General features: G+C 38.4%; 1 protein-coding gene across 1 annotated transcript; it reads left to right on the top strand.

Annotated features, from left to right (window-relative positions):
* The first annotated feature begins 393 nt into the window (after positions 1-393).
* htr7c (5-hydroxytryptamine (serotonin) receptor 7c) lies at positions 394-34,551 on the top strand. Its single transcript, XM_015341320.2, has 2 exons — positions 394-2,215; positions 30,713-34,551. The coding sequence occupies exons 1-2, from the start codon at positions 1,746-1,748 to the stop codon at positions 31,449-31,451; spliced, it is 1,209 nt and encodes a 402-aa protein (XP_015196806.1). The 5' UTR covers positions 394-1,745; the 3' UTR covers positions 31,452-34,551.
* Positions 34,552-72,089: the final 37,538 nt, after the last annotated feature.

Raw genomic sequence — 72,089 nt, forward strand, 5'->3', positions numbered from 1 at the left:
TATGACAGTTTTTGGATTTGTCCTTAAAATGAAGAAAACCAGGAAGCTATTTCATGACTTAGTAATTGTGAAATACAATATATTTGGTTGTATTAAAAGTTCAATATCCATTGTTTTCGACTGTTTTAAAAGTGGTTCCTGAAATTACAGAGAATATGTAAAAACAGTATTTTCTTATATTTAAGAATGAATCCACCGTACATTATGAGAGTGCGTCATGTCAGCACCAAGAGGATTGTTTTACCAGGATGAAATGCAAATGAAAGTAAAATCTGCATGAAATAATTCTAAGAGCTGCAATACTCGAGGAGTACACGAGTGCTCATTCATAAAGTTAACACGAAAAACTGGCGATGTCAGTGTACCGCACAAGTCCCACCCTGAGGAGGTGTGCCCACGCAGACACCTGAGCGCGAGAACATCGGCTCCCTCACTTCATCAATACGACGGGCGTCCATTCGGTTACAGAATACAGCTGTTCCGCACAGAACGAACGGTCATTCCAGAACCATATTAAATTAGGCTACCGAGCGATTACGGGAACATCACACGTAATGCTTGAGGTAAACGGGCTCGTACAGTATATTCTGCTCGCATACTGTTCGTTGCTCAGCATAAGAAACCAGTTTGTATTGTAGTTAATTGCGATTTTAATTATTTGTACTGTTCCTAAAAAACAAAACACCTAAAGAGGATAAACCTGATCTGATTTCGCTTAACTTGTCACCGAATTTTAGCTTACTCAATCATTATTTTATCATCTTCATCATCATCTTCGATAGTTCGATTCTTTGCAGAATGTGAAAACACCGGCCTCGGCAAGCGGTGACATTTACAGCTATTTCACCGTACATTAAATTTACAAAAGAATTGCAAACTGAAATACAGTTCAAAATATGTCAGGAGAAATCAATGCAATCACGCGTGAAAGCTGTATTTTATCTTAATGTTTATGGACAAAAAAAGTAATTGGACGCTTTACAAATATATATACAGTAGTCCCACAATTCGCAATCTGCAGGTACTGTATCTGCACGGCTCCGTGTATTTCCGAATGACTTTTGGCACTGTGTGGTGTTTGTGGGTGTCACACTGGATCACTGAAAAGAACTTTGCACCGTCGCCGTAATAGCACCCGGAGGAGTTGGAAAGCAAGAGAAAACCCCTTGCATCTGATAAGACTGGCGTTGTTAGTTGATCTTAGTATTTGTAGTCACAAGGTGAACTCTGTACGGTAGATCTGCACACAGTCGTTTTAAGACTCCGTTGTGGCTTTCGCACTTGTCTCAAAGGTTCAAAGAGGAAGACGACGGTTTTACTCAGACTGCAGCAACCCCTGCGTTTTAGACGTTTTAGAGGAGCCGCTGAACTTACAGAGCAAACACAGCTTGCGCTCCCCGCAAAAAGCGCAAAAAAAACCACACATACTTTGTAGGAAGGTCTTTCACAGCTATGCGGGAGGAAGAAGCAATCTTCGAGAACGTCATGAGACCGAAACGGAGGATTTTAACGGCATTTTCACCTCAAGCGCATCTCCAAGCGGATTCCTTACTGAATTAACTCATCACATTTGTCAAAGTGGCGTTTTGCGGTTTGATTGCGGTTGTATTTTTCTGGTACTGGGAAAACGACAGATGGACCCCAGGTCAGACGCAGACGAATAAAAACACCCTAAGTATGCTCCAGACAAGAGCGCGCTGTTGGCGAGGTGTCCCCAGCACCGACACGGGCAGCTCCCGGCCGTGATGTTTGCTACTTCGGGTGTTGAACTTGCTTTGGGTCACCAAGACAATGTTTGGGAAGCGTCTAACGCCACCACACAGCTCTATCTCTCCAACAGCCTCCCAGCCTCGGATCCCACCGCCAACGTGAGTCAGTCATGCGGGGAACAACTCCTCGACTTCGGTACGGTAGAGAAGATTATGATCGGGGTGATGCTAACCATTATCACGGCGGTGACCGTGATGGGGAATACATTGGTAGTGATAGCAGTCTGTGTGGTGAAGAAACTGAGGCAGCCGTCCAACTATCTCCTGGTGTCTCTGGCAGTGGCGGACCTGTCGGTGGCAGTGGTCGTCATGCCCTTTGTAATCGTGACGGACCTCACAGGCGGAAAGTGGCTGTTTGGCGAGGTGTTTTGCAATATCTTTATCGGAATGGACGTAATGTGCTGCACGGCATCCATAATGACGCTCTGTGTCATCAGCGTGGACAGGTAAGGTGGCAGAATTACTTGTTGGTTGCAAAATGCTTTTGAACTCAACCCTCTGTAGAGCTTGTTTATCTTATTAAAATAAACAGCCTACTGCTTTTCAGAGAAGAAACCAGAAATAGAAATGTAGGGGAAAATGCCATGCACCTTCCGTACACGATGCGCTATGTACAGTAGTACAAAAACAAACTTCTTGGCTTCGCAGAAAATTAAAAACTAAAAAGTAATTGAAACAAAAATGTAGGAAGAGTAATGTATGTAAAACAAAAATGCAAGAAGAAGACTGTGTTTTTGAAAGTCAATAATCAAAACACCAAACATATTTTGCAATAACGTTTTCCTCTTAGACTTCAATCTGTGGGAACGTCATTCCAATGAACCGAATCAGAATAATTTTAGAGACGCAGATAAAAAATACATGAGGGCTGGCGGCATTTTGACAGAAAAGGAACAAGTAATAGGGTTATTCCATGCACACAGACCTGCTGCTCACACCCGAAGAAGGCTCCATGACTGAAACGTTGTGTTTTCTTTCTTCTCTTTTCAGCATGGAATAAACCTGTTACTTGTTCCTTTGCAGCCTACGCATGCTCATGCAGCTACCCACCTGAACTATTTTGACAGAAATATCTTTTTCGATTATCATTTTTGGTGTATTTCAGTATCTTAATAAATCTGCAACATTAGTATGCGGATACCTTATTAAAGAACTCTCTGCAATAAGAAGACATCTTTGTGCGCCGGATGTACATCTTTCCAGATTCAGCTAGTCTAACCACATTTAACTAATCTATCTACAATGCTTAAGTGAATTATAAATGTCTGCTCTATACGTGAACACTAAGAAATGTATATATATAATGTTTATTTTTACTACTAGGCCCGTTCCATATAGGCTACATGTCAACATACATTGTCTGGAAACTACGGGTAGTTTCTGTGTCCAAAGTTTGTCCAAAAGCCTACTTTTTCAATTATGGTGGTAACAAAAAAACAAAATTGAGGCTTCAGTCAACCACTCAGTTGCTTGTCCGTCCACAAAAATGTATTTCCACCATGCAATAATAAGAGCTTCCTGGTTACTCTGGACTCATTAATTCCTCACCGGTTTAAAAGGTTAGGCTGTAAGACCAGAAGTACAGCACATCACATGGTGCAAACATGATTTTTTTTTTTAATTCATATTTTAATGAACACGGAAAATTATCCCGGTGACGTACTGTACATTCGAAAACAAAGGTCAGGTTAGCTTACAGGTCAGCTATAGCACTTCACCAGAAGTCAGATCCAGCACTACAGTGCATGAAAATCACTACACAGAAGCGCGCCCGACCAGCTGACGTCATGGCTATTATATTAGTAAGTCGCCATGAATGAGCGTTTTAGATTTGTAGTGGTGTTGCAACCTAAGTTTTTTTTTTTATGTTAGCTAGTTTGACACCATCTCTCTTGTTATTAAATCCTCTGTGAAAATTGTCAGAAACATGCTGTAAATAATTGATCTTCTGTCGTAGTTGTAGCACTTTCTTACAGGGAACCGGCTTTTTGGGTGGACATTATGCGGACGTTCAGGGAGAGAGGATTGATTTATTTAAATCCGTTAGCAGAAGACGCCCTTCCCTGCTTAGACTGCAATTGTCTGCAAAGCAATTTATTTCTTTATTTAAGTCCTTCAAGATAATCAACGTCAGTGAATACAAGACACGTCCCAATTAACCTCAGACCCAGTGGTCAAATGCTTTATCATGGCTCACGGTGTCCCATTCCTAACACTGTCTTCAGGAGCATAATTGCCCCCAGGCTAATGCTGAATAAAGAGACCAGGCATCCTGGCCCACTGTCGTCTGATGTTATTATGACACCCAGACTACTGGAAACGGTAAATTGTTTTTGACATTGGTCAGAATTGTTTTCAGCAGGGCTTAGAGTGAAAACAGACTTAAAAGGAGCAACACACGTCACAGTATGTGATTGCTGAATCCCACAAAAATGTCAAAACGTTTGAAGTGTTCGGAATTGTCCAGTGTTGATGTACCGTAGGCCACCCTGCACGTCTCGGTGAAGACGTACAGTATAATTTTACTGTTTTTGAGAAAAAAGAATGCACTGACGACTAGTGAACATTTGAACAGACGTACACCCACACGATATTCTTAAAAAATTTAACGCAACACTTTTATAATAGACGTATATTATAAATAGAAGTTGAACGAAATGATTTTAGCGAGTCATCCAATGATACCGACTTTTAAGTGGTGATGCGGCTACACTTCAGTTACACCCAGCGGTATAAACCCGCATTAGAGCACGACAGAAATACCATTAGAGAGCCGACAGCTCTTAAAAGATCTATTTCTACCGTGCTTTTCCCAACAGAGGAAGTACGACGTCGATCTAAAACCACCGCTTTTGACCACCGATGAAAAGTTAAGGCAGAAGTGGCGGTTTCACTACCACTTGTCTTTTGCAGCAGTACTAACCTTTGCATATATTTATAAAATATCGTTGTTAATTAAAAGGTTGTTGCGGCAGGTTCGTTTTGCAATTTGTTTGCTTTGTTTTTGTGTCTCATGTCAGCGCGTATTTTGCGACGCCATTTACCGTAAGATAGTAAAATAAAACGAAATATTTAATTACCTTGAATGTACTGTACCATCAGAGTGTTAATATTTTAATTCTTGCACGGAAGTGTAGAACCCAGGCTCTTGTTATTCAGAAAAACCCGGCTTTACTACTTTGATACTCTAAATGGACGTTTTTAACATAATTTCGGGAGGGACAATAATGTAACGCAACGTGGGTTCAGGTGGGCGCCCTTGCCGCATTAGGTCGGCCCCCCATCAGCGGGGGCTCGAACCAGGGATTCCCGCATCACTCGACAGGGACCCAGCCCGGTGAGCTGAAGAGAGATTTCTTTACAACCTAGTAGCTGTAGTCCTGCTATCACAGGGAAGGGCGGCGACGTCACTGCTCTGGTAAGCCGGCTCTTACACACCCTGATGGCCATATGCGTCACAATAACAAGTCAGTCTCAAACAGCTGAACCTACAGGTAGTCACCTTCATTACGTCATTAGCTACACACACTGAATTCAAACGCCTCCCTTCGCATTTCGTCTCAAACATCCCTCCGCCTCATCTCTCAGTTGCAGTTACCAGGCGGCTATCCATTAACTAAGCTGGTTAAGACATTTCTCACCAGGTATCCTAAGCTATCACAAAGCATCCAGTTGTTGGATGTTGTTGTCCCTAGTGAAAGAAATGAGGCATAGGATTCAAAACACGACTGTAGGTTTCTGGATTATATCTAAAATGGGGGCTCCATTGTCAAAACCAGTATTTAAACCTGTTGCCTTTAAGATAACTGCTGTATGTTAATTCCATTTACAGTATAATTAAACCAGCAGTATGAAAACATCACTAACATGGCATCGTTAAAATGCTGTCATCTACTGTATATATACCACTGTGTACAAATCATTGCATCTTTTTTTATCAGAAACTTTGTATCCACATCTTCCACACACAATACACATATTTTTTTAAATAAATGTTAATTTATAAAGAAAACAATTGCCAATAGGCATGGCTATCTCTTACATTGCCCTCAATAGAGTTTGGTAACAAAAATGAACATAAACATTGATGAAGTTCCTCTTAAATAGTGTTTAAAAAGGGAAATGTAATTGTTCAATATGCAACATACAGAATAGGGTTTTAAAAGATAAACCTCTTCATTCCAAGATAATGATACAACTGTTGAACTGCTATTACCCGGTGACTCCAAAATATTAAACAATCTTATTTAAAAATAAGCCAGCATGAAATTGTACTTCATGCAGGCTTTGGCATTTGCTGTCTCTGAACGCTACAACGTATTATATATTAATTAGGTTTAGTAATACAGGTTTACAGGCAAATTAATGAATACAGAGAGAGCTGGAGAGAGCAAGTTGTTTATTCATTTTGTGATTCTTCTGTATTCTAGAACAAAAGTATCTGTATGTACATTATTGGCCCGAAACCTTACTCAGAAAAGGCAAAGCCTGTTTCCAAATGATACACAAGATAGAAGAGTGTCTTCATAGACCGAAAGAAAAAGAGGCTGACGAGAGAGAGACACAGACTTAAAAGGATTGCAGGTGGCCACAGGATACTGTAGGTGTTCAGACACAAAAGAAAAAGACTACGTCATTACGACTGACCTGTTGGAATGTCAGGTGTGAGATTCAAACCTGCACTTCTGTAAGAAATTGTGCTTAATTCACAGTTCTTTAGCACGCTGCACTATCGGTTCTCACCTCTTATAGCACAAAAGCCATCTTCACATATACCTTTATTTACTTTGTCACACTACCTCTAAGTCAAAATCTAATGCTTAAACATTCTGAAAAGTAATTACAAATGAAAACCGAGAAAAAATACTGTAGCTAATTGTGATCTTAATCTGACATAATAGCTTGTTGTTTGATTTGAAAGGCAATTAGCTACACCAGAACTTATTTACAATTGCTATTATTAAGGGTTGTGTATATTTAAAGTCATTTGCCAAACTGCTTTATACCATACGGTGTTTCGGGAAGCTGGAGCCTACCCAGCAAGCAACGAGCACAAGGCAGGGTACACCCAGGACAGGGGGCCAGTCCATCACAGGGCAAGTGCAAGCCAATCATACAGTACATGGGGACAATTTGGAGGCCACGGTACAGGCGAAGGGGGAAAATTTGTCCCAGACACTGGGATAATTCCCTACTCATATCAAGAAATGCCCAGAGTTCCTGCCCAGACAATCTCTCATATCAACCCATTGATTATTGCTTTTATACTGCCTTCATTAAGATGTGAGTCACCGCAGCTATAGATTGTTTTCTTATTATAAAAGCAGTCTAAAATTGTTTATAAAGGCTTCTGTTGCTAATGATTCTAAAGATAATTTTGACACAGAGTGATGCAAGTTTTAAGAATTTGTTTGCTATTGCTAGCAGCAGGTGGACAGCAGGAGGGAAATTCCCGATTCTCCTCATGTAAACGTCTTTATTAAACTGGGGAAGTTGCTTCAGGCAGGACTGTCAGGAAACTATCTATTACCTGATGAAGATGAGTCAGCATTCAGATTGCCCCTCACTGACGGAACGGGTAATGAGTCACGATGGGTAGCTAGATTTACATTCGGCTAAACTGATTACAGATTATCTTAGATCTTGAATTTACTAAAACAGGTTTTTTAACTGTCTGTACTTTAAGGGATAATTTATCATCGCAGAGGGAACAGTTCAGACTCTGAACGGGTGGGATCCAGATACATTTCCTGGAGGCCCTTGTGTGATTGTATTATGAGGTCTTTTACTGTTAACTTCTTCATACATTCACTTCATTAAAGGTGCAATTACTGAAATAACACTCCAGAGGCCAATTAGAAGTATTACGATTACAGAGTTAAATTACTGTAATTAACTGAGGTCTCATTGTTTTACTGAGAGCCTGGGTGAAAGAAAAGCCAGCAGACTCTAGGCCACTGGGAGTTTCAGACCCCTGCTCTAAACACTCTACATAACGTGCTGCTCTGAAACATGGCTCACAAAAAGATATTCAGGACTGCTCTCAATTTAAGTCAAACACTTGCTTCCATACAAAACCATACTTAAGGTTCTTGTGCAAACCTTTTGTTTGTTGTCTGGGCAGGCAGCATGGCTCCTTATTCTCAGCAGATGGTATTTTATTCTTTTGGAAATTAGAATGAACTCAGAGAGAAGGCACAAAGGTGTGCCACAGTTCAGATTAATGCAGAAAACCGAATGCAGAAAATGTTTTTTATTAATACCATTTTTTAAAATCAAGGCATATTACCATACAACACTGTCATAGCCTAAGCTCTGGCCAACAACATTAAGTTAAAAGGTCCACAGTGACAAGATAGAAAAATATGGTACACTACATCCACATTAAGACTCTGCCTTCAGAAACAGTACACATCTCTACATAGTTTCTGTCCCGACTGACCTACAGTATAAATCACATCTTTTGGGATCCTGCTGCAACCTTCTCTATACATTCACATGTGATTGTCATCTTTCAGGCAGCCATCCTGGCATAAAACCCTGGTTGATGCAATTGTTGTTTATACTGTACATTAGATGCATTTGTAGACACACTTGTGTAGTCATAAGTGACATTATGAGTGATCGCTTTTAGGACACGCATTATATGGGTGTCACTATATGTTTCCTTTTTTTCTTTGCATAGTCCATCATGGTTTATCTTGTGGTATCCATATCACAATTCCTTAGTAACATGTTGTCTGTTTGTCTGTCCGTCCAGGCAGGAGCTGATTTTATATTTTGTCTTTTTTTTATCTATCAACCACTTCCTGTAAACAATTACAGGTTGACTGAACTGACACATTATCCAGGTCTGCTGCTGCCTTCAATAATGCATCAGAGACATGGGCACCAACATTCACTGAGGAAAATGTCTAATCAGCTACAGCTCTACTGTCCTCAGGAGTCATGGGACATGTAATGCGCTGGACCTTTTCCTCTGAATTGGACAAGATGCATTACTCCTAGGGCGTGCCTGTTGTCACAACCAATCTCCACATTATCTGGATCTGATTCTTCAGATACCCCATGTACCCTTTCATTTCTCACAATCACTGATACAATAGCAAAGGAAAATATTTTCTCTTTCTTTGAACAATACAGAGTCAAAGAATTTAACATTTGCTGCATATAAAGCATTTGTACACTGCATAGTGTTGATATACAAATATACTCACATGTACCAGTACAGTATGTGATAGGTTAAGCTGTATTTTTAATGTAGCTTAGTCTCTAACAGGAGCTATCTTTGAGAGTTTACAGAACTGGAAGTTCTCTTTAACACTTCCACCAGTCTGTTGGTTGTTCTATGTGTGTTTTTAGGAGTTATTAATCAGTGCTGTGCTGGAGATTATTGCATACATAATGTCTTAAAATACATTTGTGTGTCTTAGACTGCGTAATTGAGGGTTGGAACTCACATATAATTTCTAAAGGCAAATGCCTAAAAATCTTTTTGAAGCCATTAGACATTTCTATTGATCTGACTAAAATTACTCACTAAAACATTAATTATAATGTTGATTGCAAAGTGCGACTGGCCAAATGTGCACATTGGGATTTTCAGTATACTTGTTTAGACAAAAATTGTAGCAATCAATCATGCTGTTCCATTTCAGCAGCTCCAATTAACAGAAATGCCTTCATAGAGTTAGCTGTGATAGATTATTATCCCCTGTAGTTGTTTATATTGCTTGTTGGTTCCAAACATTACAATTCAACCTCATAACCAAGGCAATTTTCATTAACAAAAAAGTTATTTTTCACTTTTTTACCTGATGTGCTATAAAGTGGAAATTTCCCTCATAGCTGGTCAGTTCACCTCCAGTGGTGGTCACAGCTGGGATACAACACAGTATCAGTTCCTCTAGGTGGTTACATATGTCTGTGGAGATATGGATCTTCAATCTTCTTCCAAAGTATGGAAGCAGCATGCTGGTTATGGATTTTGGAATAAAATGTTATGGATCTAAATAGCTGACAAGCACTCAGAGATATTCTTTGGTTTGCACCCTCAATAGGCACTGTGAGCAAGTCACAGGAGATGAGGTCTGGTTTGTAATGCAGGTGACCTGCCTTCCTCATAATGCTGAATTAAGATTGCTGTGACAATTGACACACTTTGGAGAGCACTTAAAATAGGGGACAGCAGCTTCCAAAGGTCAGATGAGATTCCATTCTCAGACTGAAATTGGTATGTGCAACATGAGGATGTGTAGCACACAACTGTGGCTCATTCTTGAGGAGGTGTTGGCATTGCGATTTCTTATTCTAGTCCAAATCAATTAGATTGATTGTCCATTAGTGACATGCCTGCCACCCCAGGCAGAGAGTTTGATGCAGCAGGAGTAAAGGGACACTTAGCTTTCTTATTAAGATTACTTTCTTCTTTTTCTTTTTCCCCAATTCTGTTTATCAAATATCACAGCAGAGACATCAATATTTAAACTTTTACATTTTTTAAGAGAATAACAATAAATGTAAGAAAAAGAAATGAAGAATGGAGTTAAGGGAAAAAAATAAGAGTGAAAGAAGAAAGAAGGAAAAAAGACAGACAAACAAAAAAAACAGTAACAGTCACAGCTATATCAGAGTTTACCATTTAAAGGCATAAAGGTTGTAGCATAGTTATATATAATGGCTTAGGAATATATACTGAGATCCTCTTTTAAACCTAATGGTCTCAAAGGCTTATTCCACAAATCTTTAAAACGGTTCAGCTCACCTTTTAGGATGAAGCATCAAGATTACTCTCTAAAACAAAACTGAATATTTTTACAAAGAAAATTCATATTAGGAAAAATGCAACTTGTGTTGCATACCTCCTGCTCAAAGACAATAAATGCTACACTAAGCTACACTAAGAACATAGCAATGCTGTTAACAACTTGACATCTACCTTCACAGAACACCACCATTGTAACTTAACCCCAATTCTGGTTATAAAGTAAAAAATGTACAATCAAGTGCTTTGTGAATCTTTCAGGATACTAATTTTCAATATTTCAAACACATTAAAAAGTTTGTTTTTAACGTTTGCAATAAAGTGTGGCACTCATAACATGACATATGACAAAGGGCTACAATGAATCATTTTAAGGTACGGTGAAGGGCTTTATGAGGAAAAAAAAGATTCACCTTTTAGCTCAACCTAAATGAATTAAGCCAAATTCGAAATATGAGTTCAGAAATGTGAGGGGAAAAGAGCGTCTGATTAGAGGTGATTGAGCACTTAGAGCACAATGAAGTGGAATCTTGTATCTGTCATTGTGGGGAAAAATAACATGGGGTTTTCAATCACAGGTCTATAGCAATCAACCACAATTTTGTGTCATCAATCTTTATTTTTTTTAAATGAAGCTTGTACTATAAGGGAAAGAAAGAGTACATACTGTATATTTATCAGTTTTGTGAAGTGTTGCAAAGCCTAGGTATACAGCATACATGTCATCTTGGATAGCCTTGATATATGGGCAGCAATGCCTTAGAAAGGAAAGGTACTGAAGTCACCACTGGTGTTAAGTCTCAAAAGTTGAAGTAGTAAATTTGATATGGTAATTTAGTATTGTTGTGTGTCTCCTACATACTTCTCTGTTTACCTTGCCTATCCCTTTTGATCTCCTGTGGTATTTCTGTTTTACAGAGATGAACAATTCTAGAAACTTAAAAACATTACAAACTACAGTACTCAGGAAATGTTCAAGTGGTAGCACTTACATTTACTTACTGTGGTATGTCCTAATATTATTATACAAAGCCTAGTTGTAATGCTAAAACTGCACTAAGCTCTAAAAGAAAAGTTTTCTAAACAGGTGTTTTCATGTTCTGGGATCAATCCTGGATGTAGTCTTAATGTTTTCCAACACAGTAGAAAGCTAATACATCCCACTGCTGCATTTTCAATGTGAGTGAACACTTTTCCCCTTGTGGGACTCATGGAACCACAGGGATATTTTTCTTATCTGTTAATGTTACATGCACAGGTGTGTGGACAATCAGTTTCTCCATAAATATTTGTCTTTGGAAATATTTACCTCTCATGAATATTGCTTGTGTCTAGTCTGTACTGTATGATTCAAACATGTTGCTCTGGAACACTGCTCATTTTGGAGAAACTGTGAATCGAGTGTTCTTATCTTTCTGAATTACAGCTCTTTATTAATGAAAGTTTGGAAGAAATAATGCTTCATACCAAGACTCTCACCAAACAAAAAATGGTCTGTTTGGGTAATTTCTTAAAATTTGAATGAAAACTCTTATGGAACCTCCCAGACTGTCAATAGAGAATCCAGTCTCTGCTTACCAGCAAAGTCACAGTTGTATCTAGAAAGCTGTGATTGTTGTAGCAGTAGAAAAAAATGTTACCATTTTTTACATTACAGTAATCTCTATCAATCCCTGCTGATAGTAGACTGCTGTGACGCAACACTGTATCTTAGAAGTAAAATTGATAAAATGTGCTGATGATTAAATTTTAAATGAAAAAAAAATAATAATTCAATGACAAAAAAAAGAACATGAAAACAAACTCTTATCTACACAGAATCTCAGGGCAATACTAAGGGGAATGTAACGAACTCATTAGAGTGAGAGAAGCCAATCCAGATTTAAATTACAAATTAAGGTTCTGAAGTCCTGTAATGTAGCAATATCTGAGATATGGACAAGAGTTTAAAAGGAATAGCTGCCAAGAAAACAAATATTAATCTTTTGCCTTAGAGGCAACGTTTAAGTGTTGTTGCTGTTCCCTGTTTGTAAATGGAACGAGCTGGCAGAGCAGCTCACACTGGCACACCTGAGCCGAGCTGAGCTGAGCTGAGCTGAGCTGATACCTGTCAAGCCCAGCCTGCATGAGTACGGTCTTATTTACACTATTCAAAGCTGCAGTGTGGGGGGGACACAGTGGACATGTTTCAGATTTGTTTTAGTTCCTGAGGACAGCGATGTCTTTTGCACATTTGTTTACCACCTATTACCGAATCCTAATGAAAATCAGCAGGTGAGCTGAAGACATTTTTCAGAGAGAATCATTTGAGGCCCAGGATAGGTATACTGTACTCGGAGGATGGAGAATTCTGCAATTTTCAAACTTCAAATTAAAATCAGCGATTCTCTAAAGGCACACAGAAATGCTCCTATGTGGCACAGTAGCATTGCCTTTGCTCTTAATCCCATTCACACACCTAAAAATACCATTGCTGTCATCACCCATTCATTCAGACTTATAGCACATACCAAAGGCTTCTTACATGGCCAGGAAAATAAGACCCCATTGTAGTCACTGTGGTGACTTGTCCAAAGGTTAAAAAAAGATAATTCATAGAAAGAAAAAGTGCTGAATCCCTACTCATCACATTAAGGTGCAAGTTTATGTTTCCACACTAAAACTGCGAACAATCAAGTGATTGAAAATTGTACTTGTCGCCTAATACTAACCCAAGTCTGGTTTTTATTACCAGACATGTGATGTGTAACATGAAGAAATGATAGGTCACATCACTGAGCCCACAAAACAATCAAATCCAATCCAAGTGATTTGTGAAATTTAAGCTCCTAACATAAATCGTTTTACACGAACGATATTACATAACACGGTGCAAAACTAATTCAAGATCATTGTTTTATATTTGTTTGTAAATTTCTTAGTATCATATCAATACATTTAACACATCTGTAAGTACTTCGTTGGCATTTAACAAATCTGCAGTAGAAAGTGAAATGACTGAAATCGGTTTGCATTTATGCTGTCTGCATTTCATGAGGATAAAGATTGAAATCCTATCATACATATACTGAATTTCACTAAATGTAGTTCAAAAGAAATACTTGAGTTAAGTATTTCTTAAATAGCTATTAAAACATTTGAAGTGTCATTGTGGTATCTCTCATTTCCCATTATGAATTCACTTTCTCCTCATTTTCACCTGAGTCTGATAACTCCTAATTAATAATAATAATTCCTTGCACTTACATCCTTACAGACACTCCACTCAAAGCGCTTTACAGGTAATGGGGACACCCCTTCACCACCACCAATGCGCAGCCCCACCTGGATGATGCGATAGCAGCCATAGTGCACCGGTACGCTCACCACACATCAGCTATCAGTGGGGAGCCAGTGATGAAGCCAGTTCATACATGAGGATTATTATGATGCCGTGGTTGGTAAAGGCCAATTGTAAATTTGGCCAGGACTCCGGAGTTACACCCCTGTTCATTTTAAGAGACACCCTGGGATTTTTAATGACCACAGAGAGTCAGCACCTCGGTTTTAGTTCTTATCTGAAGGATGGCACCTTTTTACAGTATAGTGTCCCCGTCTCTATACTGGAGCATTAGGACCCACTCATACCACAGGAGAGCGCCCCCTACTATCACCCCAGCACCTCTTCCAAGTGTTTCTGGAGCCATAGAATCCTTTTTGGATTATGGTGACCATAACTGACAACAAGCAAGGATCTGCATGGTAACACCTTAGTTTACTTGTGTCTACCTTTTTAATATACATCTGCAGTAAGATGTTGATAGCATTTTTCGTTTCTTTTACACATTGTCTAGATTAGGTCAGCAGTCAGTCAACACAAACAACCCTAATGATTTTTGTACATTTCTTAAATTACCACCCATTTGATAGTTATAACGTATAGTGCACTTCCATGCATTCAATTTAATCTGTCATGAAATCAGGATATCATAGCATCAGTTTACTCAAGCCTCTGATATACTGTATCTGGTTTTAAGAATAATTTCCACAGTTGACAGGATATCCACAGGAAAGACATAAAAGAAGTCATGTATTATTCAAAGCTGTCATATAAGGAGTGCCCTGTTTTATTTCTGACTTTATGTGGGACAGTACTCCTTAGATTCCATCAGTGTCAGCAGTACTCACAGAGCTTCTGTGCTTTTAAAAAAGCTTAATTATTTCTAGTTATTGGTATAATCCTGCTCTTTTTCTTATTAAATGCACTGCTTCATAGTGTATATACCTTGTTTTTATAGTGTAAGTCATAAAATCAGTTTTCCTCAGTAAAAGCTATTTTGAGTGCTTGTAAACATTGGTGCAAGCACAGGTTCTTGTACAAGGTTGAACTACCCTAATTTTCCCTCTGTCCATCAGATTTAAAAAACAGGGCGCAGTAATTATAAATATAAATGCAAAGAAGCTGCCATCACCATGAACACAACAACAACATCAGACAGGGAGTGCCTTGTTGTAATCTCTCCTGTAGCCTGTGCCACTCGACTAAGTTAAATGTAATAACATGACACAAGAGGGGAAAGCAACCTTGTTAATCCACTAGACAGCAAAATAGATAAGTATAATAAATAAATCCTTTGCAATACTTTCAGCCAGCTGGATGTGCTTTTCAGGTCACTGTTATGTAATGCAAGCTAAATTTGTCCTCTGTAACAGATTTTAAATTCATGCGAAAAATAAATTACATATTTCTACTGCAAAGCTCTGTGATTCTCACCAGCCTGCTCCAGTTCAACAGAAACAGAAACAGACTGGGTTACCAATAGCGGTTTAATAATAGAATTAAACTTATAAGTAATCAGGCATCCGTATTGCCAAAATTCCTCCAGTGGCATATGTTTCCCAGGTTCAATCCTGACGATACATGGACATTCCAGGTCGTTGATCATTTATTTGAGAATCTTCACTGGTTTGTACCAGTGTCTTGAATTTTAAAGCAAATAAGAATGTGTAAGAGTTTTGCAGTGTGAATCAGTACATGCCATGTATCTTGTTTTGAAGCTTTTGCCTCTGAACCTGGACATTACAAAAACCGACAAAGAACACTGTATCTCTTGGGGTTCTGTGATCAAGGATCCCTCTCATGTGCTCTAATCTTTGAAGTGCTTGCTACACCATGTTTCCTCCAGAAAAGGTTAGTGCACTATGCTCAAGCACTTAACTGGGGATCACAGGCCCAAGATTTTGACAGGCTGGCTACATTAACTTTTTTTTCCGTCATCACTGCTGTAGCTCACTCCTTCTCATCTCTCCATTTGATATATCTGTGAGAGTTGTTTTTTTTCCCCAGCAATACTTCAACGCAAGCAGTTTCTCTCAAGTCAGGAGTGGAGTACACCATCTGGATAGTTGTGTGTCTCAGGTGCAGCCATCTAGTCATTAAGGCACTGGGGCACAGCGAGAAATGCAAAAAGGGACGACAAAATGCAGAAGTGTAGATCGGGACACAAATGTTGAAGATCAAAAAGAAAAAACTTGCCTCTGTTTCTGAAACCAATGTGATGTGTAATGTGTTTCAAGAGGTTTTACAGGGGAGGGAGTTTGGAATCTTGCATCCACATGTTCATTGTAGAATCTTGCACAGCAATTTCTCAAGCTTAAGGTCTACTCGATCTTTGTAAGACCCTGTAATCATTATCATTATAAGTTGTGCAACATGGGTCTACACATATAGTGCCTGTAACATCAGGAGAATGATTCTCCTCATGCAAGGTCTCAGACTTGGACATTTCCAAACATGGAAATCTGACAAAGACTAGACCAGTTCCTGTTCAGTATACCAAACTGGTTTTGGTTTGTAAAGTAGAGATGCCAATTAACAAAAAGACAGATCAGAACTTTGCCTGGAAACTACAAAAAGCCACATCATAAATCCCTAATAATCACAGAGAGTTTATTCCCTACATGACGGTTGCCTCAGAGAAGAAGCAGAGCTCAACTGGACAACTTTACTGAACAACTGTCTATAAGATTAATGCTGGGTCAGCAATACTGTCCAAGATCAGCACATGAAAGGATCAGATGTACTGTATGGCCACTGGATACCCTCTAGTCCTCAGCCCTAGTATTTACAGAGCAGTCAGGGGTTCCTAAAACTATTGGGTTATACTGTACATCACTGGGCATTCCTACAACTATTTCAGCATCATCCCTATAATGATTTCTTTTATCGTTACATTTCAAATCATTTCTCTCACTTTAAAAGGCATCGGCTTGCTTTCATGCTGGGGTATGCCCTCGACGTTGCTCTCTTTCGGATGTCATTTACAGCTACTTTTTGTACTCCTGATGTGCTGGAAGGTGCTTTAATTTTGGCATTTTTTCCAGCCGCAGCATGCAGTATCAGGCTAACCATGAGGTCAAGGCCCTGCACTCAATGCAGTCTGATATTTTGAAAAGGGTACAGTGGACTACAGTACATTTAAAAACCTGTCAGAATCCGAACAATATAATGGAAAATCACAAACACATCACATAAACAAGCTCAGCCACAAATGGTGCAGTGTAACATTTAATTTTGCAGCCCCATTATTTGTTTGTCAAAAATGTAACAGCAGAGAGGAAGAGAAAAGCAGGGGTCTGTAACTAATTTAGAATTCGGGGAGAAAGGGAAGCTAACAGATTTTTTGTCACAGTGTGATACAACACGGATCTAAACTGCAGCATAGCTCGCATGTGAATACAAAGAATACAGTAGTATCCAAGGGGAGACAATATCACAAAAAATATTAATTTATTGCAAAATAGATCAGCAGCAGACTTGAGTTTTCATTTATAATCACTGAAGTTTTTGAAGTATAACCCCAGGTAGCTTTAGATATCTATAGATGAGAAGACCACAGTTTATTCATGAGTTAAAATGAGATCTGTGAAATTCCACCCTAAAGATTAAAATTATGTTGAATCTGTTCTGAATATGGACAAAGCTAAAGCATATTGCAGACAGTAGGTCTGGCTTTTAACAAAGAAGTATCTGGAGCATAAAAGAATCAGAAATAAATTGAAAACTGTTTTGTGGGCTTTATATTCATGCTAAGGAGAAACAGCATGACCTACAACTAACTCAGATTTGGACTTTTGCACTGGTTGCTTGTTAATTTCAGAATCAATCCTCAGAACTGTGGTGCAGAGCTACAGAGTCCCGAGTGGAGAGGCACCATAATACTTCAAAGACACATTCACACACCCATATGATGTACTGTATGTAGTCTCCAAAGTCTGGACTCCCATCAGTCCTCAAGAACAACACTTTGAATGTAATGAAATCTTCAGTAATGTGCTTCCAAAGAGTTTTCTAATGTTCGATGTTTAGCAAATATTAGTAAGTTTTGATTACTTTTGAATTGTATTGCATCATTTAAGTTGCATGGCTTTTCACTTATCAAATTATTCAATTTTCTGTTGTGTAATGTTTCAGAGGTCACGTACAGTATCTTATGCATGTTCAGGGACTATGGCACTGTGAGGATGAAATGGATTAAGGTTTTTTCTATAGATCAGCAACTGGACAAAAGAAACTTAACAAATGATGAGGACCTTGTCTAGTTGTTGGTACTTAAGGGATACAAGAATGTTTTAAGGAAAACTGATGAAAAATTATGAAGTAATGTGTCTGCACATTTTACACCTGTTTGTACAAAAAATGTCATTTTCTGTCCACTGAATTTGAATTTATTTGCATTCAGATGATTTGGAGAAATGGTAGAATTTTCTGCATTCACAACATAATAGGCAGAATATGAATTAATTAAATCATAAAATATATCAGAAATATTAAAAACAAATGCATTTTATATTACACTACAGTAGAGTGAAGAACTGCATTAAAGGTAAATGGAGTTGTCTCCGTAGCCACTATGTTCATAGTAGACTATAATGTTTTTAAATGGGTCATTCATAGCTTGAGGGGGCTTTCTGAAATGGTTCACTTGTCTTGTGCATCAAAAGGGGCTTTGGATCACCATTATGAGTGCAGTTATTTTATGCACCATTTGAATTTTGTTGCTGAAGCACAGTGATGTACCTTTCTTACAGGTTTCCAGGCAATTGGGTTGATAAGAGGATCCCATGCTTAACTCATGCTTCGGATACATGCTTGCCAAAGCTCTTGGTACAAAAATATCTTTTTTTTTTTACAGTAGATTTCCAATAATATACAGGAATTCTGTTTTAATGATTGATGGGGGGTCCACATTCAAGAAGAGCAGTTAAATTAATCAGTGTACAGCAGTGAAACAAACAGGTTGTGGTGGTGACAGATACCTTGAAAGCAGGACGTTTCCTCATGCATCGTTGGTGTCCAATTCCCCATTCAGCACTAACATCTGTGACCATGTGAAATGTCACTTATCTAGGTGGTTGAAATAATAATAATAATAATAATAATAATAATAATAATAATACAATAAGCAAAGTATTGTTGTTTTCAATCTGATGTGGACTGCATTGATCACAATATTCACATTAGAAGATTGGAAATTGGAAGATGAGAATAACAGCACAAGTAAAAAAAAAGATGGTTGATGATGATTCTTTAGTGTCATTTCTTACACTATACAGGCAAGCACTAACAGGTCAATAGAATTGGGTGCATATTTTATAAAATGTCAAATTCACTTAAAGGGAGGAAGAAGGAAGGAAGACATTAAGACCTACTAACAACCTGAAGAAAGTATCATGCAGATCCCAGTTATTACAAGTGACCCCTATGTTCTATTATTAGAGAGCATCTCATTCTTGAAAGGGTTTTGGCAATGCCTTAGCCGTACCCAGAAGCTTTAGGGTGTAAAATCAGCACTACCCCCTGGAAGGTTTGCAATACATCTGTGTTCGTATTATGTACAAATTTAAAAGTATTCTAGTAGACTGAGAACAACACTAGCTACGTGTATTTGTAACATTTCATTTCGGATAAAGAAAGACTTTTTAAAACATAAAATAATAATCTACTTTAAGTACTGAGCAACACAGCTTTCAAGCTTTACAAGGGGAGGTTGGTGACTTCCTCTTCAAATTACAGTATGTCTTTGTCCATAGAAGTGAGAGGTAAAGAAACATTATTTTTTCTGTATTTGTTTCCTCATCCCCAAAGTCCCCCTTTCTTCCAAATGTGTATTCTGATTTTTACAAGCAATAGACACAGACATCGAATTAATAATTTTTCTAGATGTTAACACGGGTTATGACATGGACATGTATCCAAACAAAGGTAACTTGTTTGAAGAGCAAAGAAAAACATTTCTACTCCATAAGTATCATAAACACGTAAAGTTTTATTGGGGCCTGGTCAAGGTCAAGGTATACCACTGTATTTGTCAGGTAACAGTCAACAAATTGAACAAATTAACAAGAACAAAAGATTCAACAATCAATAGTGTTAATGTCTGGACATGCATGTTTTTTACAAGATTCAGTTATATTTAAGAATTTAAAATGAATCAATTGTTGTAAAACATCTCTCACTTGTAAAAAGCAAATATTAGTACTGACTGATTCACAATAATTATCTTCGACTCACTTTGAGCTGTCAAATCCTGAAGCTTTTTCAATTTTCAGGGATTTGGAGATCGATGAGATGCAATAAAACCGGAGTCCGGTCTGACTTGGTTGCCAGATCTTGAAAACTGTGCCTAAAAACTGCTTTGGTAATGTTTTACTTGAATCAGTAACCACAGTCTGTACTCCCTCATAATCACTACACAAACAACACGTCTAAAAACCAAACAGCAAAATAAATTTTCTCTACAGAGAGGACTTGTCAGCTCTCAAGTAATTAATGGTGCCTTCTATCATTTTCATCTGAATTCTCCCAAACTGCACGTCTGCTTTAAAGTCTCATCATGAACCATAATAAATAATTATGTCCCTGTAATGTCAGTTGAACAGATGGTTATAGAATATTTCATTTGTTGTTATATTGTTTTGTATAGTGTTAATGAAGATGTTATACAGTAACTGTGTTTTAGCCATATTCAAGTGAACTGTTTCTACTTATTTAAGAACCTGTTATGGTCACAGTGAAATCAATATACAGAACAAAGAAATCTGGACTGTAATTAACTCTGAAAAAAACTATAAACTTTTTAGGAACAAGTAATAGGTTTATTCCATGCTGAAAAAAAGAAGAAAGAGAACACAACGTTTCGGCCGTGGAGCCTTCTTCAGGTGTGCCTTCTTCAGCACACCTTGCCTTCTTCAGCACACCTTCTTCAGCACACCAGGTGTGCCTTCTTCAGCACACCTTCTTCAGCCCACCTGAAGAAGGCTCCACGGCCGAAACGTTGTGTTCTCTTTCTTCTTTTTTTTCAGCATGGAATAAACCTATTACTTGTTCCTTTGCAGCCTACGCATGCTGACACAGCTACCCACCTGAACTATAAACTTTTTATGTGGATCTTCACACTGAAATATATCCTGCTTTCTTAGGAATAGTTTATTGGTGAGGAATTGTTATCTTGTTATGTTACTGTTAAGTTCCAAAAACAGTGTGTCAGAAGAGAGTGATCAAATTAATAGTAGAATTAATGTAGTCAAAGAAATACCTCACATAGACAGGTTAAAGGACCTGAATCTCTTTAGATGTGATGTAATTTAAATATCCAAAATCCTTAAACCCACTGATAATACCACCCCAAAGGACACAGGATTGACAAGGGAAATTTCAGAAAAGATGCATTTAGTTAGAGCTTGAAAAAAATAATTGCAGGTATATGAGAACAGAGTGGAATCAAATTGTTGATGACACTTGAGGATACTTCAAGAAATGATATTGGACAAGGTTTTGGGAGATGTAATCTACGAGCAACCAAATGAACAAAGATGGATCAGAAAGCCTTTACTTGTTTGTAAATGTTTTCTATACTTTTCTGTAAGATGTTGTCTTTATTTTGTTTCAGTGATTTGTCTTTATACAGTCAAGAAATTTGCAAACATAAATATTACTAGAATCCAAAACAAGTTTCCAAATTAACCTCGAACAGTCTTTTTTTTCCATACACCAAGTTAGAACAGCTTAATTAAAAAAAACAGATCAAATGCACAAGATCCAAGTAAAACAAAAATTCCCTTGGGCAGTTAGCTCCCCTCTTAAAAGAGTGTGATGATGAAATTGTTCTATTAAGTTAATGTGCTGCGCTTTGTAGGAAGACTGGAAAATGACACCCAAAATGTAGAATCAGAAACAAAATGTTTCAGAGAAGACTGAGAAAAACATCAAGAAGAAAACAAATACTTAGTGTCAGACAGCTCAAGTTGAAAATACGGAACATTGTCATATTCAGAACTGTTCCAAAGATTTGAATAGTCTAACAAAAATATAAAAAACAAAAATTAACCCAGGGGCATTGAGGAAAAGGATTGTAAGAACTTACCCATAACAAAACAGGTATAATGATGGCTGTACTACAAAATAGTTTCAATACATACCCAGTGGATAGACATCTAAAATGGATCTATTAAATATGGGTCATAAAAATATAAAATGTAATTGAGCCTAGTGAAGCACAGAACACAACACCAGGCTACTCGTGCCAAGAAATTACATGCGGACAAATTTATCATGTTCAGTCTGTTTATTCAATTCTAATTCATCTGAAATTGAACCATCTGGATATCAAAATCATAAACACTGAAGAAGTAAAAAATTATAATCTGCATTAAAAAATGACATCCTATTGTGTATAAATGCTGTTTTACAGGATTAAAAGAAAGATACTGTACAGTCACAGCATGGTCCTTGCTATTAAAATGGCAACTCCACAATGTATGAAAGAATTACCTTTCAACTCTAGGTGGGCGCTGTGATAGAATCACTTATTGCATACAAAATTGGCAAACGCTGATGGGCCACTTAAAGTTGTCATCTTCAACTTTTCTTATGTGCCAAGGAGTGAAATATTATTTTTGCTGTTATTGGATTTACATGTACAGTAGTTACAACACACACATTTTTTCTCATGAGGAATATGCAACTCACGAGGCATTGGTTGTAATAAAGTTGGACTGACGTCAGGCAGGGCTTTCAATAAATGCATGTGTTTCAAGTTCACTCTGGTCAGCTGGGATGGTTTTAAATGACTTTTGCAGTGTAAAAGAATGAAATCACTCACTGTCATGAATCTCACTTCTGTCTAACTGGCAGTCATAAATTGCAGAACTGCTGTAGTGGCCTTGAAGCTGGATTTAAGTTTAACATGAGCATGAAATCTCCACTGAACATAAGTGACCACAAATCCACAGAATTTTGATTTTCCTTTATGTGTCAAATAGAATAACCACTGTATATTAATTTCTTTAACCTAAAGTGTCTTTTTTAATTTTTCTTTCAAAGAAAACTCCTACATGTGACTCTCAATGTGATCATCATCATACTGTGCATGCGTCACACACATGGAACTAAAAGTATGGAGTATGTATAGAAGAATATCACAGTAATTAAACGAAGAATACAATTATTGAGAAAACAAAATCAATATAATGTGATGAAATTTTGTTCCATGTAAGCATTAAAAATCATGTTGTATCCCCACAGAGTCACATAAAAGGAAAACATTAATGTCAATGTATTAAGGAGTAGTTGTTGCAGTATTGCAGCAGTAGTAGTAGTAATGAGAACCAGTTAAGGCCCACCAGTTAAGGAATTCATCATTTTATCATACAGTACAGCCTTTTTTTAGTTCCAAAGCAGCAGCAGATCCTGACAAACCAACATTGCCTTTTGAGGCCCAGTTGACAGGTACAGTAACTTTCAAGTTTCCCTCTTTCAAGAGCCTGTGAACAGAGGCTGAGGGGGGAGGCCAGAATGTTTGTCATGGGCTCTGTTAGTCCTCACAAAATCAAAATGGTCTTTGTGGCTGTGTTTACAAACGAGAGCCTGTCACCTTTACCCAAGATACTGTAACACTGTCGGTTGGGGAGTGCCACAGAGCACCAGCTGGGAGCCAATTGCTTCCTTTTCCAAAGAAAGATTACAAAACCAAAACTATTTGTCACATTCTAAAAAAAGAGCAGTTTGATACAAAAATCACTTCTTAACAAGAACACCTCCTAACATCCCAAAGTACAAATGCCAGAAGTATGTATCGCAATGCCATCTTTTACATCTTACCAAAAATTGGTACAGTAGGCCAACATGGTTATACAGTACCATAGGAAGACAAACTATGGGTGAGGATAAACAATTCTCTAATAGATCAAGCTGTATTTTAGGTTCTTTCATAAAGTAAATGCTACAGAGACCATATGAAATTCTTTTAGCAATATGGTTACACTGCCAAATGAAAAATCACATCACGTTCATTAACAGGAAATGTTTTTTTTGTGTTTCAAGGTATGGAGGAAATAAGGTGGTATCTCTTATGACATATGAAGCACAGGGGTATAGTATATGGTTTTAAAAGCATTAAAAGAACACAGTTTGATTGCTTATGAGGGTCATAACCCAACTGCATGCACATACCATACGCATAAATATGCAAAGTTGCACAATATTTTTCCTGATATGAAACAAGGCAGATCACTTTAGAAACTGTATGAAAGAACCCTGTTTACTGTGCAACAAAGCTTTCCATATTAACCTGAGCACTCCCCAGAAGCATAACAGTATACACAAAAGCTGTGACACGAATGTCAGGTTTGTGCACAACTGTTTAGGCCAGGCCCTGCATTATGGCTTTCTGAAGTCTGAGTACCAAATGTGAATAAATGTATTAGTAAAATAATTATTAATTAAATTATTAGTAAAGGGTGGCACAGTGGTGCAGTAGTTAGCACTGCTGCCTTGCGGTTCTGGAGCCGTGATTGGTCGATAGTGTCAGGGTCATGCTCCAAATTACATTGGCTCAGACTTTCCTGGTTCTCAGGTCCGTGTATGCTAAAAAGGAGGGCATACTGTCCAACTAAAAACAGTACAGAATCCATGTTCTTGTTCTGCTTTTGTCCCTCAAATTATTATCCTAGATTTGAAAAAGTAATACTGTAAAATACAGTATACTAACACGATTGCACTTTCTTTTACAGGGTGGATAGCAGCTCTCTCTCTCTGTCAGTGGAGTGGTCCCACCCTGTATTTTTCGTACAGTTACTCAAGGCATTTTAATACTCTGTGGAAAAAAAAAGATGCCACCCAACCACTGTTTGACTGCCTAAGTGAAGCACTGTAAAGGAGTCTTATAAATGTTCCATTTCTTCTTTCCAAGAAATCAAGCAATTGTGAAATGAGATAGTACTGTAATAGAGGCAATTTTTAAAACTCAAGCTGCAAGGGCTTAGGGTCTACATTGAAGAAAAAAAAAATAAACTGAACCGGCAGCCGGTGTTTTTCCTGTCTCTGTGTGTAGCACAACTGCTAAATCGATGCCTTCCCCGTGAGCTCAATGGATTTGAAAACAGCCACCATTATTGCAAATTGTCACTTCCACCATAGGCTTTGCATGAGATAATTCTGCTTGTCTGAAAATAGATGCATTTAAGCACACTTTCGAAAGTCAATAAAAGTGCGTGGTTACTGTGTGAATTCAGAGCCAGCATGAGCTGTTCACTGAAATGGGGGAAATTAAATACTGAGCCATGTGACTGTCCTTAAGATTTCGGTTACTATGACAACTGTGACCTCCATGCCAAGATTATAGTCTTCATCAAAAGACAGGCAATCTGGACTTCTAAAGTATACGGTTCAAGGGCCTTACTTCATTCCAGTGCTATTGAGCTGGATTTCGAAAGATCCTGTCTCATGAATTTTTCTGCAGTCAACAGTTTGTATCCGATTATGCAGTGTTCCCCATTGCCAGTTCTGGATAACCACAACTATGAAGGATTTGTAGGGTAATTCAAATCCTCATTATCTTGTAAATGGTAGTAATTTAGACCAATTAACATCAATAATTGATTTAATTAAGCTATTAAAAGCTTGTTCATTAAAGGAGCAAAAAACAGAATATCCAGTGACTATCCAGGATCAGGAATGAACATCACTGCCCTGGTGTGTCTGATGTAATCTTCTCCATTTTCTACTTTTATCAAACTATCTACAAAGAAATTGGCAAGAAGATTATCTGAATCTTGAGCCTTAACTGAGCTGAAGATGAAGGAATATCTTGCTGAATTATAATTTTTTTAAACCTGCTGCCTCCAACCAGCTGGTACCCTGAATCTCCTGACACTCCCAAACATACACAAAATACACACCGACAGTTACATTGGTAGGATGAAAAAATTGAAATATTAATTATATTGATTCTAAATGTCTGCGGGGAATTAATTGGTTCATAGCTAAATGATGCCTTAGCTCCATTGACAATACCTTAATGAAACAGACAGCTCCAGATGGTAAGTGACATGTGTGGGATAATGACCTATTTATTATAGCACTGCAGCACATCACTGAAAGGAAGTGTAAAGTAACAAGGTAATAAAGAGCTTGCTAAAATCAGTTCAAAAAGTGGGGTTAGAGAAAAGATGTGGAAAAATATAACACATAACACCTGCACACGTATTCAGGGGCAACATTTGCCTGAGTAGTGAGTCGGAATGGAATCAGGGCACAGGTCGTGGTGGGGGGGGACGCAGGAACAAAGGTTGAAAACACAGCACCGTGAAATGCCACTCACGCGCACCGATAATCCACAGCCCCTGTCAGCGCTGTGAGGTCTTTCAACAACCCGTAAAAGAAAGCTACGAAAGTGTTAAAAAAACGAGAGCACCTGCTGTTGATGCACCTGTGCCCCACATTGCGCCACTAGGCCATGAAATCTGTGATAAGGGCTGTTTGACTATGCTCATACCAGCCCTATATACATCATCATATCTTGGACTGTTTGCACAAGCTTCCTGTTTCTTTTTTTTTCCCCCAGCTGAACGGTGTGGTGACAACTCATTGTAGCCAGGTATTGTGTTTGCAATCCATCAGACAAAGCATGCCCAAACAGGTCCCAACACTCGATTCCATAAATAGAATGACTCTGGAGGCCAGTGAGCACACAGTCACGTCATTTCAGCAAATAACTTATACAGTCAACATTTTACTCTGGAAAGGGTAGACTTTACATATGCCGATTATATGATCCTTCTATTTCCAGTTATTTTCTAGACGAAGAGGGCCAAAGATCTGATTTGCATAGCAGTGAATTATAGGGTGTTTCAGTTAATGTAGCCGCTATTTAAAAAAAATCTGTAACTTCAAAAAATACAGACTACCATTACTTCACTCCCTATTAAAAAGTGCCCTTCGGTGGTTCGTCTTGTCTGCCCTATAGTTGACATTCTTGTGGCAACTTGTCAGACATCACGTTCACAACTGAGCAGAAAGTGGAAGTAGTGAGGTGGTTTTAATCTCAGGCTGTTCTCTTAAATAAAGTAAGGTAAAATCACTCACAGTGGAAACAGGACATAGATAAAAGCTACAGTAGGCTGCACACAGCACTGTGTGCTGAAGAAGTCAGCCTTGGATACAGCAAAGATGGCTTCATGGAATTGAGGAATGTTTTTCCAGCTTTTTCTTGATCACATTTAGGTGTTCAGAGGTACGTTTTACCTTGATTTCCGTGTGACTCAAAAAGATTTCCACATTTGCGTTCCAAACTAAGTTTAGCTTGTTTATTAATACATTTTCCTATGTTCCCTACTTTAAAGAAAATCAGTTTTGACAGCTTCCCAGTAATTGTTACAAAATGGTTATGTATACCGTAACTATGGCAGACACTAGCCAACATAACTTCATGCTGGAATAAGATTAAACATTAATGGCTAAATAAAGCAGTATCAAAATGAATAATAATTCACCTCTGGGTGTAACTGCCAACTTGAATAATTGCTGCTGACCCTGAGGAAGTACAATAAAATAACCACTGCCAACACAAGGAACCCAGAGGCAAATAAGACAAAACGGAGTCCTTCTCTCTGTAGAACTTGGAGCTGAAGACCACTTTCTCTCGAGAGGAATATTTTAACAGTAAAACCTGTTATTTAGAATTTTAAGGTCGGTTTAGAATACAAAGCCACAAACAGAATATTAAAGAGCACAAATACAACCAGCTAGAATGATTCCTAGTCTTCTGGATTGGTCGTGTCTAGGCAGGTTTAAGTACAGCTGAAAAGTTAAGGAAACAGAGACTAGGAAATTATCCCTTACACGAAGAGTTGTGGGTCCTGTAGTTAAGACTCCAGCTTTGGGTTCCTTTAAGAAACAGCCTGATAAAATGTTATTTTAACTTAGATGCTGTACTAAGCTATCAAATAAGCAACATGGACCAAAATGGCCTCATTTCATTTGCAGCATTTCTTAAATTCTTAATTAAATGCAGCCCTTCAAAGATCCAAACAAACCAAATCATTGGCAGACTAATTTTCTAGATATCTCTAATACGTAACATGCACTGTACAGTACAGTTAATTTAAAAAGAAAACAGCTAGAAACAATCATCCATGCATGTTTTAAAGGTATGGATACATCAGCGATCAGTATACAAAACTGCAGATTTTCAGTACCAGTATACTACCCCATTGGTAAGGAAGATAATTAAGAAGAACTGTGCATTCCAAAAAGACAGTGGCAGCAAGACACACTTCCATGAAATGTCAAACTGTTCTTGTAATTTTGAATGTGTTATGCATTAGATGGGTTCGCAATAAAGAATCTAATCCAACAGCATATGAATACATTTTCCTCTGGTATGTGCAAAGCTGAATAAATGACAGTTCTTGATACCCTCTAAATTGTCACTCAATGGTAGGCTTTTCACCACTCTTTATATGAATCAGTGTTACTCATGGGAAATCTGTCCAGTGTTATGCATGAATCTTGAACTTATTTGTTATTGAACTCCTTCAAAGCTGTGTGGCGTAGGAAGAGAGATTAGCATACAATCAAGTAATCAGGTACAGTAATATGCTTTTCTGAACATTACTTTCACTTCTTTGTCAGACATGAGAGCTCATCTCCATCTCTCTCATCAGCCCAGCAGGTTATTTTCACACTTTTCAGCTTCACAGGAATCATCTCTCTGTTCCATGAGCTCATTAACTGGTAGTACGTTTATAATCATGTCAAGCGACCATGATCCATGCCCCTTAAAAGGCAGCAGGACTTCATATTAACATGTCATGGGGGCTCTTTATTTCATTGTAACTTTGAATATAAGAAAAGTTACAAATGAGAGGGGACTTGGGCTCATCTTGCTCGTTCTGTAGTTCAGGACATAATTGAATCTAAAATTTCGTCTTGCCGGCTCTTGAAAGAGCTCAGAGTTTGAGACACAACCAGCAGGCTGTGAAGCCTGTTCCAGACACCCACAACACTTTATGAAAATAAGTCTTTCCGGTTCCCTGACCTAAATTAATTCTCCATTGTTTCCAGTTACGAACTCACATTTACTAATGTATGAGGAGACAGGTTTGCATACACTAACATCTGGTACCTTCCATCTCAGACTTCAAAAGACTGCAGTGTTCTGAAAGGGAAAGTATCCATTACTGTAGTTTTTGTTTTTGATTAATTTAATTGGCTCAATTGAATTTTCCTTTTTTTTAATGCCAATTAGGTTATAATGGGGGGGTTCACTGACTCCAACACATACACAGATATAGTTTTCCATTTATAATTTCTAATATTCTGATATTCTGATGCACGAGAGAAATTAAGGGCTTAAACTATATTTGCTTAACTATTCTGCTCTATAAAAGGTGGTACAGTTGTGCAGTAGTAAGCATTGCTTGTTTTATATCACTGAGGCCCTTGCTTCAGTTCTTGAGGTGCTATTTGCATGGAGCTTGTATGTTGTCCCTGTGTTTACCTGGGAATCTTCCAGGTGCTCCAGTTTCTTCCCACAGTCCAAAGACATGCCGGTTGGTTAATTGGCTTCTGGGAAAATTGGCCCTGGTGTGAGACGTGTGAGACTGGTTATGTCCATGCCACTTTTCTGCTTCTTATGGCGCAGTAAAAAAAACCTATGGGTCTTTATATCATCATATTACTGTACTGAAAACCTCATATTTGCATCTGATATGATTTTAACATCGAAATCTAAAGTGACAGGATCATTTTCCTAAATAAAGCATCCCCCAGACATGGATGGCTTTAAAAACACTACTGGGGATATAAGAAAGAAAAGAACGGACTGTTTTTTGACCTTTAAGTTAATAATACTATGATACAAAAACCCTTGATCTGCAAAACCCCATACAATGTTTTGATTGTTAGAAATGGGTAATGGGACCTGGAGTCTAAAAGTAATTGGAAATGAAGCTGTTTTGGATGATAAAAGCCTACCAGGATGTCTTTAGTGTGGCCTGTCTGTTGAGAAATGAAATAAAATTCACAAGCCTGGTTTACAGGATGGGACAGTACTGACATCTCTGTGGTATTAGCAGCTCTATTATTCTGTATCAGAAATAGATAGGATTTCCCCCTGGGTTATTTTACAGAGAATTCTGAGCATCTTACTGGTTCTGACTCCAACACTTTGACTCCACTGTGTATTTTGAAAATAGGTAATGAAAAACAGATGACACTGAGAAAAATGGTACTGTATCGAATCCCTGCAGGGTGCCTGAACAGAGCTTTTAGTACTGACTGACAGTTATGAATTTAAAGAAAATAAATAGCTTGGATGCTTACGGAAGACTGTGAGCTATGCATGACTCCAGTCAGTGAAAGATATTTTCTTGTCTTTAAACTCACCTGACACTTCAGCTGCATTCTGATTCTTTTCTTCAGAGACAGTTACACAGTAAATGCTTCTTTGGATTTACGGCTTTCATGAGAAACACAGTTGCTATTTCAGATATTCTAAGCAAATATAAACATTGCACCCTACAATCTTATTGTACATTGCTGCAAGACTTCCAGGACTATTACAAATGTTGGTTTGTGGGCTGATAACCTGTGTTTGAACATTATAAGCTTATGTGCCAGTAAAGGCTGTGCAAATGTGTGCATTTGTGCACTGAGGGAAAAAATGCTTATTGTTATAATAAACAGGGAATTTTGGAAGTTCATTGTGCTTATCTAGGGGGGTGTTTAAATGACCCATTTCATGTGGATGGATATGCATTGATGTTCTGTCATACTGGATAGTGTCCTGACTTTCATCTTTCTTATAATTATGCATGTTGGGAACCCTGCCTGATCATCATTCACTGTTTCTTCTAGATACCTGGGAATCACCCGTCCCCTCACCTACCCGGCCAGGCAGAATGGGCAGCTGATGGCCAAGATGATTGCGGGAGTGTGGCTGGTGTCAGCCTCCATCACCCTGCCGCCCTTCTGCGGCTGGGCCCAGAACGTTAACACGGCAGGCGTGTGCCTGATCAGCCAGGACTTCAGCTACACCATCTACTCCACTGCCGTGGCCTTCTACATCCCCATGGCCGTCATGCTCATCATGTACTACAAGATCTTTCGGGCGGCCCGCAAGAGCGCGGCCAAGCACCGCTTCGCCAGCTTTACCCGCCGCAAGGACCTGGAGACCGCGGCCAACGAGGGCCTGAAGCTGCAGGGCCTCAAGCCCCCCGGCATGGCAGAGGAGTGCGCGGCCCTCTCGCGGCTGCTGGGCCGCGAGCGCAAGAACATTTCCATCTTCAAGCGGGAGCAGAAGGCGGCGACCACCCTGGGGGTGATCGTGGGCGTCTTCTCCATCTGCTGGCTGCCCTTCTTCATACTCTCCACCGCCCGGCCCTTCATCTGCGGCGTGCACTGCAGCTGCATCCCCATCTGGCTGGAGCGTACCCTCCTCTGGCTCGGCTACGCCAACTCCCTCATGAACCCGTTCATCTACGCCTTCTTTAATCGAGACCTGAGGTCCACGTACAAGGACCTCCTGCGCTGCCGCTACCGCAATATCAACAGGCGCCTCTCTGCCGTAGGCGTGCATGAGGCCCTCAAAGTGTAGCTCTCGTCTTGGACTCCCGGATGAGGGAGAGAGCAACAGACTGGACGGGCTCTCCTCTGCCCCAATCCCAAAGTCCTTTTGTGCCAACAAAAACGAAGAAAGCAGGTCATCACATGCTGGGAGGAAGCAAGCATCTGTTCAATCAAAACATAACTGGAGTTTTGAAAGTGTGCTGGTCACTATGATTCACATGCCATGAGTTACATGCCCACAAAAACTGAAGAGGAAGTTAGTGGTCGATTGTGTTTTAGTGCACTCCACATACAAGAGCTCTACCCTGGATATTAGTTGTTCAGTCAAAGCAGATCATCTGACATCCCTTGTGAATCTTTGGCCTTCTATGAATTTATGTATATACACATACTGTATTTGTATATATATATACACAAAACATATTCCTTAGGACTTTATTTCTGTCCTATTAAAATTCATTGACCTTTGTGGAATTCTGTCATTTCACTCCTGACCCAGTGTGTGAGTTAAAAGAGTTATCTTCAGGAGCCAGACTGATCAGCATACAGTAGATAGGAAAAGACATACAGAATAATCCTGTGAGATATGACAAATAAACCTCACTTTGAAAGGCAACCTGTGAAGGGAAGTAACTAGCTTCAGTCAATTCCCAAGCCTTAAACACCGCACAATGCGCTGGAACCTGTGATTTTGAATTCTGTGTGTTTCTGTGCTTTCACTTTTGTATTTCTGACTCTTTTGAGCAATGATCAGAAACGAAAACGTGAGTTGTCCAAGGGTTCCCAGGTCTTTTTTCTTGAGATGTCATGCGTCAATTAATAATCAATTAATTGATTCTTTGACTGAAGCATTTGTATTTATTTTTGCTCATTCAACACCTTCCAATTTCAAGACCACACCCCAAAAATATTTTCTAAGTGTTTAAAATTATTGTTGAGAAGTGGGGCACTAGACAACTGAAGGTCAGGCTTGGAAAGCACAAAATTAGGTCACAAGGCGATCATTTTATTATTCATTAAGGTTTTCTCAAATCAGAAAAAAGCAGTTAATTATTTTATCAAAACCCTAAAGGAATAATAAAATGATGATGGAACATGTTTTATTTTTTTACAAATGGTGAATGGGAAACCATGTCACATTTGACTCTTCTACCCTAGTTCAAGGGTTGCAGAGCTGAGTTGACTTGACTAGTACATGATGAGTACAGTACCTAGCAGATCTAGTGTTTTTGAGCCAAAAGATTAATCAATTTCTTTAAATGTTAAGAAAATTCCCTTAAGCAGATTGAGTCACCTTTTCATAAGAAGGGGATTCTGAAGACTTCTTACTAATTCAAAGGAAATGCCGTGGAGAAGAGTTTTAAGATCCTATGCAGTGCCTCACTGAAACACTATTGTGCGGCTGTAGTCTTGTATTCTTCTTGAACTTCCATCTCCGTGCTGTCAGTGGACAGGAGGATTTAAAAAGACAGCTTCAACCCACTTGGCTTGTAAAATCGGATGACATAGGAGATTTGTCATTAGGTGTTAATGGGTTTGTATTGTATATTGGAAGCAACAGCAGGGTTGAAGTTTGAATACGATCCAAGTCTCAGACAAACCAGGATAATAAAATACTATTTAAAAAATAATTTTAGAAATTCATCTTGCTACTATCAAAATAACAGCACCCACTGCAAAAAATGCTAGTAAAAATGTATACAGGGCAAGCGAAGAAGAAAAATCCCTGATACAAAGTGTTTAAAGGAAGATGGTAAATGATTATGATTCAGAATTGGATATTGGGGAGTTTATAAAGAAATGAAATACTGGCATTATGCAGGGCCCAAAGAGAAGTTGCAAAAAGAACACTCAGAAAAAATGTGTTTTAACAGTTGGTATGTAAGTGTATAGAAACACAACATGAAGGTATGAAATCAATATAAAAGGTTCAATTTATGGTTTCAGCTCAGCCCTTTTGGCTTTGTCTTTCAGAAGACACATGCTTTTACAAACACATACAAATGGCTAAGCTGTACAAGGCATGTCTCTGGCGTATCTATTCTCATGTACCTTTCTATACAAACTTTTGTGCTGAATCTGTGTTTTGTGAAGCCCACTGCGACTTTCTTTAACATGAGAAGAATGTTACAAAAACTTGAATGCTGCATCAAAAAGGAAACACTTTATCCAAACTCAAACAGAGATATATGTTACAAAATAAGACAACAAAGAGTACCCACTTCAGGTGATAATATAGATAATATTGTACAGTACTCATGTGAATAACAGATGTGAGCAGTGCATACATATAAGTACCTGCTCAGAATGGATGCTGGAAACAGTTCTCATGCTGTTGTGAGTATACCTGGAAGTGTTGTACAGTATTAGGCTTAGAAACTATTTTTCTTTTATTTTTCTGGCAAGGTACAGTAGCTATTTACTGTCTATTCACACATACACGTTATACATACTACATACTACATACATATTCTACATATTATGCTACATACTACTGTATATGTAGCATATCTATACGTCCCAGATGATGGTGTTCTTAAGAGCATGCATTCACATGAATTATGAGACTTAATATATTTATTGGGATTGAATGCTCTTAAGTATACCTTAAACCTGAAAAGTTTTCCTAGAAAGACACTTAAATATTGAATGTTAATTTCACTAAAGTTAGCAATTTCACATTGACAAGTTAGGGTTCAAGTATGCTAAAGGTTTAATTACAAGTCTCTAGCTGTTTCAGCCTTCCAAAGTTTTGAAATATTTTCATAACATATACAGTATATACAGTGCATACTGTACATACAGAGCTTCTTAACCTCTTCTCCACAGGTTTATACAGAATTCAAAGACAGACCAGGGAACATGTTTCTAGAATATACTTCCACATAAATGTTGTGAAAAATGTTTTTCCCTCCATTTACAAAAACAAAACTGGCAAGAAAAAATGACCAGTTGTTTATTTTTTATTTGAATTGTGTTGACAGATTTCTCCTCTAATTCTACCTATGACCCTGTAGGAAAGATTCAAACTTTTGGAAATGTCTATGTGCAGGTTTACAACATGTAAATTAGCTACAGTATGTGACCTACAGTATAGTGAAAAATTATGTGGCTGCTCGTTTTCAAATTATTGTTTTCTGGAGAGATAAGCTGCAAAAGATTTTTCAGTCACAGATTCCAGGTGAAAGAACAAGTGTCGGTGACATAATATTTTTATTTTAAGAGTGGGAAAGCATAGTAAAATTAAATATACTGTATGGGTGTACAAGGATTGTTATTAATTTTGAAAAAAATAAAATTGCTATTCAATTATATAAGTCTTGTTAAATTCATTATGTATAATAACGGTGGGGCTCTTTTAAAAAACTCATGTCAGTATATGTTTAAAGAAATTTCACTTAGCTGTAAAATATAATGCAAAGTGACAGAATTATGATGCTGTCTACAGTTCTGCAAACACTGGGTATAAATAATGTGACAATCCACACAAGACATACTCCTTTAATTTACATCATTAGTTCCTAGCTACTTCTGAAAAAATGCAGGTTTTATTTCCCTATAGAAAGTAAAAAACTAAATTACCTCTGAAGTTCGGGGCTGTAGATTCTTCATTTAATTAAGCTCCCTGTGAAGACTTGCTGCATATGGTACATCTTATTTTGATGTAAATCTGATCTCACATTCAAAACCCAGCTCTGTCCTCTCAGATCCGAAAAAACATCTATGCAGTTCTCATGCTGTTGTGAGTATACCTGGCAGTGATATACAGTATTAAACTTTTATTTTTATTTTTATGGTGTTCAGAAAAATGTATTTTGGCAGGTGTTCAGATTAACCAATTTGACTGGTGAAATGTGGGATTAGGAGAAATTACTGCACGGAGAGCCTGTATAAATCTAACTCATAGCTGCTTAATAAAGTCCCAAGGCCAACCTATTCCAAGGAAATCCTTTCAAAAACTGAGAAGAAAAGTCATTGCTCATCCACAGAAACAATGAGAATAACTTCTAAGCTCCATCAAGCAAGACATGTCTAGTTGTGTAATGTGGGAAGGCCAACAGAGTGAACACAATTTCTGATCTGTGCGAGAAATGTCAGAGTCTTTTAGCAGCCTTCTCAGTGTTACTAATGGGAGTATGGTTACAGTTACAGTTATGGCAATTGTAAATACAATGGGCTTTCAATATCACATGTTTAAGCTTTTTAACTCCCTCCAATAGAGCCTCTAGTTAATGCTTAATTAAGTACTTCCAAGTTTTTGGAGATCTCCCTAAACATGTTCAACTAAAAAATGGATTTCTCATTAAACCGCAGTTTCCTGTAAATGCCTGAATCACATCAATAACAAACATTAATAGCAAATATATATATAGACAATAACGAAATAGAAGAACCTTTGAAAGCATACAGAGTTCTGATAAACACAGGACACAAGGCTTGTACAAGACAACAGCAAGGCTTCCACATTGAATGGACATGTTCAATGAAACTCATCTATGGGACTGTGGCCCACTCTCAGCCCAGAATTCCTGGAGGAGAACCTAGGATGCAGGTCGGACCATAATGACAAGTCTTGGGTCTGATCAGGTTAATTCAGGCTAATCTGTTCAAAGTGCAGTCTTACTCACTGAATGAGAAAAGATATTTGTCAAGCCCTTAAAGATTTCACAGAAAGGGAATCCAAAGTAGACAGAAAGTTAACACAAGATGTTGTCAAGCTCGTATTGACTGTACTCCACAGAGAAACGTGTGGTCTGAGAATTCTAACTCTTGGCTTGGAACGAAAACCCGGAAACCATGTTGCCCTCCAGGACCAGGAGTGAGTATTACTGTATGTTGATGTGCTAATGTCAGGTTTGTAGTTAATCCAATTGCTCTTTACAAGCCTCTCCTCAGGACTCCACTTCTTTACTTTTGCCCTGAGTCTCTATTGGTTATACTGTACTTGTTTTGCAATAGAACTAGAAAGTACTAATTTGTAATAGATGCCTATTGTGATAGATGTCTGCAATAATGAGAGGATAGACTAATTTTATGGTTAATTGTACTGCATCATAAAATCTGCAAAAACTGTACTTCAGTTTTTAGATCTTCAATCCAGCAAGTATCATCACTTGACAGACAGAAAAGCTCCATGTAGCGTGGGTCCAGGAGTTAATACAACTCCACAAATTTGACTGCACTCACACTGAAACATCTAGAAACCTTTATTTTGTTTAAAATGATGTTTTCCAGAACTATTTTTGCTTACACAATTTGTGTAAACCTAGCACATAATTCAAACAAACCTAGTACAATACATAGATTTATCCTTCCCGGTTTGTTTTAAAAGCTTACTGGTTGGGAGGCAGTGTCTGTTCTGCCTTTCACTTCTGGGGCCTAGGTACCAAAGGAAGGGTAGAAAGGAAGTGGTGGAAAAAAAAGCAGAGGAACAGAGAAACATGTCCATATGTGACACTTTCAATTCCTATATTTTAAGTTTCAAGTGTGCTATTGACTTGTACATCAGTGTGGCAGGCCAGCCTTTGAGGGCTCTGTTTAACAGCCATCCTGCTTCTAGAGGCTGTTACTGGCCTCTGTAAATAAACACACTGGGTGACAATTAGTTAATCCTGAATGTAATAGGTGTGATGAATGGAATATTTGGGCATATAAATTGTCCCAATGTTAGTTGGGTCTTGGTTGCTGTAAAACCCACTGTTCTGACCAATAGTGTCCATTTCAACCTTTAATATGCTCAGATACTTCAAGCCACCTTAATTAAGGGAAGGATTTATCATATTTAATGGGGTGGGGGGGTTGAGTTGCAGAGTGAGATTCTCAACAAAAACTGTCTCCTTCCCTGGGCTTCTTGAAATCCTTATGAGTTGTTAATGTGTTCAGACCCCTCAGGCCATCTTACTCAGGTTGGGATCTGTCACAGCCAGGCAGCAGGTTGATACAAGACATGACATCTGCTTCAGGTAAACACAGTGAATGGGCATGCTTGAGACTAAAAGACACGGCTCTATAGTTCATGTGAAATCGTGTTGTTACTGTACTGTACATGGGGACATGCTGTAAAGATCCAAAAGTACATTTAAGAAAGTTTAACAAAATGTGGCAGCTGACTATAGTTCACACACAGCCTGCCCTGAATGCCCCAGGCTGAGTTCACATGAAGAGCAATCATGGAGACTGGAAATAATGTGCGTATGGTATTTCTACCCTTTTCTTTTGCAAGACAGCTAAAGGACTGTGAGAGAACAGTAAAACATTTCAATCCATTTTGCAAAGAACTGTTATGAGCCCCAAGACAAAGGTCTACAGTGGCTCACAACCCCAACATTAGTACAAATTAATTTATTTTTGTACCTAAAGAAAGAAAACAAATATATTTAGAAGCCAGCAGACTAGTAAATTTTGTAATGCAAATGAAAACAAAGGAAGAAAACGAATCCATTATCCAACTAATCCTAAATCAATTGGAAGAAGAACAGAAAACCTAAAGCTACCATAGCTGAAACAGTATACTGTATATTTATATTGTTTCTTCCTTCTATTATAGCAGTTGCTTTTACCCAGTGGTGTAAGATAGATACATGTAGACAGACATTGTCACTCAAGTACTAAATGAAATGGAACGTTAGCTTGCTTGTGTATTGCATCTTCCTTGGGGTTATCTAGCTAATTGATGGAAAATGCTAAAAAAAGGAATTACCACTCTGAAAAGGGCCCTGTCAATTTGACTCCTTAGCCCCACCCATGTCTCCCACCCCCAACCCAGCACACAACCACTGAGGAGAAACTAAAACCGCAGCCAGGATGAAAGAATTCAATTTCATGAAAGACTTACAAACTGTCATTTAAAATAAACTCCAAATTAATTACATTAATGACTTATGATGATGGTAATTACAGCAAAATACAAGGCCATTATTTGCCATGTTATTGCCTCTGCAACCACTTCAATAAGCCACTCGCCCAGTCAGCCAAAGGCTCTGCTCTTAGCTCGTTACAACTGTCTGCAATGGTGAGTCTGTCCCACTGAAATTGTGACAGCCTTCCCTTGAGTGTAGGGCTAGGAAGTGTACTTATCACACTTCCTCTTGTCACAGAGTTAAACCATAAAGCACAGACCAGATAACAGCACCAACGTGCAGTGACCTTGTGGAATACATACATACAGTGCCTTGCAAAAGCAATATGCCCCTTGCAGAGCTTTCACATGCTGCTACTTTAACACTTGCAACCAAGATACTTTGAAGTAGCAATTAATATTAATATTAGATGTAGCGGACTTACTGTATGAAGTAACCTTGCTTCCGAATAAGGTCATCTTGTAAATTGTCCCATTTTATTTTTCAAAACATGAAAATGAAGTAAAACAAGTCCATTCTTGTCCAAATAATCAAAATACTCACTACTGATTCTTTTGTTAATGGTCTACTTTAATCATACCGAAGACAGGAAAAAAGAAGTCCTTCACTTTTTTGGGAATTTTTGAATTAACACTTGTATCCTGCCTTGTTGGCACAATATTCAATGTTTCCTCCTCATCGGTGAAAGAAAGTGAGTGATGGAAAATTAAAGAATCCCAGCAGGGGCAGCTTCAGATCTACACCGGAGAATGTTATTTTTGATTTGGTACTTTTCATCCAAAAGGATCTCACAATCTTTTACATGTAAGAGGGGACTGACCTCATCTGCTGCTGAAGTGTAACACACACCTGGGTGACACAAGGTAGCTCTTCTGTGCCATCAGGTCTTTACAGAACTGATCAAATGAAACAATGAGAAATTACATCACCCATTTCAATGAGCAAGAACTTTAGGTATGATAGACTGAGCAAACCTGAAATAGTTGTTCAGATTAGCGTACTTGTTCCTCCCAAATAATTCCAGAGCTTGAATAATATTTCAATTTATTTAGGTATTCTAATGCTTTTTTATAATATCAGAATCAAGAACGAGCATTTGAGTTACACATTTGCTGACTCTTTCCAGACCAACAGAGCCAGTCTGCTTTGTGGAGGTTCATCATTAATTTACTAAGCAATACAGAGCTATGAAGTTAAAAGTATCTTCAGTAGTTTAGTTTTGTGTGTGTGTGCATTCCCCAGAGGAACTTTATGCTGATCCAAGCCAGAGATGCAACAAAAAACAAAAATCACTCAAGTTTACACATCTCACCGGAATAATTTTCAATTATTTTGTCCTACAAAAGCAGGCCAGAGTTTAGCCCCATCACAAAAATGCAGTAAACAGTTTTTATTAGTCTCAGCTGACCCCTAAAAAAGTCTATCACAATTATTAAACTGTTCCAAACTGTGTACTAGAGACAAACACTATGGAGAAAGTGAGGTAAGAGTGACTGGGTAGGGATGGGGATTAAATCAGGACTGTTACAGTATGTGCTTGGTAGCAAAGACACGAGAAAAAGCACCAGTGTATCTTCACTCTTATGCAGACTGTCTATAGCCAGCATTACCCTTGTTTCTTTGTCATTGACACTGACATTACATAATTAAACTAAGAGACCATGTTAACCTTCATCAACCCTTGATTTCTTGTATTTCTTCCACAATTTCACTCCTCTCTTAAGCTCACTTCTGTTGTTGACTTCAAATTCTGTTAGCATTTTGTGATTTTATCACATTTTGTCGCCGTTATCATTTTAAATTCTATACCTCCTACTCTTTCCTCTTCAATTCTGCACTTCATCGTATCCTTGCATGACACCTCAGAACCCACCCCCCTTCCTCCCTCCAGCTCACACAAATCAAAATTCAGCCAGTCTCCCACCAATGACGTGTGGCTTCCAATTTCTGATTACTTTTGAGGCTTCTGTAATTGACACTGGGGCAGAAGTCAGAGCTGAGCAACAATCGGATAAATGGCTTTTGGAAAATATTTATAGCCCTGCCTTGACGTCAAAAAGGGCTTTATACAGGCCATCTGAGTGGTATCTGACACAAATGCCATTGTCCTTTAGGACACAAAGCTGTTTTATCACAGCCTTCCTTCTATCGCCAGGACAATGCACTGGAATCTTCAGATGTAGTCAATTGAATTAAAAAATTATCCCAGAATGATGAACAGCTGGATTGAGTATTGTTACAGCACTGCAGCTGTATCTTGCTCTACATTACAGTTACTCTCAAATTCCATTCCTGCGAGACTGCACATTTCTTGCTCCACACACTAAAACACTTGCCTTGATGTTAGTGCTTTAACATTCCTGTCGCTTCTTGTATAACATGTTTCACTGTCATTTTCAAAGCTTTCTACACCAGAGCAAAAATAAAATCTGCAAAAACATGAGCACAAAACCTTAGGATAAGCTTTAAATAGCTGGCAAAAATCTCACTAAGAAATTAGGGTGCTTATTATACTTTGTGTTTGTTGTTTAAGACAAGATAACCCCAAGGCCCATTAATGGGCTACGTTCTATTGTTTAGTTTTTCCCAATCCTAGTCCTGGTGATCCACACGTCAGTCTTCATTAGATAATTTGAGCCTTACGTGATCTAAGAAGTTGTTTCAATTGAATATTCATATTTTGTTTCTAGTCGCAAGCTTGGGATTTTATTTCACTTACACAATACAAGGGTTAATGCGCCAACATGTTTAAGAGCTGGGTTTAGCTCAAATTGGTCTTATTTAATTTACATTAAACTGGGAACAGTTCAAATTAAACTTAAGGCAATGAAGGGTCTGCAAATTGAAATGGGTTTTTGAAGAAAGTGCAAAGGGGTGGTTCTGCAGTTTTGCTATTTTTTATTACTATGACTGTGGCATTTTACTGAATAGTGTTTATTGTGAGGCTACTGTATGTATCACAGAGCAGGCATGCATGTTATTTGTGTCAATTTCCCATCACTCTCAAAGTGCACACCTAATCCTGGTACCTTTATGTAAAACTGTTTCAATTTAGTGCATCAGCCGAAACGTGTTAAAATACATCATTCATAGGCTGACCCTCACAGTCGAGGATAATGGTTTTCCTTGAACATTAAGGTGACTAATAAGGCTAACAGGGCATCTGGCTGGTGGATCATGTGCTGCATCATCCAGTAAAAAGCTCCCATAGAGCTAAAATCTCTGCAAGTTCAATTAACACGAAATCTTCATTTCCAGCTGACATTTCACCTTAACTTCCTAATGTTTTTTTATTCTGTCATTTTCTGCTGTTCCATCTAGACACAGAGGAATGCAAGAAGAGGCTGTTGGCTCACTTGGGCAAACACACACCTTCCTCTTGTGGCGCCTGAGATAATAAAAACCCAGTACTGCAACATGTGCAGAGCGAGCAGCTCACTTTACATCAGACATAATGAGGGGAGCGTTGTTTATTTCTATACCTGACCAATGTCACGCTCTTAAACCCCTCCTCTTAAGGACTCTCCAGCCCTTCCTAGTTTTATTCTTGATTCCCTGAACCTGCCTCCGGTTCCTGCCCCCATCCTACAAAAGCCAGGTGTTCCTGCCAATCTGGGCTCAGATTTGGAAGATGGACGCCCGGAAGCCCGCCTATCCACGAGTCCAGGAGCGACTCGACGGCACAGGCTTCTTCACAGCGTCCTGACCTTCAGAGTTCGGGATTAGGGAGCGTCTGGTCCCCCATGACCCCCCTTTTATTCCCCCATCCCTCCGCCAAATCCCGCTCCGGCTTTTAACTTTGTTCGTCTTCGTCAGGATGGATCACCCGGTCTTGGACTATTGCCACTCATGGATTCGCCACGGACTTCCTTGAACTGTTTGCCTCGGCCACCCTCCCCCAGGTCCTTCCAGCCCTTTTGCATGCTTTTTTCCCCTGTGTTTTCCTCACTCCTCCCTGGATTGTGCTGTCTGCACAGAGTCCTGAAAGAACGCGTCGTGACAATCAAGGAACAGACAGCCCTAATGAAACCTGGGGTTTAATTTTATGTTCTTAGAGCAGATTGAGAGTTCTACCTTCAGTGTCTTGTTACATTTGCACACACATAAATACCTGTGTACACATGCTCTAAAGACTAAAATTCTAAACAAAAAAATGAAACACACAAGAATTGCTACTCTGTGTTCCTTAAACCCATTAAGACTTCTTAAATATCTTGCCATCACCGTAAACAATCACCATGTTGAAAAATATACTACTGTACCTACAGTACTAAACCTTTCTGCACTTTCTGCATATAATTAGGAATGAAATTTTAGTTACCAAGTGCCAACCAAAACCTCTTACCTCCCAAAACCAGTATCGTGCGGCTTGTAATAGGAGCAGTCCCTTTCAAGAACCTGTGGTACAGTTAATCATTGTATCTAAATGATGAACCTTTAAACAGAAAAAATACAACTTAAATATAGTTTAGAGTGTGTATAAAAACTCACAGTCTCCTTGTTCATAAACCTGCCTTAATCAAAAGTCCTAAAACTACTTTGGTTGATACCTCTCTCTATATATATCAATTTTTATTATTGTATTATTGTATTTATGTACAAATCCTCACATGCAAAACTTGTTTCATGAAAATACTATAGCAACCGCCTACAATTTGTTTTTCTCTGCAAGTGTGTATATGTGTGATGTATGTTAAGTCAACTAAAGCCATCTGTTTCTAACATATTAGGCAAAAATGACACTTCTAGAAGCCACCAAATATGGGACAGCCCTAGGAAGTCAACAGGAAATCATGAGGAGCTCGTAGTCACAAAAGACAATATAATATCTCCAATAAGGACGTGTCTAGACATTTCACAGTCTTTTTGCATCATTAGCCACACAAAAGCAATTGTTTCTGGGCAAACAATACATGCCTTCAACAAAAGCTACCAATTAATATTCAGCATATCTTTCATTTCTGTATCTGGGAAAAGAATTAGATCGGTATATTTTCCATAGAGCCTCTGGCAATTCAATTGGAAAGAAGAAATGTAAATTTAATCAGGAGGTAGCAGTCAGAAACTGTGAGCAGCCGTTTATTAACCATTAGGGTAGTTCCATTAATTCAATAATTGGCCTTCAAGCTACATTCTTTGATGTACCCCTTTTCCCTAATTAAACCTTCAGAGCTTTGCGTGTCTGGCTATCACTGGACAGGGCTCAGTCTGCCACTCCACTGCTGGACAGAATCAAGAAACAAGAAGGAAGGTGGGACGAGTCTTTTGGTAGCATTAACAACCTTTCCTTGCCATTCACTGACTACTTTCATTCATTAACAAATTATGCTTTTTACATGTCTTGCAGTGCGATGACACGTGGAGTAAAAGAAGTGCAGTATCTTGGATGAAAAAGCTTTCTGCCTGAACCATACCTTTATTAGATTAAGAGTTGCACTATATAAATAATTATAACCAACAGCATCTCTGGCATTACTGTATCACACTTGGCAAAATACCCACAAGCAGTAATTGTCAGCAACAAATTGCATGAAGTCCCACATGTCCCACAGTTGGCTTAATATTGTCGGCAAGGGCGCCCGCCTGAGCCCCCGTTGCGTTACAATATACTGTATTATTCCTTATGCGATTTCCCTGTTTAATGGGCTCAGATCTCCCACTGGTCAAAGTTTTGCTCCTACCTACTGTTTCTGTTACCAGAAACGTGACCAGTGACACAGGAGAACACCACAGCAGCTCTGACTTGAACTAAGGTCACTATTACTAGTCATTGTTTCCACTGTCATACACACCACTTGAGAGCAGGAGAGCAGAGAAATCACTTGCGCTTGTTAGACATCACTGCAAAACACAAGACTAATTAGTCAGCTGGATTAATCAGGAGAGCAAAACAGCTCTTCAGCCTACATGTATTTGTCAAAGTGTACTCTAAAGTCCCACTAAAGTGGTGTTTCTATTTTTTTTATTCACAGCAATCCTTTGCAAAAACAGGATATATCTGACAATGTAGTAATAATAATTGCTTACACTTAATGTATATGGCGCTTTTCTGGACACTGCACTCAAAGTGCTTAACAAGTAATGGGGACTCCCCTCCACCACCACCAATGTGTAGCATCCACTTGGATGATGCGACGGCAGCCATAGTGCACCAGTACACTCACCACACACCAGCTATTAGTGGGGAGGAGAACAGATTAATAAAGCCAATTAATAGATGGAGATTATAAGGAAGCCATGACTGGTAAGGATCAATGGGAAATTTGGCAACACCCCTACTCTTTTCAAGAAACACCCTAGGATTTTTAATGACCACAGAGAGCCAGGACCTTTGTTTTACGTCTCACCTGAAGGACAGCACCTTTTTACAGTATAGTGTCCCCGTCACTGTACTGGGGCATTAGGACCCCCACAGACTGCAGGGTGACAACCCCCTGCTGGCCTCACTAACACCACTTCCAACAGCAACCTTAGTTTTTCCCAGGAGGTCTCCCATCCAGGTACTGACCAGGCTCACATCTGCTGAGCTTCAGTGGGCTGCCAGCTGTGAGCTGCAGGGTGATATGGCTACTGCTACATGTACCCACAAGGGTACTTTATGTCAGTTGTTAGAGACTTATGTTATTAAAACGTGCTTTTATTTGCATTTTTGCATTTTAACAATTAGTTTCACATTGGACTAAGTGACTTGCTGACCACTGTCAGAATTCACACATAGTCAGTAAAAAATAAAAAAGTTACAAACTGGAGGAGGCCATGTGGCATTTCTCTGTGATTTTGTTGCTAGGATCAATGGAATGAAAGCAGGCATTTTCGAAGGATTAAAACATGGATTCTGCCATCTGTTTCAGATACAGTACCCATACTTCCATGCATGTGTACATCTCTCCTCTCAAGGCTACCTAGTGGCTGAAATGGTATAGCTACTTGATTGTGCTACAGGTTGAGTCCTGTATCCCAGATGCTGCCAGATCACAGGCAGTAGAAACAGAACAGGTAACATTTAGTGTGGGTCTCCATTTTCAGAGAAACAGAGGCTCATAGTGCCATGAATGAAAGCACTCACCCTCCTCTAAAGTGTCATGGAGCTTGCAACATACTGTATAAAGAGAACTGGTCTTGACAGGTGGGCATGTCTGAGCACCATGGTCTGGAGGACTCTTAGCCATGAGTCGAGTCCTGAAATCAGCCCTCAAGTCTCATGAAAAGTCTTGCATGGTTACATTCATAACCTCAGCAAATACATAAGATACCATAATTAAACTTGATCTTGTACTGATGTGAAAAGAAAATTAGAGAGTGTAAGTTTAGAATGGTCAAAGCAAGTTGATTAACAATCTGTGTTTAAAAAGACGTGCTTTTAATTCATGCCAAACAGTTAAAGCTACAGTATATAGCCATGTATAACAGGGATCAGTGCACTGGACAAGTCACAGATGTGACATCAGCCTCCTCGGAAATCTAGACTGTGCAGCACTTTTCCAAATCAGGTAGGTATAGTACATAACAAAAACATGCACATTTTTATAAAAAATGTTTGCTCCCACTTTTCTTTTTACACACACTTTCTCCAATTTCCAATTGTCTCAATCCTGTTTTTGAGATTTAAGATCATTTTTGGGTTGACTTTGACAGTACCTTTGAGGAATACTTGAGTCTGAGTCTCCTCATGATTTCTGCTGTTACAAATTAAAAATATGCATGTTTTCTTTAAACTATGTAGGAGTTTTCTTTCTCGTTTGGAAATATCATCACGAAGGCCAAAGGACAAAAACAGTGACAAATGTCTAAAAGTGGTTTAGCAGTGCTAAAAGCAGCGCTCAGTATAAACTGAGACGAAACCTTCTTTTAAAGAAATGTAAATTAAAATGAAATAGGTCCTCTTCTGCCTTTACAAAAAGCAGCCAAGGACTGCGATGAGAGATTGCTTTCTCATTTCAAAAGCCTAAAGCCTCAGGCAGACCTGGGGAGGAACCACAGAGCAGACTGATTCAGACTCTCAGCTCCCATTGAAATAATCTGTCTGAGCTCTATCGCAGAGCTAACATGTTGCATGTATTCTGGAATTACTGGCAGAAAGGAGAGTTCCGTTTTTCTTTCTCTTCCAATTCCATGCCCCTGGTCCAATGTCTCACAAGACAAGTAAGCCTGATGGCTTTATTAAACTGTAACTCAAAGCAAACAATTCATCATTGGTCTTCTTTCATATAGGGTTGCTTCCTGCCAGCCTAAATCTTCAGGAAACATGTAGTCTTTTTTAACCAATTATTTGTGCAACCAAACAGAACAAAGCAGTTTTCAGGACTGAAGCAGTGATTTCGAGAGACCTGCAAAATAGCAAGACCTCTAAGTAATAGATTACTTAACATTGCTTTGAACCATAATCCCATCTAGACTGTAGACATTAAAGTTCCAGAACTCATCGTCATCAACAACAAGCAAGACTGTCTTGAAGAAAATAAACTTGAGCTTTTAGAAGATCCCTAAACTACAAAAAACATGTCATAGCTTTCATAAATCACACTCAGTGGTTCTAGTTTAAGGGCCTAATCAAGATGCTTTTAAAGGATACAATTGAATCGTTTTTTTTCCATAAACATTTTCAGCTGCTTCAAGGTTTTGTAGACAGGACCTACAGTATGTACCCTCAATCATGTTAGCTTTGCAATAGTGCAGTCTTTGTATTTGCTTTGTCTCTTCATTACTTTTTTGGTGCCGAATAAATAACTGCAGTTTGCTTGAGAGATCATTACAGAACATGTTCAGCTATTAATGTAGAAATTGCACACTGGTAGTGATGTCTACTTTCAGCCTTTCAACACCATAAGTCACCCACACAAGGTGTTAAAAATCTCTGTGAAGGGTTTGAGGCATACGACGCACTTCAGTAATCTATCACAGACCACCTACATCCCCAGATTCTCAGATGGAGATAAAATGGAATTGATAACAATCCTCTCCTTTGGCTGCAGTTATTGAGACACACTACAGTATATTAATGTCTTGAATTGCCTTCCTTTGAGGCACCTTCCTGGAACTTCTTAATTCCATGCCAATTTACGTCAAGGCTTTGCTGAGACTCCACAGGAATCTAATGGAACAGTAACCCAAGGTCTTAATTAGGTCCCAATTAAAAATCCAAAGATGACACCTTAGTCTAAGGCAAGAGCCTGCAGTTCTGGTCTTGGTGCAACTGCAGTGGCTTCTAGTTTTCTCTTCCAGGTGACCTCTGATAGGCTTAACTGGTCAATTATTTGGATAATTAGTACAAGATACACCTGAAAAAGGCTTAACGGCAGAAACGTTGCGTTTTCTTTCTTCTCTTTTCAGCATGCAATAAAGCTATTATTTGTTCCTTTGCAGCCTACGCATGCTGACACAGCTACCCACCTGAACCAAGATAATATTTGTCGGGTTTGTACTTTATTTAAAACACCATTTTCAACCTTCAAGGTTCTGGACCATCGTGATCGGGGTCATGCATCCTGCTCTGGAACAAACATCCAGAAAAGCTTAAGAACGCAGGAATTGCCGAACATGTTAAACATTTAAACCCAAACTCCATTAAAAACGCACAAGAAATTAGAGAAAACAGACCTCATATATTCCAGATATACATTCCAGAGATACACGATGTACGTCACAGTATTTTAGAAAAACAAAAATTAATAGAAAGATAAAAGGGGGATAATAATATAGTACTTTGACAAAGAACAAAAAATATCACATTGGAGATATTTTGTCAAGACCAGTGTGCCAAGCTGCCAATGTGGTAATAGGGGCTGAGTGTAGCCAAGCTGTGGACCTTTCTAGAAGCAAAATATAACCTTCACCTAACAGAAGAAAAAGAAACAGTAGACTCTATCCAGCTCCTCAGAAGAATGTTTTTTTTTTACTGCATTCATTCCCAGCTAAGAAAACTAAGAAAAATAATAAATAACTGCCCATTACCTCGGGCGTGCAGAGCTGACAGGTAAAAGAACAGTGAAGGGTTAAAGAAAACATTGTGGAAATATGAACAAGCTTATCACTCATATTGTCAGAGTTCATACCGAAGAGTGAAATCCTTGAATAAGCAGTCTGCAATAGAAGCTGGAAAGCCCAAATGGCTTCCTCTTGTTTGTTACCTTTATGGTGTTCTTAACCTTAGTCCTGGAAAGTCACAATCCAGCAGTTCTTATACAAGCAGGTCACCCATCAAGAAACACATGAGGATTTGTCGATTCGATAAAGTAAACGGTTTGAATAAATCATTGATAACTTTGGTAATTTAGGGCTACAGAACTGCAAGCATTTGCATTTCAAACGATCTCTAGACTATCACTGAACACCTCACCTGCTAAAGTGGTCAAAACAAATTTAATAATAATAATAATTAATTGCTTACACTTATATAGCGCTTTTCTGGACACTCCACTCAAAGCGCTTTACAGGTAATGGGGACTCCCCTCCACCACCACCAATGTGCAGCATCCACCTGGATGATGCGACGGCAGCCATAGAGCGCCAGAACGCTCACCACACATCAGCTATCAGTGGGGAGGAGAGCAGAGTAATGTAGCCAATTCATAGAGGGGGATTATTAGGAGGCCATGATTAGTAAGGGCCAATTGGAAATTTGGCCAGGACACCGGGGTTACACCCCTACTCTTTTCGAGAAGCGCCCTGGGATTTTTAATGACCACAGAGAGTCAGGACCTCGGTTTTACGTCTCATCCGAAGGACAGCGCCTGTTTACAGTATAGTGTCCCCGTCACTATACCCCGTCACTACAAATTTGTTCCAAGGGTCTAGAAATTAACAAATTAAGGGTGACCCCTTAAAACTTGCTGCATTGTTGCTACCCGGGACTGGAGTTCCTATACATTTCTATCTGCTCTGTGCATTTATAGCTCATGGTCATCAAGGCAAATGTAGGTATTCAAGTATTTGCACAATACAGATTAGAAATGTAATTGACATAATGATGTTATAGATATAGTATCTCTGATTTATAACAGAAGCAGGAAGCAGACTTGGGGATTTCCATTTTATTTTAAATTCAGCAATGGTGAAGGTCTTACCACTGATCAGATATGTGGCCATGCCCTGTTTTTCTAGAGTACTAACTGTCCTGTAGGTTCTAGGTTTATAATCCAAGTCACTTATATTGCAGATAACGTGGATTCACATTTAGCATTTCTAGTATCCAAGCCCATCTGTGCACATCACAGCTGCAGTGAAGAAATCATATTAAAAAAACATAAGCATCTGCTTAGATGTGTGCAAAATTGCTTTCCACAATACAGACTATATTTTCATTTATTTCTCATTTTATACCCAGGTCTCATTAGCACATCGAAGTGGGTTGTCTAGGAATCCAAATACATTAAGTAAAATAATAAGATCTGAATTAAAATGGGTCTCACTTCTACTACTGCCTGTTCCCCAAGATTATGAGTATCAACCTGAGAGGCCTTCAATGAGTTTTGAGAGCTAAATTTTGCTTCTCCAGAGCAGTTCATTTATTCTGAACTGAGTTGTGTTAATTTGAAGACACACTTGTGCTAAAGCAGAATCGTAGCTAAGAGTAGCGATTTCTTGTAGCAGATCTGACAATAATCACTACTGTTACCATTGTAACAGAAAGCATTCTATTTCCACAAGATGAACAAAACGTTCGTTAAAATGGCTTATTTAAAGTAATCTGTGCTCCCGATCATAGCATGATACCTGAAAACGAAGAATTTCTTCACACAAAAGTCAGGGCTTAGCTATAAAACGATCACAAACATTCTTGTAATATCAGTTACTTAAGATACTCCATTGCTTATCTGTTAATGCAGATTCATAAACTGCACTGTGTAATCTATACACAACTTTATTTTATCTTAATCATATCTAAAATTAGTTTAAGCTTATCACACTTTTGTGTGATGTCACATTTGTGGTCAAAATTTAAAAAATGAGACTGTGCAGCCATAATAAAAGTGTCAGCAAGACAGTACCCAGTAGTGAAGTGTATAGGACAGTAAATACACATACATCTGCGGTACAGATTAACATTTAATCTTTCCACTTTGCTACTCATCACCATCAGTGCTTCTGTGAACTGCCATTATGTTGATGTGGCCCCAGCTGGGGGAATAGATGTGAAACTGTTACACTCAAAAGGCTCATTTTCCCTTCCCCTCTCAATACTAAACGAGCACATCCTAGAGTCGTTTCACCCCAAGGGTTTTCTTTTGTGCAGAATCACAGGACACAATTAAGGTGGCAGTTCCATTTGTGTCTCATTTAAGAGGACAGCCACACCAGTGTGCAAACTCTATAAATGACAAAAATTGCTATCCTGATCACTTGAAGGCAGCTTGGATCCTTAACATTGTGCCATCTCTTCTATCTCTCAGTTCACCGCTTTCTGTACTTTTTCACAAAAAAAAAACTTAGATTGATCTAAAAGGCAGCCGTCAGACTCGGAAAACATACCTGACACTCAGAAAAAAAACCTTTCTCTGAGTTTGATGTAGCAAAAGATTAACTTTGCTTCAGTCTTGCATTTCTGATGAAGCTTTTAAGTCAGGAATACGGTTGAAGATGTACTTGGACATGCTGGTTAGCAAAGGCAACATTTTCCAACTGTTTCATGTATTGGGGATTGATTGCATCAGAGGATGCAATGGGGAATGACATTTCTTTGTAGAATACATTTTGGTAAGATTCTTGAAAGTGTGCACCATTTTGACTAAAGGGTCTTCATTCCTTTTTACAACACTAAATATTTGTTTTATATTCTGTGCAATACATTAAAACAAGAGCAGCAATATTAACAAACATATTTGTATTACTACAGCTAGGTACAGACAACACACAATACAACGACAACAAATAGACATTAATCTCTTAGTTCAGTTTGTCTGCGTAACGTCTTCATAATATTTACGCATGGGGTGTGAACAGGTTAGGGTTATGACTGGTGTGAAACATTAAACAAAGTTATGTACAGTATCTGAGAAACAGCAGTTGCTTGTTTTTCTTGTCATCTTTGTAAGTCATTACTGTCATTCTAGTATTAGAATTACTGATATGTATGTTAATTAGATATTTACTGTAGCGATATGAGGTAGGTGGATCTTTTAAGTCTTTTTAAAAGAGACATTTTTTAAAGTACAGTAATTGGCTCATTGCTTGATACTGTTAGAATTTGATTTTGAAACGTGATTGACTGATAACCATGATAAAATGATTACAGTTACAGTTAAGTTCAGGTAACTGCATTTTTAACTATTTATTCACTAGACCTGTGTCATGTGACATGCGAGTCATGTGACATGGTAAAATCCTGATTGGCTGTTGCCTACAACCGGACCACTGTCTGCTGTGACAGACTGTGATGCTTGGCAGGTGCACTGGCAGTAGGTTGCTAGGGTTGTTGCAAGGGGAATCTATGCAGGTTACAAATGGAAGGGATAAAACGTGACAGCAGGTTGCCTTGTGTATAAAGGAATTAACATTTCTGAATCTGCGTCAATCTTAGCACAGTCTAATGTACTATAGTAAACCACCAGTTTACCTTTTTAAGGTACCATTACATAGGTTTTCATATTTAAAAGAAACTGTATTCATCCCTTATTTTACCTTATTGAGATGCAGGATAATTTTCTGGCAGGTCAAAGTCTCCTGCCTTAATTCTTGCAAAATGAGCTGGTGGGATGTCAATGCATGTTTTTCCATCCTAGCATGCTTGGCTATTTCTTCAATGCACAAAAATAATTCTGGCCATGTGTGGCATTATCCCTGAGAAGAGGGAAAAGTGCATCTGAAGTCTGGCTGCTATCTCTTTGGCTAACACTGGGAGATACAGTACACAGCAGAATAACAGTAAACATGGAATATGGCTGGCTATTCCAAGATATTTTCTCCATTCATAGAGGTTTCATTTCATACCTCTCTACACCTATTCTGACTTCACACCTCTTGATTGGCCTCTCTTTTTGTCCCCTGCTCCCGCCTCTCGCTCCTCCTCTCTCCCAACCTTTGTTCACCCACTACATTACCTTTGTTTACTGGCTTGTCTCTCTCACACCTGAAGAAGGCTCCACGGCCGAAACGTGTTTTCTTCCTTCTTTTTTTCAGCATGGAATAAACCTATTACTTGTTCCTTTGCAGCCTATGCATGCTGACGCAGCTCCCCACCTGAACTATTCCAAGACATTGTTGTATCTGTCGCCACGCATGGTTTAAATAGTTTTACGCCATTCCACCACCACAGGGCTACTCAGCTTGCAGCCCCTCCTGCCTACTCCATTCTTCCAACAACCTTTGTGTTTTGAATGCCTCTCATTATATAAACAAATCAGCTACTTGTCTACAGACCTGATGCAATCGATCTGTAAAAGTGGAGATACAGTATGTTGTTACTCACTCATCGGGTTGATGCGACTTTGCATGAGATGTGAGTAGTGGAACAGTAGTCCCTTACAGCCTGCATTCTTTAATCTTGACATCTTTGAAATCTGCCAGACACCACCTGGAAGCCCTTCAGGCAGTCTGAATTGACACATTAGCCAGGTCTTCTTTTGCTTTTAGTGACAGAGAGGTGCCTGTACCAATTCATTTATGCCCTCTTGCTAGGTCATCTATATCCACGGTCTTTCCCATAACTCAGCACTCTGACACAGCACTGTGACAATTTCACAGTCTACATGACCCAGTGGACCTGAGGCTGGCATTCCCACCATTTGGAACAGTGAGACTCAATCTATAGAACCTTCAGTTGTTTTAGAGTAAAACACATTTCATTTCCTGAACTCACGTTAGGCCTTGATTTTCATCTTGGTGTTTCCTGTATCTTAATGATACATCAATCTTCTGAGTGATACAAACAGACAATATCACCACCCATAAATAAGGATGTGAGCATTATGTTCTATAGATTTGTACTTATACAAGTAGTCTTTCAGGTTTCTTACTTATTTTATATATTCCTCTGCAGCCCAGGCCTCTACTGCTGTGCTAATTGGTAGGGTGCAGTCCTATAGCTAGTGAGGCCCAGCACTGAAAATAGCTAAACAGTTGTTTTCAAGTACACCTTGGACTCAAGCAAATGTGTTTGTTCAAGCTAACCACGTTTTCTGTCCTTGCTAATACCCTTTTTACAATCCCACCCTTCAACAAAGCCCCAAAATCAATTTAATAAAAGTGAAGACCACTTTCTATTGAAAAAATCTTTGCTATGCTGCATTTAATTAAAACCTCTTCTGTCACATACTTTTCCATTAAATCATAGGATAGTGTGCTTGACCTCCTATCATCTACTCAAAGCAATCAGTACAATGTCCCACAGTTGGCATTTAATTGGAGAGCCAAATTATACTCCAATTAGCATCATTTAACCCCAGCAATTTCAGAGGCAGGTCTGCAATGAACTTTGACGTACATTTAATCAAAGTAAAAAAAAAAGGAACCTAGCTATTATGGGTGTTATATTTTACAAGGCCTTCTTTTGTGTTAGGCTATACTTTTCCAGAGGAGAACTTCCTATGCAAATGTATTATATCTCTAATGGAAACTCCTCCAGGTGTTCAGTTAACCACTGAAGAGCTCTACTACAGTTTTTTACACTATAAAGGAAATAATATGTTCCTGTTTTATGAGATTACGTAAACTTTACCATTTTTTTTATCTTGTAAAATTGCTTTTTTTAAATGCAATTGTTGCAATTTGATTTCCCAAATGAGAGAGGATGGGGTGGACACCTGGTGACAACTCAGCTAGACTCAAAACAGTGACCGCCTGGACTCTTTGGGTGGCTGTGAATAGGCAGCGCTGCCAGTGAGAGCTGCTTCACTTCAGTAATTGATACGATATGTGAGCAGGATTCTTAGTAAGATCAATTGGAGAAAGGTGATGGGTGGAGTTGATAAGAAGTTGACAATTACTGTACAAATTTGTTTCAGAAGGAAAACAAATTCCTAATCCAACTTCATTTGAAGGAAAAACCTATTTCAATGCCTACCCTAGAAAGATTTGTATATTTAAGCTTTAACAATGATATTCAAAACATCAGAGGAAACCTGCAATTGCATAAGGTTAACTAATACTCTTGTCAAGAACTCCAAATGCTAAAATGTGCAATTCTTTTGGCATCTAGAGGCAACAGCAATAATACAGATACAAAATACTAAATGTAATAAAAACATGCATCTGGAACTTACATTAATTTTTAAAATAGATCAAAACCTCTTATCTGAAAAGGTACACTGTCTATGACTATGAGCCCACAAAAATATTTTAAAGCCATTCTAAAGACGTAAAGACATACTTACCTGACACAGTTTGGCTTGCTTGTACTTCCAGACAATCTTTATGCTCACTGTGTTTAAGATTTTAGATTAGACTTTTTTTAGACCTGAGCACTGGTTTGCAATTACTCTAGGTTCTCCACATCCTCTTTCCCCAGTTTCCTGTGTTACCTTAGCTCTGTTTGGCACTGTTAAACATAAAAACACACAGTTTTATTACCAAAAGAAAAGAGAAAGTCAGAAAACTTTCCTCGGGACCAAAAACATCTGGCTCTTGAGTTGATCATCATTTTCTTTGCAGTGGGAAGTGTTGCTGCCATTCTCTTTTTTGGCTTGTTCAATGACGTTTTTTAGCCTTTCCAACGCAGCCCACGTGTTAATGTTCATCTATTCCTTCAACTAGACAATGACTCACATCATCACATCCACTAATCACACCTCATCACCACAAGGAGCTACACTCATTTAGACTACCCAAAAAAAACTGAAACAGACCACTTGGGGTTTCAAATCTTGTAAGTTATAATTTTCTTCTATTACACTACACTTTCACAACTCCTTACCCTGTAGAACGCTAATAGACATACAGTAAACTGGTCACTAACTAAAGGGCTTGGCCTTTTGGAAAAAGGCACTGAAGCTGATGAGATGTGCACCAGCTAGTTTCTTTTTGAGCTTATGCGGATTCCACTTCCATCCCTAGTAATCCCTAGGGTATGTTTTTCCTTCTCCTACTATATATGTTTCAAACAAACCATGGATATTTTCCTTGGATTTGTGGAACCCAAATCACCTGCCAAATAAACAATATGGCCAGCCTCAAAACTAAAATCAATACATCATCCCACAGCCTGCAGTGCTTGTTACAGGCCTAAAAAACAAAGGGAGAAAGACAAAACAAATTTACCTTTACTATTTTACTGTACCTACCTTTCATTTTGACAGTATTTTATCATGGTACTAAGCCAGAAAAAAACAGAATGGAAAAAGACAAAGGAAACAATACTTGTAAACAAACCCTGCAGTTGTTTTTTCGTTCTCCTCTAATATACTGTATGTGGTATAAGTTGTTTGTTAGTTTCAGCTACTCAAATAGTCTCATTCACCTGAATCCAAACTACACCCAACTTCAGGGCCCAATTTAAAGCCTGGGAAACAGTCTCCGGACAGTGCCCTCTAGTGGATTGGAGGGGAGCTGGTCTCCCCATGCATTTAGAAAAAACACCCGTTGAAGCAATAATCCAAAACCTACAATATCTGTGCAAAATTATAACTTTTTAGGAAAATCTAAAATACAAAACATACTGTATAATTGTGCGGGAATAATGCGTATTTCTGAGTAGTTTTTCTTTTTTATTATTAGTCTGTTGTGGAGCAGGGTACCTTGACGGTAATTGTGGGAGGTTACATGGATAGAGCTTCTTCAATAAAAGGCAGAGGTCTGCTAAGTCTGTTCTCTTGCAGGACCTAAGAAGGGGGATGTTCTAACTCCTCTGTCATCATTTTAAGAGACTTATTGCTTTTTTGTTCCTGATGTTCCCTTGTCTGCTGCCTCCTTTATAATGCAGAGAATTGCTTTGGAGGATCTGTAATAATGCAGTCCACCTTTTGAAAAACTATTTCTTTCATGAGGGGGACAGTATGCTGAGTAAAAATTATGGGTAGCCCATAGCTTGTTAAAATTTGTAAACGTGTTATTTTGTAATATTACTGTATTTAATGCACACCATGGCTATCTTTAAGGTGCTTATTCTTGCCCCCACTATTGCAACAGAAAATAAAAGGCAGCTACACTTTTCTTGACAAGCATTTGTTTGTTTAGAGTATGTTTGGTGTGTCTATAAATGACCTGAATACACAGGACAATAACAGCAGCTTATCACAGGGAACTGAAAAGATGGAGATGCCAGGAAGGTGCCATGAGAGTAGGAGAAAGTGCAAGCAGGACTCAGACAGCATGGAATGAGGAGATGCAAAGAAGCATGTACTGCAGTGCACAGTTAGCAGTGCATGGAGATAGAGCACATGGATCGCAGAGAGACAATGAGATCTGTGCAACAGCAGACACTCCTATTTTACTCACTATAGGCTAATATTATTATTCTTTTTAAATTGAATAACAGTTATATTAATTTGTTCACTCAAGATTAACTTATTTATGGGAGTAGTTCAGGTGGGTAGCTGCGTCAGCATGCGTAGGCTGCAAAGGAACAAGTAATAGGTTTATTCCATGCTGAAAAAAAGAAGAAAGAGAACACAACGTTTCGGCCGTGGAGCCTTCTTCAGGTGTGAGGAACCTCACACCTGAAGAAGGCTCCACGGCCGAAACGTTGTGTTCTCTTTCTTCTTTTTTTCAGCATGGAATAAACCTTTTACTTGTTCCTTATTTATGGGAGGTTTATTAGGGATATTTAATTACATGCAAGCTTTAGGTTCTTCTACAGATCTAAGACTCTGCCTGTATCATTAATGCAAGAACATGTTTGCACTTCAAAATGGGATCTAAATGCATTTTTCTCCTCCTTTTATCGATGTTAAGCTGCCGAAAGGTTACTGAATTCTCCCAAGAAGCATTGTGAACTCACCAATGTCAAAACAGTCAACGATCAGAATGTGAAAATGCAAACTGCAATTCTGGAATTCTGTTCTGGCAGAACATTGGATCAATGTGTTTTTGTTTTTGTTTCACACTGATTAAATCCATCTCTCCGATATATCCATAGATACAAATAACAGCACTACGTATCTAAAACAATTAAATGTACCAATTTATTATGTTACGGATGTTGTTAGTTTTAGTCTTCTTCTTTCCTGTTTACTACCTCTATAATTAGAGAAAGCGAGGGTTTAGAGGGTCTAGCAAATTAGCTAATTTAAGATACAGGGCGTCAATAATGCTTGCATACTTGGGCATTGTGGGTGTCATCATTTTAATCAATAGAAGAATCTTTATGAGTGTGTATTCCTCTCCGTGTAGCTTGCCTGCCTACTGTTAAACTAGGGTCACACAGATCCAGATAGTAATTTGCATCAATCATTTGGAAAATGTGACACTTGTAGACCAGTTAATTACTCTAATTGCTTTTCATGATACCAATACAGCAATACATGGGACTGCTTGGACATTTAGGAACCTCTCATTAATAACCTCAATTGATTTGCATAGTATTCCTCATTGTTAAAAGATTCACCAAATGGTGTGTTAAAAATACAAAATAATATATTGTAGTCTGCAAGCCCAGAAGCAAGTAAACAAATTAAAGTCAGCATGATTAAATTCATCACACCCACACAGCAGCATTTTCAACCATATCTAAAAAGTCATGCATCTTAATGCATCATACTTGCTGTCTCATTTTAATCTTATCCAAATACTGCAAGATTTTAATTAAAATAAACTCGTTGTTTATCACCTGCTGTTCCCTTTAAGCTCACATTTCAGAAACCAGGCTGAAGCTAAAACTCTCTTTAAAAGACAAGTATTACACTGAAAAGCATTTCTTTTCCTCTCATTTCTTCCTCCCATTTCATTTATTTTCCTCTCTAATTGGAACCACTATTGAGCAAACCTAAAAATATGATTCATTGATAAGTTCAAATGTTTTGACGAGCAAATGTGTTTAACTCAATAAACTGGAGTATACAAAAGGAATATACAAATACTCTTGCATGTGACTTCATAATGTACTCTAATATTGCTTTTAATTGTATTCAGTAAAGAGTTATGGTCTCAAACTGTAGATAATCATTCTACTGTACATTTAAGGAAAAAATAAGGGAAAATGACGTTGTACAATGTCATATACAGCAGTCCATACTATACTCCCCAGGAAATCCACTCACAGAAGGTGGCCTCAAGATGAAAAGACACCAAGAGGTCAACATGCCAGCTTTGCCATATCACCCTGCAACTCACAACTGGCAGCCCACTGACACTAAGCAGGTGTGAGCCTGGTCAGTAACTGGATGGGAGACCTCCTGGGAACAACTAAGGTTGCTGCTGGAAGAGGAGTTAGTGGGGCCAGCAGGCTGCGCTCACCCTGTGGTCCATGTGGGTCCTAATGCCCCAGTATAGTGACAGGGACACTATACTGTAAACAGGCGCCGTCCTTCGGATGAGACGTAAAACCGAGGTCCTGACTCTCTGTGGTCATTAAAATCCCAGGGCGTTTCTCGGAAAGAGTAGGGGTGTAACCCCAGCATCCTGGCCAAAATTTCCCATTGGCCCTTACCAGTCATGGCCTCCTAATAATCCCCCTCTATGAATTGGCTTCATTACTCTCCTCCCCACTGATAGCTGATGTGGCGCACTATTGCTGCTGTCGCATCACACAGGTGGATGCTGCACATTGGTGGTGGAGGGGAGTCCCCATTACCTGTAAAGCGCTTTGAGTGGAGTGTCCAGAAAAGCGCTATATAAGTGTAAGCTATTATTATTATTATTATTTTTATTATTTGCAGAAAAGGCCTGTGAAGACAATTATCTGACAAAATGAGCCAATTAAGTACTCAGATCCCCATCACGTACCTGAATCCAGAACCCCATTGTACCCACTGTTCCTTACGTCACTACTAAGAGCTACTGTATGAAGAACAAAGAGGTGGTTCGTCAAAGTTATGTCTGACAGAATTAACAGGATGTTGAGTTGAAGAAACGTCTAAAGTGGTAAAATTTCTGATCTTATTTTTATTGCACCAACATTTGGGAAGAGAAAAAGAATAAAAAACCCACCAACCCAGGGCTGTGCAAAAACAGTCCTTGAGAGCATCAGCTCAGCTTGTTGTTTTATAAGTCTCCATAAACCAACAGCAGCTTCAGACCTGGGCAGAAGTTTTTAATCTAATTGAGCCCCAACTCAGCAGGCTTCATCCCCTTCTCAAGACCTTGTGCTGATGACGTTTTAAGATGTCCTACAAAACCTGTCCTGGAATTAGACATTCCTGCCTACCCTAACCTTTCTTGGCAAGCTGTAGCTCTCTTGGCAAGCCTCCTCCTCATTGAGCTCCATCTGCCCTCCCTCTGCAGACCTTGTATTCTTTGTCATGAGAACACCCCTTTACAAAAACCCAACAGAGCAGTTGCACTGTGATCAGTGTAAGCTATTAAAGTGGGCGGTGTAGGTGGTGTCAGGCAATGGGACAAGGGAGATTTAACTACTGTATCTTCAAAGGAACAAGTAATAGGTTTATTCTAGGCTGAAAAGAGGAGAAAGGAAACACAATGTTTCGGCTGTGGAGCCTTCTTTGGGTGTAAGAAAGATCGGGCAGTCAGCAAAGATATATTGCTTACTCAAACAACCACATGAGGAATCTAGTGTCTCAAAATCTTTGAGCATGGTGGTGATAAGGCCAGGGATCGTGGATCAGCAATGAACACTTGATAGTTTCTAAAGCTGGACAGTTGATTTATCTTTGCCCCACTGTCACAGGATAAGCTGAAAACTATGATTCTTAGATCAGATTCAATACATGGAAGTTCTATACATCTTTTTTTAGAGCAAAAAAAAATCCATATACAGTATTTTGTTACAAGAAGGCTAATTAACCGAAGAACCCTCCTGGGAAGTTTTCCCGATTAATATTTTTGCTTGCAGCCGCAGAGAGTGAGTAACTTTTTATAAATGGGATAGACTGTGGCATCACCCCAGGGAAGAAATCCATTTGCATTAGAAGCTCTTTCAGAGACAGGTGTAATTGCTCCTTAGAGGGAATATGTGTCCATCTTCAACTCTGAAACCTTGCAGGTAGTCTCCATTTAGCATGACATCTTTCTTTCCTCCACAATAGCTAAATCTCCAGAGAAGGCGTTCTTGCACCAAGGCAGACAAACTTAATCACACAGGTGTTTTTCCCCATTATCATCTAATGAGTACATTCACCCACTGCTTATGATTATAACGCTAGAACCTACTGGCAGAGAATTCAGAGAAATTAACATCAACATCTTTCTTCCCAGAGGATGGTCTTTGTACTTTCTCAAAAAGGAAGTTTAACGCAGGACCACAGTTCAGTGTTCCAAATGAATGAGACCGCCTCAGGTGGATTTTGCAATTTTTTGCCTGTAGTGAAACCCATTTAAACAAACAGCTGCTACAAAATTTCCCTATGAAGCCTTCTGCAAAACAGTTTTAAGCATTTTGCTGAGTTCTAGACTGTTTTGTCAGGCTGACATTATCAGCAATGTTCATTTTCCTTGATTATCTTCTACAGTAGCTCATGGGGTTTTAATAACTTGAAGCATTTTTCCCTTCTGTGCATTTCTATAAATACACACTGAGCATCAGAAGAAACTTAGCACTCTATTTACACATATTCTTTTAGAAAAATAAAGTTCAGTATATGGATCGAAAATATGGATAAAGTATTTTTGGTGTCATTTTGATTTATTGATCATTTAAGACTGACTATGATACATGTACATGACTTTGACAGTTTCACAGGCCTTAAATCAGCTCATTATGGAGTTGATTGGACACAGGTGATGAAGTGCTTTAACCTATTAAATGTCAAGTTAGATGAGAATCAAAATCAGACAAGACAAAAAGGAACCAATGTGTCCCCATTAGCAAGAGATCAATGCTTTCGTGCAATAAGCAAGTTGGAGGCTAGACTAAGTCAGCACACTGTCATTCACCGTCTGGGGTGTTCAATCAAATACTTCTAAAATGGCAAGACCTTAAAACCAGATACAGACCATGATCTAGAAGGTTACAAGCCAGGACGTCTTGTTAAAGACTGATAGGGAGATCCACATGTGATGGTCTGAACAGCTACTGTATATATAGTCACTACAGACCTTCACTTGTAGTGATTGATAGTAAGATGACTACACAGCTCTACACTGATCAGGTCCTGGGGCCTCACTAAAAGAACTTCCTGTAGGCTCATCCTGAAGTGACAACAGGACATCGTACATACATAGATGCCCTACCAGCTAGATGTGAGCCCCACTGAACATAAAGTATATGGGATGACCTATGATGAATTGCCGCTCAAAGACAAATAAACAAGAATGTGCTCGTTCAGGGTCTAAGACTGGAAGGGGATCCCACACAATGGTACAGTACAGTATATCCAGCCTTGTGCAACGTCACAGATGTTTGTACACGTTAGTGACAAATGTATCGTGCTTTCAAAGGTGGCCACTAGCATGTGAGTTTCACAGCAGACTCCATATCAATGAACACTATTTAAGAAGCTATTCAGCATAAATTATTTGTTCAATAAATTGTCATTGCACTTACTACAAAAACCTGTCATTTTTCCCCATAACCTTGTGAATGTGTTACAGCTAAATGGTTTCTATTGAGGCTCAGTGTATAAACCATACTGTATTTATGTGTATACAGTAGTTTATGATTTGATTTTCAAAGTAAATTAACAATATAGTACCTAATCAAATTTAAAACCTAAAAGCCCAAAACTAAGATCCATACACAATTTAGCAAGAGAACAGATTTAAAAGTGCAGAGCACTCTTGAGGTCAAAGGACTAAATTAAAAAAGTCACATCATCACATATCTTTTATTTTAAAAAATGGCTATGTCATTTAAATGCAAAACTCTGAATTAATGAAGTTTCAAACAATAAAACAGAAGAAGCAAAAAGCCCATTAAAGCAAACAGAAGGTGACATTTTTATAAGATAAAGTAATGCATCTATCTTCCTACAAAGACACAATGGTCTCGGAATGTTGTAATTTTCTTTTGTATCATTCAGAACATGCACTCAGAAAGCTGTTCTGAATGGATGCATCCTATTAAAATAAGGCCACAAGCTTAGTTTGAATGATTATGTACATTTTTATGCTATTCAGATATCCTTTTATGTAGGTATGGTGATAACACAGTACTGCATTCCAATCTAAAACTGAAATCTAACACTGGAAAGAATTTTAACAAGTTAAAAAAAGGGTTGGTAAAGAAAAACCAATCTGACAGACCAGACAAAAATGTATTTTTGTTTAATTTTCTTTTCCTGTGGCATGTGTTATACGTCTATATACTTCTGTGCTCAGATGGAAGATTATCATTAATTATGTTGTGTGTCGGTAAAATAGCAAAGCTATGACAGAAAGCTATTGGTTTGCAGTTCAGAGCTAGGACATCAAACAAGACACAAAATTGTCTGGCAAAAAACAATTGGCCTGGGTTAATGATAAGACCTTAGAAATATGTTTTCTTTTCTTATTTCATAGGGTGGTTGGAGAATCACTTGATATAAAAAGTATTCCCACAGGATAAATAATAAAAATAAACTAAAGCCATACTAAATGTAATCCATTTGCATTTCATGAATGCCTGTCCACTTGTGCTCTGAATTTATAATCCTAACCTGGTCCATAAATATAATAGAGTTTTACTTCAGTACCATAGCAGTTCCTGAGCTAAACATATTAAAGCATAATAGTCCAAGAAAAAGCTGCAATGATTCTGCTGATTTTTAGTAAGGGAGAAGGGGCAAGGGAAGATTTCTTTCTACCAAAAAGCAACAGTTAGATTTTAGACCCTCTTTATTGAGGCACATTTAATTATTTTAACCTGAGAAGCCTAGGCACTTGTGCCAGTGGATTAAGATGAAGACTTGAAAAGTTCATTTACTGTTCTCACTTGATGCATTTCCAGTTGTTGTCTTTCAACAGATTATAAAGCATTTTGTATACTGGCTCCATATAAAACCCAGATAAGTCCCCTTAAACACCATGAGAAGGTCAGAAAAGAAGTCTGCCCTGAGTCCCCATAACTATCTTTCAAAGTTTTTTCATTCAAAAAAACATTCCCTTTAATTTTCAACGCCTAAATTTTCCGTCTTCTAAATCTGCCAGCATGCAGCTATGACAAAGGCTATGATTGAGAAATTGTGCTTTTTCTAAGTAATTCATATGTGTATGAAATATCATATATAATGATAATGAAATTATGAATTTCTGTGAATTATTTTGAATATTGAACCATTTCTGTAGGACACTGAACACTCGCGTACAAACAAAAATAAAAAACCCCGGTCTAGTTCTGTACAACCTGTTGTGTTTTTCTTAGTTAGGATTTGATTTGTACTTTCTCTCCAAAAATCCAAAGTTTCAAAGAAAATCTTCAGCAGAGGATCTTTCCACACAACTGTCTGTTCCTCCTTCCATTCCAGCCCCACTCTCTCAACAATACAGTACCAAGAAAATAAAATATGATAAAATTAAGCATGTGGCTACAATTCAAATATACACACATTTACTTTAAAAATAAATGCAAAATGTAAGCATTCAGATGTATAAAACTTCAAATTGCTACTGTTCTTCCCGAACAAATGAGATGCTAAGCCAGCTCCAACACTGCCGTATTTCATACTCACCATCGGACTCTGTGCAACAGAGTCAAAACAGAAGAGCATGGAGGAACCAAAAAGCTACTTGAAACAAACTGCGTGGAGTCTGTGGATAAAAGGCATACTGCACAGCTTGAAGCGAAAAGGCTTTGCCTCCCTTATCTAAAAAATATGGTGACCTCACATGGGGGTTGTTACAGGATAAAATCCGGAAGTGCTATGCTAGCACCAATTAGTACAGTCTCAGACTTTCACTCTTACTATGCTTTTAATACGTTTGATGTTTGCGTGTATTAATCCTTTTAAGATTCATATCTTTAGTGTACACAAAGTCTTCAGCAGCTGCATTAACACCTTGTAGACAGATCTGGTCAGATCTTAGAAACTCCTAAGGCTGGCCAGGACTGGGAGGGGAGACCACTGAGGAAAACCAGAGTGCAAGTGGCTCTGGCAGACCCGGAGCTGTCAATTTTCCCTCTGGATCAGAATTTTCAACCCCCCGTTTCAATATGAGGACCTATATGTGGACCTTTTGCAAAGAGCAGGGGTGTGATAGGAAGAGCGGTTCTGATTAAATTCCCCCTCTTTATTCGCAACATCTGACCTCCCCAAAGTCCCCCCTTAATTCAGATGGTGAAACAAATTTACTCCCTTCCCACTTCCATCTGATCTGCTGTGTAGTGCTGCTGTAGGGGCTATTGGTACATACTAGCTACCAGGTGTCACCCAGATGGGTCCTGCATATCAGTGGAAGAGGAAGCTGGTCAACTCTAAAATGCTTTCTGATCATTTGGGATAAAAAGCTCTGTCTAAATGCAAGGAATTAATAAGTATTAGCATATTTGCAGTATCAACTCAGTTGCTGATTATTTAAATGTACATGTAGTTCTGCAAGAAAAGCTCTGTAAGAAAAAAGCTATTACCAACTAGATACACATTGTATTACTGGAGCATGTTATTATCACCTACTGTATGGCAGTGATATTTACCTCTGTTTGTGAAGAGCCACAGGGACTTATGATTTTGTTACACATCATCTATTAACAAAAGTGAGTAAATGATGAAATCAAGAGCTAGGTCTTTTAGCCTAAAAACATATCCATTCCCTATGTAGCCCTGGTTCTCTAGGAACAGTGCAAGAGTGGGTAACAGAGAACCTTAGCTATTTTCTGTTTAAAAAGAAATCAAGTCTTAATGATCTCTTTGGAAGAAAGGGCTTTGTTAATGTTATCACTAAATCTCTCTCCAAATCATTTTTTTTTTAGTTTTGACGATAGTGGCAAAGGATTAAACTCAGCCTTCATCCATTGTGGCTTCAGAGACAACTGACACCATTTTGCAAGATCTCATAGAAAAAAAGAAAGCATTAGAAAAGTGGGCAAATTAATAAGAGTAACAGCAGACCGACCGGAGGCAGAGAAGCCCAATCAGAATGATAATGCACAGAATAACAGCTTGCGATGAGTCAACTAGGTAAATACAGAATCAAAATGCCAGTTTTCAGATGAAGCAAATGGAAAACATTATGTCTGTGTATTTCAAAACAGGAAAAACTTCTGCACAGTTCAAAGGGGGTATTTTTGCTTTGTACAGTAAACTGGAGACTGAATACAAGGAAGACCTACAGTACTGTACTGTACGTGACTTGTTACTGCAGGCAGTAAGAGACAGAACCTATATGAGCTCTACTTGCAGTGCCACATTGGAACGATGCACAACACATGATATCCTGTATGTGACTGAACAGAAATATTATTCCACCAGATGGGCAGGATGACATCTTTTTGTTTACCATATTTTTTGTGTTTTTAGCGAAGGCAGTTTTAAGAGGAGAAATGCTACAGTGAACCAGTTTGGTCAGTTTGTCTTTTTGCAAAGAAGCCATCTGCTATGCCCAGAAGTTGCTCTCAGTGGAGTACTCTATGGTCTTCTTACTCTTAATACAGTGCAAGAGGTGTCAAATATATTGTGAAGTTCAATAGGCAGAATATTTTGAATGACTGAAGCATTTTTGTAGTGCAAAAAAGGTAATTCTACACTGGCTGTTACTTTTAAGCTTGTATTTAGTTTGTTAGTGGTACAGTGGTGCATGGTTAACATCTCTCCCCTGCAGTGCTGGGGCCCTGTGTTATTTCTATCTGTGTGGAGTTTGTATGTTCTCACTGTGTTCATGTGGGTTTCCCTCAGGTTTCCCCCCTAAAAACCAAATCTGGTGACTGTATGTTTTACTCACTTTTAGATAGCAAATATAACCCATTCCTTTTTTGTGCTGTATTGTTTTCTTTTGTCATTCAGCATAAATTGTAGATATTTTGACAGAACAGACATTTAATAATTTTAACATTACTTACCATTTAGGTTTCCAGAAACATGTTATGGGGTCCCTAATGAAAGACAGTAATGTATGCACATGGGTTGGTACATTGGTAACTCCTTAACAAACAGGAAGCACTATATTGTCTGAAGGGGCACAACTTCTAATCGGGTGGTGTGCTGCAGGGATCCATTTTGGGCCCATTGTTTTTCCTGATCTATATTAACAATTCAGAGTCTGATCTAATTAGAAAATTAGTTAAATTACAAATATAAAACAAAAAGAGTGAAAAGACAAATACAGAACTATCAGCAGTGGAGTTACAGTACAAAGAGATTTAAACCAAATCATAGATTGGGTAGACACATGTTAAATTAAATTTCACACCGATAAGTACAGAGTGATCCACACAGCTAGTAAGAACACATACAGTACTATTCAAATTACATGGGTGATTTATAGCTGCAGGAAGCTATATATGAAAGGGATCTGGGTGTTTATGTAGATGTCCTTATAAAAACGATGAGGTAAAGCAATAAAATAAGTAATCAGAATGTTTGGGGAAATAGTAAAATGTATTCAATTTAAACCCAGATTATAATCCAAATTGTGCTTTAAAAGTGAAGTTGTAAATCCTCACTTCGAAAATTATGTAAATTTTTTTAACAATACCACAAAAAGGATATTATAGCCTTAAAATGTACTGGAAAAAGAGCAACAGGAATGATTCCTGAGGATTGTCATAAACAGACAGGTTAAGAGAGCCTTGAACAAAGTCTTTAGTGAGAGGCAATTTGATTCAAATAGAATATATACTGTAATATCTGTAAATATGTAAATTGAGAAAGTTTTTATTTTATACCTAGAACACATTTACTCCCTAAAAAATAAAGGTGCCCAACTTTTGTATAAATTATATTTGTCATTTCCTTCTCAAAGTTTTTTTTTTCCTCTATGGTTCATATTTAAACTAAATACATTATCAGTTAGGGCTCACGGAGACAGTGTCAGCATCTCTAATATCCCAGCACAAATCAAATGACTGTATAACCTTGTGAGGGAGCAACATAGCTCACTGAATACTCTTATAATGTGGACTAGAAATAAAGTGGATAAGTTAACGTAGTGGCACAGTAAGCATTTAAGATGACTTAAAACCATCATTTTATTGAATTAAGGTCCACAAATTGCTGTTGATACTGATCAGGCTGAACAGTTTGCTCAGGTGTGTGCTGTCTGCCAACTTCCCCCTGTGTTTCTGATGTGCTGAAGACTGCTGAAACACAGAAGCAGCAGCTTGACAAGACAGGCAAGGCTGGAAGGAACTAACTGAACTGTACAACTAACTGAATTGTACAACTAACAAAATACAGTGGGGTTTTAATGCCTTACACGTTGCATTTGCCTGGAGAGAAGTGTTTTTTTTTAAATTATGTAATCAAATAAGTAGTAGCAATTAAATAAATGGTTTGGGTAGAAGCAAAAGCAGAAGATCCTTTGGTCTTGCAGTAATTCAGTGAGACACCCACGATGTATATGCAAAATACGGTTATTGCCTGGTTATCGCCATCTGTTCCATATCGATCTGTACAGCACAATAATAAGAAGATCACCACAGGTTTTGTATGAAATGTTTCAAAAAGAATGCAGTATTAATCTATAAACATCTAGCTCTTAATGGAAACCCTATGAGATGTGAAACTGCTACTTTTGTCCCCTGTGGGCTAAATGTGAATCTCAGGGCTGTGGGTTTCGACTTCCTGAACAACTGAACCAGGAAGAAAAAAAAGCTGAAAAATATTAACTGAAGGAATTGCTCTAAAAATGATTGGAGTGTTTGCTTGTGCAAATGCTACCCTAAGACCCCACCATTCTTCACTGCTTTTCCTGAAAAAAAAACTGCAGTTTGGTTTTGGTTGGCGTGAAATGCTTTTTCAATATTTTTCAATTTCATTTCATCCAGCTACAATCCTAACCTTACAGGTTAGTTTCCATCACAACCCACTCATTAAATATATCTCATTTATTAAATAAATCATTTTGGAGATTATATCCCATTTATTAAATAAATCATTTTGGAGATTTGTTTCGGCCCCAGGCCTTCACTTCAAAATCTTCTCCAGCTCTATAAAAAACACTGGGATTTGTAGACTATAGCAGCCGTGAGTTATCTGGCTGACAAAGCAGCACTTCTCTCAGGAAACTGCTCTCCCCTGCAGACCCCAATTTGACAGGCTGACTTCAGGAAAGGAGAAGGTGCCCTCGCAGATGCCTTATCCTCCGATCGCCTGGCAAATCTCAGCAGCCTTGCAAATTGTCACAGCACAGAGAAGGAGATTACTTTTAATAGTTCCAACAGAACTCTGATCTTACGGGCAGTCTGGGCAGATTTTTCTCCAAATTGTTTTTAGCTCTTTTAAGGACTCCGGTGTTAAGGGATGAATAAGAGAGAGAAAAAAACAAGTCCTAGGCAAGCCCATTAAGACTGCAGGAGTTAGTCTCCTTACTTATTACTTATTACTTTGACCATTTTTGCCAGCTACTTATGTATTTGCCATTAAACCAACACATTTTTTAAACTAAGCAGTCAATTATATTATGCTTATGAGCCATCAAAATAAAGGCCTCCTTCCTCTCAGCTAGGTACATGGGAGAGACTGGGTTCTAATTACTACAGCTTTTTTCCCTCAAATTAAGTTTAGGTAAGTCCTAATTTCAGTCTTCTAACTCTCCCAGCACAGGCCGGCTTCTTTAAGATTGAGACTAATTAAACAAATCTCTCTTATCAGCTGTTAATTCTAATTACTCAGCAAGGCTTCAGTTTCTGCTCACCCAATGCATACCATAGTAACCTGCTCCCTGTCTAGAACATAATTTGGGCTTGATTTCTGGGGGTTTCCTCCCAGTACTACTATTGTCCTTGAATCATTTAATTGATATCCCTCTGAGACACCAGTGCAACTCAATACCACATGAAACTCTTAGACGTAGTGGAACTAGACATTTGCTTCATAAAGACTAAAATTAGACAAGCCTCACATTTCCCTCACAAAGCAGTTTGAAGATAAGTTTTTTACAATTTTAACAGTTTGTCCCCCAACTTCTTTTTGTGTATTGTGATTTCTATCTTTATATTGCATGGTTTTCCATTAAATAGTGAAGGCTGGTTTGTGTAGGAGCTGCCCTAGGGGTTCAGACAGAACAATACTGAGCAATTTCTAAGACTTTTGCAAACACATAAATAGCCACCAATTGGCCACCAATAACAAAACTTGCTGTTGAGTGTAATCATGAATTTGTGTTGCAACTGATGGTTGATGTGTAGCCATTTACCACTGAAAGTTCAGTTTAATTAATCAAGATTTCAGATGGAAAGTAAACCAGAAGACTCGTGGCCCCTGGGCAACACGACGTGAAGAACATGGTCTACTGCCAAGATTCTCTTAATACGTTTTGCTATTTCAGTCTCATAATGCAGTATATGTCAAGACATTTGTCATGACACTTCAAAAGGCTTCCCAGTTCGATTTCAGGAATGGTGTCCTCCTGATTAAGACAGCTGTCAGGGTGTGAAGAATCGTCTCTCTGGATTCCAGCTTGCTGTTTCATCAGCCAGGCCTCTATGTCTCCCATGAAGCCAGAAGGACACAAGAACTGTTTTACTTTGCTGACACTACACTGCAGGGGCTACTGGGCAATGGCAGATGTTCTAATGGCAATAAGAGAATGAGACAAGACAATGAAGGAGGATGGGGACAAATTACAAGACTAGATGCCTGACATAGGCTTTAACAAGAGCCAAAATAAGTTTCAAGGATAAAAATAATCCCGTGTTGAATTATAATGAGATAGTAAGACAAGGGTGTCAGACTCTCTTCGTTCCTGGAGTGCCTTGTATTTGTGTTTTTTTTTATCCAGAACAGTCTATTAAACAATTATGCTTTAAACAAGTACTTTCTCAGTGCAACATACAGTATCTTGTGTTATTCGCAACATTCATTTCGTTAAAGGTACTGATACCTATAAAACACCTCAGGGCCTGGTTAGAGGTAGTACAATGATGTAATATTACATAAATAGGCCCACTATATAAATGAAACAACAGCCAGACAACCCTAGGCCCTCTGGGAGTTTGACACTCTTTGCTAAAGTTTATATCAACTTATCTTCAGGTGCCATGCCAGGTACAAACATAATCAATTTAAACATTCTTTTAGCGAGGATTTAAGATTTTAGATAATTTATATTTTATTAATTTATCTTAAATGAGGATTTAAGATAATAAATAACATTATTACAGAGTTTTAGGTAAATGTATATTTGTGCATACAGTATACTCAAATACTGTTTATCTCTAAAATTCATAACAGGAGAACATCCTTATTAATGTCTATATTTCTGATATGAGGGATGGTAAAACTGAGGTACAGAAGCAGTGTGAGTCTACAGTGTGTACTATAGCTTTCACAGTAGCCGCTATTCACCCCTTGTAAACCCCATTTACTATGACCTGAAAAGCATTTAAGATAATAATATTATTATTAAAGCATTAGCTGATAAAGTAATAAAACTCTACAAAAATATACACTTAAATCAAATAAACATGGTTAATTAATAATTAACAATGCCTTGGACAGACATTGTTTTTGTGCTGCCAAATTACATCAGCAATGACACTGTCAGTTAACAGATTGATCCTTACTCACCCAGCTACATTACATGGCAACTTGCAGGTCTTAAATTCTGTGCAGCACTGCATTCTGAAGTGCTATTTAAAAAATGCCCATATGACAAAAGCAAACTTGTAATATAATGTCACCAATCTCATCACTTCAGAATGGCAGCATTAATTACATGGTTTTATAAATCAAGTCTAGTTACACCATACAGATTGTACTGTACAGAGAGAAAACTACAGCATTCTAGAATCATGACATTTCTCCCCACCTCAAAAGTATTTAAAAATACATTGTCATAATTTTACAAATGCAGAAACTACTGAGCTTGAAGTAGACATCAGACCCTAACCTTAAAAGGTGACTTGTAGGATCAAAACACTTGTGGAAAAATGTGTAATGTTTCATTTTGTACTATGCTTTGTCTATATAACCCTGGGTTTTAGATGCTTCAGTTTCTGATTATAGGAGCATTAACATCTAAATGGTCTTCGCCATTAATGTTTTCTGCATTCCCTTCAGCTTTTGTTTTAATCAGTGCAGCTTAAACTGCTGTTTGCCCCTGCTCTGACTTATTTAAACTTGCATTTACTGCATTTAAATGTATTTGACTGTATGCGACTGCCCTGTGTTCACACTTTCTGTGGACTATACTGTTGTAGTTCTTACTATTTCATTCTCTTTGTATGTCACTTGTGATCTTCCAGATTGTGCTAGTCTTACTGCCATTTTATAAATGCACTTATAAAATGTATTCATTGTGGCTACACAATGATTCCTTGTACTTCCATATTTATAACATACTTATATTGTAAATTGCTCTGAACAAGGATGTCCGCTGAGCAAATAAGTAATTGTTTAATCAGTGAAATGGACTGAATCATCAGCTACTCTATGTGTAGTGGGGCATCATATTCTAATTGATCATTAACGCAGGTAACTAAGTGATGCCTGCCATTGTTGACCAAATGACACTACAGGACAGGATTTCACCACTGTATGTAATAGCAACTGAGTACACAGACACTCTACTGTGGTCCAGAAATACCTCTGGTGCATATTTATTACCTTTACAATAGCAATACAATAATAAGCACAATAATAATAAATAGGCAATAATAAAAGGCAAGTGTGCCCAATCCTGCAAAACAAATGTGATAAAACCTTTCAATCTAAATTTAAAGGTATTTAAATTTTCAATCTACCTTGAAATAA

The sequence above is a fragment of the Lepisosteus oculatus genome, chromosome 2, assembly GCF_040954835.1.
Source record: "Lepisosteus oculatus isolate fLepOcu1 chromosome 2, fLepOcu1.hap2, whole genome shotgun sequence".
Taxonomy (NCBI): domain Eukaryota; kingdom Metazoa; phylum Chordata; class Actinopteri; order Semionotiformes; family Lepisosteidae; genus Lepisosteus; species Lepisosteus oculatus.

Bases quoted from the DNA above. Each gene is read 5' to 3' on its own strand.
- htr7c (XM_015341320.2), top strand. From the start codon at position 1,746: ATGTTTGCTACTTCGGGTGTTGAACTTGCTTTGGGTCACCAAGACAAT. The intron at 2,216-30,712 runs GTAAGGTGGCAG...TGTTTCTTCTAG, and splicing joins TGTGTCATCAGCGTGGACAG to ATACCTGGGAATCACCCGTC.